Source organism: Drosophila miranda (genome assembly GCF_003369915.1).
Source record: "Drosophila miranda strain MSH22 chromosome Y unlocalized genomic scaffold, D.miranda_PacBio2.1 Contig_Y2_pilon, whole genome shotgun sequence".
NCBI classification, from domain to species: Eukaryota; Metazoa; Arthropoda; class Insecta; order Diptera; family Drosophilidae; genus Drosophila; species Drosophila miranda.
The window spans coordinates 36,606,163-36,678,251 of NW_022881614.1; the positions used below are offsets into that span (position 1 = coordinate 36,606,163).

Sequence of the window (72,089 nt, forward strand, 5' to 3'; positions counted from 1 at the left end):
TCCGTGTGTATCTCCGTAGATAATTTAGGATTGTACAATTGCTCAATTGCTCGAATGCTAATCGCTGCAACTCCTTGAACTCGAACTTAGAATCCTTTCTCAATAAATCCGACAATGGCCTGGCTATGACTGCGTATCCTTCAATGAATTTCCTGAAATAAGAAGTCAGCCCAATGAATCGTTGTATAGCTTTTTTATCCTTTGGGATCGGAAAGTTTGCTACGCACTGTGTTTTCTCCTTACCGGGTGTTATGGTACCATTTTCTATAACATACCCCAAGAAATCTACCTTACTTTGCAAAATTTGACCTTTACTCCAGTTTATCTTCAAACCATTCTTTCTTGTCACTTCTAGCACTCTTTTCAACTTCTGTAAGCCTTCCTTAACATCCTTACTTGGTATAATGATATCATCCATATATACTACAGCGTCACCCTTCTGAACCAATTCTCTCATTACCGCAACTATGAAACGTGTGAAGATTGCAGGCGAATTCGAAATCCCAAACGGTACAAATAGGAACTCATATTGTCCTTTCTGCGTTACAAATGATGTATTCTTTTGTGACTGAACTACAACTGGTACGTGGAAATAACCGTTAGTCAAATCTAATGTCGTAAAAATCAAAGCTCCTTGCAATTTCTCAATAACATCCTGCATCTGTACCATCGGAAAGTTATCTCGCACTATTTTCTCATTTAACTTGCGATAATCGCAGCATAGACGTTTCTGTCCATTCTTCTTTGGTACTAATACAATCGGAGAGGCATATTCTGATGTATTGTGCTTTATTATTTTTTGTGCTAACGACTCGTTGACCTGCTCGTCTACTATGTTCTGCTCACTATAAGCCATACGCCTAGGATGCTGATACACAGGTAAATCATTTGTTAGTACAATTTTCATCTCTATAGGGCAATGCACATTTCGACTCGGCTTGTATTCCTCAATTATCTTTCTTATTTGATCTCTCTCTGAATAGGGCAAATGTGAAAAATCAATATTTATAGCTTCACTCTGCTCTAAGTTCACCATACACAAACTCTGAAACTCATTCAGCAACTCCGTACATGAATTAACATTTTCCCTCTCATCTCTATGTTCTGGAACATTGCGCCTAGTACTTACTTGACTTCCTGATCTGAGGACTAGTGCTGTTCCATCTCTTGTTACCTTCATGTCCACACTCTCTAAAAGAGTTCTACCCAATATAGCATCAAATCCCATGTCATCGTCCGCAATTACGTGAAATTCTACAATTAAGTCAATGTCATCAATCTGCACAGGTATTGTGATACTACCGAAAGTCATAATTTAGCTTTCACCAATTCCCGTTAAACATTTACTACGTCCTGCCAGTTTTCCTCTACCAAGCTTCAAAAACACATTTCTGCTTAGAAGACACAAATCTGCACCTGTATCGACCAATCCTTTAAACACAACTTTTCCGTAGTTTACCGATTTCAACTCTAATCCTGACGAAGTGAACGTGCTTGATGGCTTTGTCCTACCATTCTCCAGAACTAGATTGGTTGCTTTCTCCTGTTTAATTGCCATGTCGACCTTGCATTGAGCAGCTCTATGTCCTAGCTGGTTGCATCTGAAACACCTGTTATCTCTTTTTGGACAATCCCGCTTAATATGCGACTCATCTCCGCAGTTAAAACAATTTTTAAACTTTTCCGCTGATTTCACTAACTTTTTTTCTCCTTTATTGAAGTGTGAGTCAAACTTCCCTTGTGATCTCACCGACCCTGTCATTTTCTGGTATGCCTCAATTTGCACCTTCAATTGCCTCATATTCCTAGCTTGATACAGTAAAGCCTTGTTTGTACTAGAATCTGGAATCCCGCTGACAAAATATTCAATTAAACTTTCGTCATCCATCTCGATTGTCTTTGCCAACTCCATCAGAGCGTACAGATACTCGTGCAACGTTTCGTTCTTCCTCTTCTGCCGCTTCCCTAGCCTACGATGTATCTTAGCTGATGACACCTTCACCCCAAATTCGTCGATCAATGCACCCTTTAAAACATTCCAATCACGAATATCGCGTTGACTTCGAATAAAAAGCTTCGCTGCCCCACTGAGCAATTGTTTGGCATAAATGAACACCTGTAATTGGTTCCATTCCACCGTGAGTGCACACTCCTCGAGTTCTTCGATCCACTGATTAATGTCTGGTGAACTTGTACCCGAAAACTGTGACACACTGCCATCTGCATCTTTCAAAGTAAACCATGACCTTCCTGAATTAGAACTGTCTGCTTGCCGCCTCTGACCAGATCCAATTGGATTTTCATCTCGCCTTTCATTTCCCCTTGCTTGTTCATTATTTGAGGCCACTGTTCTAAATGATAACTCTTCATTAATCTCATCTGCAGTCTCTCCCTCATCCCTAACTTCTTCATCGTTTTGATCGGTTTGAAAACCATAGTGAGCCAGCAGTCTGTTTTGCAATTCAACTTTTCTTCCGGTTCTATTTAAACCTATCTCGGCCAATTTATCGCGCAAATCTGCCACCAACAGTGCCAAAATCTCATCTCTATTCATTTTTACAAACTTGTATGAAATATAATAGAATAAGAAATGGATCTATGCCGCTCGCTCGACAAAGTACAGTTTTAGAATCCAGTTCTTCTCAGACCTTACAATAATTAACAGTATTCCGCTCTTTAAACTTGATGTTATGTTATTGAAAATGTAAACTTAACACTATGTTAATTACCACTGCTACCGCCGTTATTGTCTGTCTGCTTCTTTGCAATATTTCGCTTGCACTCACCAACAACAACCAATTCCAAAATGTTTTCGTTGTCGTCGCACCAACACAGCTCCAGAATTTTCTGTCGTCGTCACACCAACACAGCTCCAAAATTTTCTGTCGTCGTCACACCAACACAGCTCCAGAATTTTCTGTCGTCGTCACACCAACACAGTTCCAGAATTTTCGTCGTGACCAGCCGCCTTTTTCACCGTACAGTACTTGCAAACCACTAGCTACCTTCTCTGCTCCACGCCTTTCTCCTTGTCCAGATGATGTCCACCGCCAACGATCCTGCCTATTGCACGTTGCTGACCATCTACCAAGTCTTACGTTGCCTTCAGATTGGGTACTGGGTCTCTTTATCGCCGTCTCTGCTGTTTACGCCGTTCCTCTCTATTCCTCTGCTTTTACAGTTACTGACTGCTGCGTCTCGTTTCCACGCACTCACTGCCTTGTCAATTTTCTCGTCGTCTTCTTGCTGCAGACTTTTTGCGTTGACCAGCTGCCTTTTTCGCCGTACAGTACTTGCGAACCACTAGCTTCTCTGCTCCACGCCTTTCTCCTTGTCTAGATGCTGCTCACCGCCAACGATCCTGCCTATTGCACGTTGCTGACCATCCACCAAGTCTTGCGTTGCCTTCAGATTGGGTACTGGGTCTCTTTATCGCCGTCTCTGCTGCTTACGCCGTTCCTCTTGATTCGGTTTGCTTCGGTTTTTCTTCTTCTTTTTACCGTAGCTGCATGCTGCCGTCTTGCTCACTCTCGCGTTGCTTTGCCAATTGCCTTTTGTTTGAATTTTCGCGCAGCAGAGTTTTTGCAGATTTCTTCCAGAATGTTCCAAACAACGCCACCACAATTCACCGAGTTCTCGCAATATTTGTAAAACACAACTTTAGTTTGATTACTTTCCGTTTGTAATCGTTCAAATCCCGGTTGAGCCCCAAAAATTGTGGCCCCGGATTTTCCGTAGTTGTACTTTAGTCCAGGACGCCAGGTTTTATTATGAATATTTATTTATGAATATTATTTAAGATTAGTTATGATTACAACGGTCGCTGTGCTTTAAGTATATTTTGATTAATACAGATATTTGCGCTCGTAATTTGCGTGTGGCTGAGTGAGACTTTGGCACCGAATTAAATGGCGTCGATCGTTGAGGCTGTGTTTTCTCGTCTCTTTGTTCGCCGTCCGCTTCTAGTCTCTCTCTCTCTGTTACTTCCTCTGTTATCTCTACAGACTCTGTTGCTCTCCCACCAAATCTCACATTCGGCCCTCCTGACATAGAGTTCGCCCCGAACTCCTTCATAAATTCGGCCACCGTAGATGTTTTAAAAGGGCCTTTTCCTTCACCCACTCTTTCTACATCATACCGGCCGTGCTTGTGAATCTTGACCACCTTATAGGGCCCTAGAAACTTTCCCCTCAACTTCAATCCAACACCATATTGGGTCCGCCTGATTGCAACTAAGTCATTGATCTTGTACGGCTTTTCATCCTTTCTTTTTCTATCAAAGACTGAATATTGTCCCTAGCCTCTTTCCTTAACTGCTCACGATCTTCGTCTAGCTCACCTATGAGAGACTGCTGTACCAATTCTCTCAATTCAGCTATGTCAGTTATAAGCATGTCTACTCCTGTTACAAGTTTAAATGGGGCGACTTTGGTACTCCTAGGTTCGACATTGTTAATTATCTGTTGCACTCTACCCACGCGCCTATACCAATTTCCTGGATTTTCTAAGCTCATCTTTGACAGCATCGGTACTACTATTTTGTGCATTCTCTCGACCTGTCCATTGCCTCTAGGTACGCCTGTAGCTATTAACAAATGTTGTATCTTCTGCTTGTCACAGTACTCTTTGAATAAGTGCGATGTGAAAGCTGCGCCACGATCAGTGACAATTCTGAATGGGTTACCAAATGATACTGCTTGCCTTTCTAAACAGTTCAGCACCTCCTCTACTCCGGTACTACGTGTGGGGTAGAACCAAACGAATTTTGAAAATGACAGTTTTGAAAATCAACAACTACCAAAATGTGATTATATCTTTTCTTTGTAATCTCCATCGGCCCCAGATCCTGTGTTTTCTTCACCGAAAAATGTCCCTGCCTGTGGGCGATCTGTATTATTTCGGTTTCCATTTGAGATGGAACAACTATTAACTCTCGGCTTAGATATTTGAATAAGATTTGGTTTGCCATATAATAATCCTCGTATCCCTGCTTTTCCACCAGATTCCTGACCACCCTTATCCATTCATCTGCACACTGCGCATCCTTAAGCCTGTGCATAACACTCTCTGTTAATACGTACCAAGCAACTCGACTGAGAGCGTCTACGTGTCGCATCTTCGATCCTGAACGATGTTCTATTTCGTAATCGTAGTCCTGCAGATACACTGCCCACCTAGCTACTCTTAATGGAACGTCTTTCTTTTTCATCGTCATGGCAAACGCGTTACAGTCCGTAATGATTTTAAATTTCAGTCCGAGAACATACACACGCCATTTAGTCAATGCTCCTATTACTGCTAGCACTTCAAGTTCGTATGAATGATAGTTTTCCTCACATGGCTTTGTTTTCTTACTCATATACATCACTGGGTGCAGCTGACCATCTTCTGGATCCTTTTGTAACAAGACAGCCCCAAAACCTAACTTAGAAGCATCCGTGTGTATCTCCGTAGATAATTTAGGATTGTACAATCATAAAACTGGTTTCCTAGTGAGAGCGGCTTTCAATTGCTCGAATGCTAATCGCTGCAACTCCTTGAACTCGAACTTAGAATCCTTTCTCAACAAATCCGACAATGGCCTGGCTATGACTGCGTATCCTTCAATGAATTTCCTGAAATAAGAAGTCAGCCCAATGAATCGTTGTATAGCTTTTTTATCCTTTGGGATCGGAAAGTTTGCTACGCACTGTGTTTTCTCCTTACCGGGTGTTATGGTACCATTTTCTATAACATACCCCAAGAAATCTACCTTACTTTGCAAAATTTGACCTTTACTCCAGTTTATCTTCAAACCATTCTTTCTTGTCACTTCTAGCACTCTTTTCAACTTCTGTAAGCCTTCCTTAACATCCTTACTTGGTATAATGATATCATCCATATATACTACAGCGTCACCCTTCTGAACCAATTCTCTCATTACCGCAACTATGAAACGTGTGAAGATTGCAGGCGAATTCGAAATCCCAAACGGTACAAATAGGAACTCATATTGTCCTTTCTGCGTTACAAATGATGTATACTTTTGTGACTGAACTACAACTGGTACGTGGAAATAACCGTTAGTCAAATCTAATGTCGTAAAAATCAAAGCTCCTTGCAATTTCTCAATAACATCCTGCATCTGTACCATCGGAAAGTTATCTCGCACTATTTTCTCATTTAACTTGCGATAATCGCAGCATAGACGTTTCTGTCCATTCTTCTTTGGTACTAATACAATCGGAGAGGCATATTCTGATGTACTGTGCTTTATTATTTTTTGTGCTAACCACTCGTTGACCTGCTCGTCTACTATGTTCTGCTCACTATAAGCCATACGCCTAGGATGCTGATACACAGGTAAATCATTTGTTAGTACAATTTTCATCTCTATAGGGCAATGCACATTTCGACTCGGCTTGTATTCCTCAATTATCTTTCTTATTTGATCTCTCTCTGAATAGGGCAAATGTGACAAATCAATATTTATAGCTTCACTCTGCTCTAAGTTCACCATACACAAACTCTGAAACTCATTCAGCAACTCCGTACATGAATTAACATTTTCCCTCTCATCTCTATGTTCTGGAACATTGCGCCTAGTACTTACTTGACTTCCTGATCTGAGGACTAGTGCTGTTCCATCTCTTGTTACCTTCATGTCCACACTCTCTAAAAGAGTTCTACCCAATATAGCATCAAATCCCATGTCCTCGTCCGCAATTACGTGAAATTCTACAATTATGTCAATGTCATCAATCTGCACAGGTATTGTGATACTACCGAAAGTCATAATTTGGCTTTCACCAATTCCCGTTAAACATTTACTACGTCCTGCCAGTTTTCCTCTACCAAGCTTCAAAAACACATTTCTGCTTAGAAGACACAAATCTGCACCTGTATCGACCAATCCTTTAAACACAACTTTTCCGTAGTTTACCGATTTCAACTCTAATCCTGAAGAAGTGAACGTGCTTGATGGCTTTGTCCTACCATTCTCCAGAACTAGATTGGTTGCTTTCTCCTGTTTAATTGCCATGTCGACCTTGCATTGAGCAGCTCTATGTCCTAGCTGGTTGCATCTGAAACACCTGTTATCTCTTTTTGAACAATCCCGCTTAATATGCGACTCATCTCCGCAGTTAAAACAATTTTTAAACTTTTCCGCTGATTTCATTAACTCTTTTTCTCCTTTATTGAAGTGTGAGTCAAACTTCCCTTGTGATCTCACCGACCCTGTCATTTTCTGGTATGCCTCAATTTGCACCTTCAATTGCCTCATATTCCTAGCTTGATACAGTAAAGCCTTGTTTGTACTAGAATCTGGAATCCCGCTGACAAAATATTCAATTAAACTTTCATCATCCATCTCGATTGGCTTTGCCAACTCCATCAGAGCGTACAGATACTCGTGCAACGTTTCGTTCTTCCTCTTCTGCCGCTTCCCTAGCCTACGATGTATCTTAGCTGATGACACCTTCACCCCAAATTCGTCGATCAATGCACCCTTTAAAACATTCCAATCACGAATATCGCGTTGACTTCGAATAAAAAGCTTCGCTGCCCCACTGAGCAATTGTTTGGCATAAATGAACACCTGTAATTGGTTCCATTCCACCGTGAGTGCACACTCCTCGAGTTCTTCGATCCACTGATTAATGTCTGGTGAACTTGTACCCGAAAACTGTGACACACTGCCATCTGCATCTTTCAACGTAAACCATGACCTTCCTGAATTAGAACTGTCTGCTTGCCGCCTCTGACCAGATCCAATTGGATTTTCATCTCGCCTTTCATTTCCCCTTGCTTGTTCATTATTTGAGGCCACTGTTCTAAATGATAACTCTTCATTAATCTCATCTGCAGTCTCTCCCTCATCCCTAACTTCTTCATCGTTTTGATCGGTTTGAAAACCATAGTGAGCCAGCAGTCTGTTTTGCAATTCAACTTTTCTTCCGGTTCTATTTAAACCTATCTCGGCCAATTTATCGCGCAAATCTGCCACCAACAGTGCCAAAATCTCATCTCTATTCATTTTTACAAACTTGTATGAAATATAATAGAATAAGAAATGGATCTATGCCGCTCGCTCGACAAAATACAGTTTTAGAATCCAGTTCCTCTCAGACCTTACAATAATTAACAGTATTCCGCTCTTTAAACTTGATGATATGTTATTGAAAATGTAAACTTAACACTATGTTAATTACCACTGCTACCGCCGTTCTTGTCTGTCTGCTTCTTTGCAATATTTCGCTTGCACTCACCAACAACAAGCAATTCCAAAATGTTTTCGTTGTCGTCGCACCAACACAGCTCCAGAATTTTCTGTCGTCGTCACACCAACACAGCTCCAAAATTTTCTGTCGTCGTCACACCAACACAGCTCCAGAATTTTCTGTCGTCGTCACACCAACACAGTTCCAGAATTTTCGTCGTGACCAGCCGCCTTTTTCACCGTACAGTACTTGCAAACCACTAGCTACCTTCTCTGCTCCACGCCTTTCTCCTTGTCCAGATGATGTCCACCGCCAACGATCCTGCCTATTGCACGTTGCTGACCATCTACCAAGTCTTACGTTGCCTTCAGATTGGGTACTGGGTCTCTTTATCGCCGTCTCTGCTGTTTACGCCGTTCCTCTCTATTCCTCTGCTTTTACAGTTACTGACTGCTGCGTCTCGTTTCCACGCACTCACTGCCTTGTCAATTTTCTCGTCGTCTTCTTGCTGCAGACTTTTTGCGTTGACCAGCTGCCTTTTTCGCCGTACAGTACTTGCGAACCACTAGCTTCTCTGCTCCACGCCTTTCTCCTTGTCTAAATGCTGCTCACCGCCAACGATCCTGCCTATTGCACGTTGCTGACCATCCACCAAGTCTTGCGTTGCCTTCAGATTGGGTACTGGGTCTCTTTATCGCCGTCTCTGCTGCTTACGCCGTTCCTCTTGATTCGGTTTGCTTCGGTTTTTCTTCTCCTTTTTACCGTAGCTGCATGCTGCCGTCTTGCTCACTCTCGCGTTGCTTTGCCAATTGCCTTTTGTTTGAATTTTCGCGCAGCAGAGTTTTTGCAGATTTCTTCCAGAATGTTCCAAACAACGCCACCACAATTCACCGAGTTCTCGCAATATTTGTAAAACACAACTTTAGTTTAATTACTTTCCGTTTGTAATCGTTCAAATCCCGGTTGAGCCCCAAAAATTGTGGCCCCGGATTTTCCGTAGTTGTACTTTAGTCCAGGACGCCAGGTTTTATTATGAATATTTATTTATGAATATTATTTAAGATTAGTTATGATTACAACGGTCGCTGTGCTTGAAGTATATTTTGATTAATACAGATATTTGCGCTCGTAATTTGCGTGTGGCTGAGTGAGACTTTGGCACCGAATTAAATGGCGTCGATCGTTGAGGCTCGTAGTCCTGCAGATACATTGCCCACCTAGCTACTCTTAATGGAACGTCTTTCTTTTTCATCGTCATGGCAAACGCGTTACAGTCTGTAATGATTTTAAATTTCAGTCCGAGAACATACACACGCCATTTAGTCAACGCTCCTATTACTGCTAGCACTTCAAGTTCGTATGAATGATAGTTTTCCTCACATGGCTTTGTTTTCTTACTCATATACATCACTGGGTGCAGCTGACCATCTTCTGGATCCTTTTTTTTTTTTTATAAAGTAAGGGAGCCTTTGGCCAAAAATTCCGAACACCAGCCACAGTGAGTGGCCTGGCAGACGGGAATAAATGTAATTGGTGTCAGCAGCAATGCCCTCACTAGACGTTCATTGGACATTTCTGCTCCCCAAGACAAGGAAGTAACAAGACAGCCCCAAAACCTAACTTAGAAGCATCCATGTGTATCTCCGTAGATAATTTAGGATTGTACAATCATAAAACTGGGTTCCTAGTGAGAGCGGCTTTCAATTGCTCGAATGCTAATCGCTGCAACTTCTTAATCTCGAACTTAGAATCCTTTCTCAACAAATCCGACAATGGCCTGGCTATGACTGCGTATCCTTCAATGAATTTCCTGAAATAAGAAGTCAGCCCAATGAATCGTTGTATAGATTTTTTATCCTTTGGGATCGGAAAGTTTGCTACGCACTGTGTTTTCTCCTTACCGGGTGTTATGGTACCATTTTCTATAACATACCCCAAGAAATCTACCTTACTTTGCAAAATTTGACCTTTACTCTAGTTTATCTTCAAACCATTCTTTCTTGTCACTTCTAGCACTCTTTTCAACTTCTGTAAGCCTTCCTTAACATCCTTACTTGGTATAATGATATCATCCATATATACTACAGCGTCACCCTTCTGAACCAATTCTCTCATTACCGCAACAATGAAACGTGTGAAGATTGCAGGCGAATTCGAAATCCCAAACGGTACAAATAGGAACTCATATTGTCCTTTCTGCGTTACAAATGATGTATACTTTTGTGACTGAACTACAACTGGTACGTGGAAATAACCGTTAGTCAAATCTAATGTCGTAAAAATCAAAGCTCCTTACAATTTCTCAATAACATCCTGCATCTGTACCATCGGAAAGTTATCTCGCACTATTTTCTCATTTAACTTTCGATAATCGCAGCATAGACGTTTCTGTCCATTCTTCTTTGGTACTGCGTATCCTTCAATGAATTTCCTGAAATAAGAAGTCAGCCCAATGAATCGTTGTATAGCTTTTTTATCCTTTGGGATCGGAAAGTTTGCTACGCTTTCTCGTTTTCTACGTTTTCTCCTTACCGGGTGTTATGGTACCATTTTCTATAACATACCCCAAGAAATCTACCTTACTTTGCAAAATTTGACCTTTACTCTAGTTTATCTTCAAACCATTCTTTCTTGTCACTTCTAGCACTCTTTTCAACTTCTGTAAGCCTTCCTTAACATCCTTACTTGGTATAATGATATCATCCATATATACTACAGCGTCACCCTTCTGAACCAATTCTCTCATTACCGCAACAATGAAACGTGTGAAGATTGCAGGCGAATTCGAAATCCCAAACGGTACAAATAGGAACTCATATTGTCCTTTCTGCGTTACAAATGATGTATACTTTTGTGACTGAACTACAACTGGTACGTGGAAATAACCGTTAGTCAAATCTAATGTCGTAAAAATCAAAGCTCCTTACAATTTCTCAATAACATCCTGCATCTGTACCATCGGAAAGTTATCTCGCACTATTTTCTCATTTAACTTTCGATAATCGCAGCATAGACGTTTCTGTCCATTCTTCTTTGGTACTAATACAATCGGAGAGGCATATTCTGATGTACTGTGCTTTATTATTTTTTGTGCTAACCACTCGTTGACCTGCTCGTCTACTATGTTCTGCTCACTATAAGCCATACGCCTAGGATGCTGATACACAGGTAAATCATTTGTTAGTACAATTTTCATCTCTATAGGGCAATGCACATTTCGACTCGGCTTGTATTCCTCAATTATCTTTCTTATTTGATCTCTCTCTGAATAGGGCAAATGTGACAAATCAATATTTATAGCTTCACTCTGCTCTAAGTTCACCATACACAAACTCTGAAACTCATTCAGCAACTCCGTACATGAATTAACATTTTCCCTCTCATCTCTATGTTCTGGAACATTGCGCCTAGTACTTACTTGACTTCCTGATCTGAGGACTAGTGCTGTTCCATCTCTTGTTACCTTCATGTCCACACTCTCTAAAAGAGTTCTACCCAATATAGCATCAAATCCCATGTCCTCGTCCGCAATTACGTGAAATTCTACAATTAAGTCAATGTCATCAATCTGCACAGGTATTGTGATACTACCGAAAGTCATAATTTAGCTTTCACCAATTCCCGTTAAACATTTACTACGTCCTGCCAGTTTTCCTCTACCAAGCTTCAAAAACACATTTCTGCTTAGAAGACACAAATCTGCACCTGTATCGACCAATCCTTTAAACACAACTTTTCCGTAGTTTACCGATTTCAACTCTAATCCTGACGAAGTGAACGTGCTTGATGGCTTTGTCCTACCATTCTCCAGAACTAGATTGGTTGCTTTCTCCTGTTTAATTGCCATGTCGACCTTGCACTGAGCAGCTCTATGTCCTAGCTGGTTGCATCTGAAACACCTGTTATCTCTTTTTGGACCATCCCGCTTAATATGCGACTCATCTCCGCAGTTAAAACAATTTTTAAACTTTTCCGCTGATTTCACTAACTATTTTTCTCCTTTATTGAAGTGTGAGTCAAAACTTCCCTTGTGATCACACCGACCCTGTCATTTTCTGGTATGCCTCAATTTGCACCTTCAATTGCCTCATATTCCTAGCTTGATACAGTAAAGCCTTGTTTGTACTAGAATCTGGAATCCCGCTGACAAAATATTCAATTAAACTTTCGTCATCCATCTCGATTGGCTTTGCCCACTCCATCAGAGCGTACAGATACTCGTGCAACGTTTCGTTCTTCCTCTTCTGCCGCTTCCCTAGCCTACGATGTATCTTAGCTGATGACACCTTCACCCCCATTCGTCGATCAATGCACCCTTAAAACATTCCAATCACGAATATTGCGTTGACTTCGAATAAAAAGCTTCGCTGCCCCACTGAGCAATTGTTTGGCATAAATGAACACCTGTAATTGGTTCCATTCCACCGTGAGTGCACACTCCTCGAGTTATTCGATCCACTGATTAATGTCTGGTGAACTTGTACCCGAAAACTGTGACACACTGCCATCTACATCTTTCAACGTAAACCATGACCTTCCTGAATTAGAACTGTCTGCTTGCCGCCTCTGACCAGATCCAATTGGATTTTCATCTCGCCTTTCATTTCCCCTTGCTTGTTCATTATTTGAGGCCACTGTTCTAAATGATAACTCTTCATTAATCTCATCTGCAGTCTCTCCCTCATCCCTAACTTCTTCATCGTTTTGATCGGTTTGAAAACCATAGTGAGCCAGCAGTCTGTTTTGCAATTCAACTTTTCTTCCGGTTCTATTTAAACCTATCTCGGCCAATTTATCGCGCAAATCTGCCACCAACAGTGCCAAAATCTCATCTCTATTCATTTTTACAAACTTGTATGAAATATAATAGAATAAGAAATGGATCTATGCCGCTCGCTCGACAAAATACAGTTTTAGAATCCAGTTCCTCTCAGACCTTACAATAATTAACAGTATTCCGCTCTTTAAACTTGATGATATGTTATTGAAAATGTAAACTTAACACTATGTTAATTACCACTGCTACCGCCGTTATTGTCTGTCTGCTTCTTTGCAATATTTCGCTTGCACTCACCAACAACAACCAATTCCAAAATGTTTTCGTTGTCGTCGCACCAACACAGCTCCAGAATTTTCTGTCGTCGTCACACCAACACAGCTCCAAAATTTTCTGTCGTCGTCACACCAACACAGCTCCAGAATTTTCTGTCGTCGTCACACCAACACAGTTCCAGAATTTTCGTCGTGACCAGCCGCCTTTTTCACCGTACAGTACTTGCAAACCACTAGCTACCTTCTCTGCTCCACGCCTTTCTCCTTGTCCAGATGATGTCCACCGCCAACGATCCTGCCTATTGCACGTTGCTGACCATCTACCAAGTCTTACGTTGCCTTCAGATTGGGTACTGGGTCTCTTTATCGCCGTCTCTGCTGTTTACGCCGTTCCTCTCTATTCCTCTGCTTTTACAGTTACTGACTGCTGCGTCTCGTTTCCACGCACTCACTGCCTTGTCAATTTTCTCGTCGTCTTCTTGCTGCAGACTTTTTGCGTTGACCAGCTGCCTTTTTCGCCGTACAGTACTTGCGAACCACTAGCTTCTCTGCTCCACGCCTTTCTCCTTGTCTAAATGCTGCTCACCGCCAACGATCCTGCCTATTGCACGTTGCTGACCATCCACCAAGTCTTGCGTTGCCTTCAGATTGGGTACTGGGTCTCTTTATCGCCGTCTCTGCTGCTTACGCCGTTCCTCTTGATTCGGTTTGCTTCGGTTTTTCTTCTCCTTTTTACCGTAGCTGCATGCTGCCGTCTTGCTCACTCTCGCGTTGCTTTGCCAATTGCCTTTTGTTTGAATTTTCGCGCAGCAGAGTTTTTGCAGATTTCTTCCAGAATGTTCCAAACAACGCCACCACAATTCACCGAGTTCTCGCAATATTTGTAAAACACAACTTTAGTTTAATTACTTTCCGTTTGTAATCGTTCAAATCCCGGTTGAGCCCCCAAAAATTGTGGCCCCGGATTTTCCGTAGTTGTACTTTAGTCCAGGACGCCAGGTTTTATTATGAATATTTATTTATGAATATTATTTAAGATTAGTTATGATTACAACGGTCGCTGTGCTTGAAGTATATTTTGATTAATACAGATATTTGCGCTCGTAATTTGCGTGTGGCTGAGTGAGACTTTGGCACCGAATTAAATGGCGTCGATCGTTGAGGCTCGTAGTCCTGCAGATACATTGCCCACCTAGCTACTCTTAATGGAACGTCTTTCTTTTTCATCGTCATGGCAAACGCGTTACAGTCTGTAATGATTTTAAATTTCAGTCCGAGAACATACACACGCCATTTAGTCAACGCTCCTATTACTGCTAGCACTTCAAGTTCGTATGAATGATAGTTTTCCTCACATGGCTTTGTTTTCTTACTCATATACATCACTGGGTGCAGCTGACCATCTTCTGGATCCTTTTTTTTTTTTTATAAAGTAAGGGAGCCTTTGGCCAAAAATTCCGAACACCAGCCACAGTGAGTGGCCTGGCAGACGGGAATAAATGTAATTGGTGTCAGCAGCAATGCCCTCACTAGACGTTCATTGGACATTTCTGCTCCCCAAGACAAGGAAGTAACAAGACAGCCCCAAAACCTAACTTAGAAGCATCCATGTGTATCTCCGTAGATAATTTAGGATTGTACAATCATAAAACTGGTTTCCAAGTGAGAGCGGCTTTCAATTGCTCGAATGCTAATCGCTGCAACTCCTTGAACTCGAACTTAGAATCCTTTCTCAACAAATCCGACAATGGCCTGGCTATGACTGCGTATCCTTCAATGAATTTCCTGAAATAAGAAGTCAGCCCAATGAATCGTTGTATAGCTTTTTTATCCTTTGGGATCGGAAAGTTTGCTACGCACTGTGTTTTCTCCTTACCGGGTGTTATGGTACCATTTTCTATAACATACCCCAAGAAATCTACCTTACTTTGCAAAATTTGACCTTTACTCTAGTTTATCTTCAAACCATTCTTTCTTGTCACTTCTAGCACTCTTTTCAACTTCTGTAAGCCTTCCTTAACATCCTTACTTGGTATAATGATATCATCCATATATACTACAGCGTCACCCTTCTGAACCAATTCTCTCATTACCGCAACAATGAAACGTGTGAAGATTGCAGGCGAATTCGAAATCCCAAACGGTACAAATAGGAACTCATATTGTCCTTTCTGCGTTACAAATGATGTATACTTTTGTGACTGAACTACAACTGGTACGTGGAAATAACCGTTAGTCAAATCTAATGTCGTAAAAATCAAAGCTCCTTACAATTTCTCAATAACATCCTGCATCTGTACCATCGGAAAGTTATCTCGCACTATTTTCTCATTTAACTTTCGATAATCGCAGCATAGACGTTTCTGTCCATTCTTCTTTGGTACTGCGTATCCTTCAATGAATTTCCTGAAATAAGAAGTCAGCCCAATGAATCGTTGTATAGCTTTTTTATCCTTTGGGATCGGAAAGTTTGCTACGCACTGTGTTTTCTCCTTACCGGGTGTTATGGTACCATTTTCTATAACATACCCCAAGAAATCTACCTTACTTTGCAAAATTTGACCTTTACTCTAGTTTATCTTCAAACCATTCTTTCTTGTCACTTCTAGCACTCTTTTCAACTTCTGTAAGCCTTCCTTAACATCCTTACTTGGTATAATGATATCATCCATATATACTACAGCGTCACCCTTCTGAACCAATTCTCTCATTACCGCAACAATGAAACGTGTGAAGATTGCAGGCGAATTCGAAATCCCAAACGGTACAAATAGGAACTCATATTGTCCTTTCTGCGTTACAAATGATGTATACTTTTGTGACTGAACTACAACTGGTACGTGGAAATAACCGTTAGTCAAATCTAATGTCGTAAAAATCAAAGCTCCTTACAATTTCTCAATAACATCCTGCATCTGTACCATCGGAAAGTTATCTCGCACTATTTTCTCATTTAACTTTCGATAATCGCAGCATAGACGTTTCTGTCCATTCTTCTTTGGTACTAATACAATCGGAGAGGCATATTCTGATGTACTGTGCTTTATTATTTTTTGTGCTAACCACTCGTTGACCTGCTCGTCTACTATGTTCTGCTCACTATAAGCCATACGCCTAGGATGCTGATACACAGGTAAATCATTTGTTAGTACAATTTTCATCTCTATAGGGCAATGCACATTTCGACTCGGCTTGTATTCCTCAATTATCTTTCTTATTTGATCTCTCTCTGAATAGGGCAAATGTGACAAATCAATATTTATAGCTTCACTCTGCTCTAAGTTCACCATACACAAACTCTGAAACTCATTCAGCAACTCCGTACATGAATTAACATTTTCCCTCTCATCTCTATGTTCTGGAACATTGCGCCTAGTACTTACTTGACTTCCTGATCTGAGGACTAGTGCTGTTCCATCTCTTGTTACCTTCATGTCCACACTCTCTAAAAGAGTTCTACCCAATATAGCATCAAATCCCATGTCCTCGTCCGCAATTACGTGAAATTCTACAATTAAGTCAATGTCATCAATCTGCACAGGTATTGTGATACTACCGAAAGTCATAATTTAGCTTTCACCAATTCCCGTTAAACATTTACTACGTCCTGCCAGTTTTCCTCTACCAAGCTTCAAAAACACATTTCTGCTTAGAAGACACAAATCTGCACCTGTATCGACCAATCCTTTAAACACAACTTTTCCGTAGTTTACCGATTTCAACTCTAATCCTGACGAAGTGAACGTGCTTGATGGCTTTGTCCTACCATTCTCCAGAACTAGATTGGTTGCTTTCTCCTGTTTAATTGCCATGTCGACCTTGCACTGAGCAGCTCTATGTCCTAGCTGGTTGCATCTGAAACACCTGTTATCTCTTTTTGGACCATCCCGCTTAATATGCGACTCATCTCCGCAGTTAAAACAATTTTTAAACTTTTCCGCTGATTTCACTAACTATTTTTCTCCTTTATTGAAGTGTGAGTCAAAACTTCCCTTGTGATCACACCGACCCTGTCATTTTCTGGTATGCCTCAATTTGCACCTTCAATTGCCTCATATTCCTAGCTTGATACAGTAAAGCCTTGTTTGTACTAGAATCTGGAATCCCGCTGACAAAATATTCAATTAAACTTTCGTCATCCATCTCGATTGGCTTTGCCCACTCCATCAGAGCGTACAGATACTCGTGCAACGTTTCGTTCTTCCTCTTCTGCCGCTTCCCTAGCCTACGATGTATCTTAGCTGATGACACCTTCACCCCAAATTCGTCGATCAATGCACCCTTAAAACATTCCAATCACGAATATTGCGTTGACTTCGAATAAAAAGCTTCGCTGCCCCACTGAGCAATTGTTTGGCATAAATGAACACCTGTAATTGGTTCCATTCCACCGTGAGTGCACACTCCTCGAGTTATTCGATCCACTGATTAATGTCTGGTGAACTTGTACCCGAAAACTGTGACACACTGCCATCTACATCTTTCAACGTAAACCATGACCTTCCTGAATTAGAACTGTCTGCTTGCCGCCTCTGACCAGATCCAATTGGATTTTCATCTCGCCTTTCATTTCCCCTTGCTTGTTCATTATTTGAGGCCACTGTTCTAAATGATAACTCTTCATTAATCTCATCTGCAGTCTCTCCCTCATCCCTAACTTCTTCATCGTTTTGATCGGTTTGAAAACCATAGTGAGCCAGCAGTCTGTTTTGCAATTCAACTTTTCTTCCGGTTCTATTTAAACCTATCTCGGCCAATTTATCGCGCAAATCTGCCACCAACAGTGCCAAAATCTCATCTCTATTCATTTTTACAAACTTGTATGAAATATAATAGAATAAGAAATGGATCTATGCCGCTCGCTCGACAAAATACAGTTTTAGAATCCAGTTCCTCTCAGACCTTACAATAATTAACAGTATTCCGCTTTTTAAACTTGATGTTATGTTATTGAAAATGTAAACTTAACACTATGTTAATTACCACTGCTACCGCCGTTATTGTCTGTCTGCTTCTTTGCAATATTTCGCTTGCACTCACCAACAACAACCAATTCCAAAATGTTTTCGTTGTCGTCGCACCAACACAGCTCCACAATTTTCTGTCGTCGTCACACCAACACAGCTCCAGAATTTTCGTCGTGACCAGCCGCCTTTTTCACCGTACAGTACTTGCAAACCACTAGCTACCTTCTCTGCTCCACGCCTTTCTCCTTGTCCAGATGATGTCCACCGCCAACGATCCTGCCTATTGCACGTTGCTGACCATCTACCAAGTCTTACGTTGCCTTCAGATTGGGTACGGGGTCTCTTTATCGCCGTCTCTGCTGTTTACGCCGTTCCTCTCTATTCCTCTGCTTTCACAGTTACTGACTGCTGCGTCTCGTTTCCACGCACTCACTGCCTTGTCAATTTTCTCGTCGTCTTCTTGCTGCAGACTTTTTGCGTTGACCAGCTGCCTTTTTCGCCGTACAGTACTTGCGAACCACTAGCTTCTCTGCTCCACGCCTTTCTCCTTGTCTAGATGCTGCTCATCGCCAACGATCCTGCCTATTGCACGTTGCTGACCATCCACCAAGTCTTGCGTTGCCTTCAGATTGGGTACTGGGTCTCTTTATCGCCGTCTCTGCTGCTTACGCCGTTCCTCTTGATTCGGTTTGCTTCGGTTTTTCTTCTCCTTTTTACCGTAGCTGCATGCTGCCGTCTTGCTCACTCTCGCGTTGCTTTGCCAATTGCCTTTTGTTTGAATTTTCGCGCAGCAGAGTTTTTGCAGATTTCTTCCAGAATGTTCCAAACAACGCCACCACAATTCACCGAGTTCTCGCAATATTTGTAAAACACAACTTTAGTTTGATTACTTTCCGTTTGTAATCGTTCAAATCCCGGTTGAGCCCCCAAAAATTGTGGCCCCGGATTTTCCGTAGTTGTACTTTAGTCCAGGACGCCAGGTTTTATTATGAATATTTATTTATGAATATTATTTAAGATTAGTTATGATTACAACGGTCGCTGTGCTTTAAGTATATTTTGATTAATACAGATATTTGCGCTCGTAATTTGCGTGTGTCTGAGTGAGACTTTGGCACCGAATTAAATGGCGTCGATCGTTGAGGCTGTGTTTTCTCGTCTCTTTGTTCGCCGTCCGCTTCTAGTCTCTCTCTCTGTTACTTCCTCTGTTATCTCTACAGACTCTGTTGCTCTCCCACCAAATCTCACATTCGGCCCTCCTGACATAGAGTTCGCCCCGAACTCCTTCATAAATTCGGCCACCGTAGATGTTTTAAAAGGGCCTTTTCCTTCACCCACTCTTTCTACATCATACCGGCCGTGCTTGTGAATCTTGACCACCTTATAGGGCCCTAGAAACTTTCCCCTCAACTTCAATCCAACACCATATTGGGTCCGCCTGATTGCAACTAAGTCATTGATCTTGTACGGCTTTTCATCCTTTCTCTTTCTATCAAAGACTGAATATTGTCTCTAGCCTCTTTCCTTAACTGCTCACGATCTTCGTCTAGCTCACCTATGAGAGACTGCTGTACCAATTCGCTCAATTCAGCTATGTCAGTTATAAGCATGTCTACTCCTGTTACAAGTTTAAATGGGGCGACTTTGGTACTCCTAGGTTCGACATTGTTAATTATCTGTTGCACTCTACCCACGCGCCTATACCAATTTCCTGGATTTTCTAAGCTCATCTTTGACAGCATCGGTACTACTATTTTGTGCATTCTCTCGACCTGTCCATTGCCTCTAGGTACGCCTGTAGCTATTAACAAATGTTGTATCTTCTGCTTGTCACAGTACTCTTTGAATAAGTGCGATGTGAAAGCTGCGCCACGATCAGTGACAATTCTGAATGGGTTACCAAATGATACTGCTTGCCTTTCTAAACAGTTCAGCACCTCCTCTACTCCGGTACTACGTGTGGGGTAGAACCAAACGAATTTTGAAAATGACAATTTTGAAAATCAACAACTACCAAAATGTGATTATATCTTTTCTTTGTAATCTCCATCGGCCCGACGTGGTCTAAGTGATAGGTGGTAACTAATGGTTTATCACCCTTGTCAATGGGAGTTAGGTACCCTTCTTGCCTGCCCGCTTTTGTATTAACTAAGATACACTGCACGCAACCGCCTACCACTCTTTCTACTTTATTTCTTAGTTTAGGGATAAAGTAAGATTTCTCTACCAGATCCTGTGTTTTCTTCACCGAAAAATGTCCCTGCCTGTGGGCGATCTGTATTATTTCGGTTTCCATTTGAGATGGAACAACTATTAACTCTCGGTTTAGATATTTGAATAAGATTTGGTTTGCCATATAATAATCCTCGTATCCCTGCTTTTCCACCAGATTCCTGACCACCCTTGTCCATTCATCTGCACACTGCGCATCCTTAAGCCTGTGCATAACACTCTCTGTTAATACGTACCAAGCAACTCGACTGAGAGCGTCTACGTGTCGCATCTTCGATCCTGAACGATGTTCTATTTCGTAATCGTAGTCCTGCAGATACACTGCCCACCTAGCTACTCTTAATGGAACGTCTTTCTTTTTCATCGTCATGGCAAACGCGTTACAGTCCGTAATGATTTTAAATTTCAGTCCGAGAACATACACACGCCATTTAGTCAATGCTCCTATTACTGCTAGCACTTCAAGTTCGTATGAATGATAGTTTTCCTCACATGGCTTTGTTTTCTTACTCATATACATCACTGGGTGCAGCTGACCATCTTCTGGATCCTTTTGTAACAAGACAGCCCGAAAACCTAACTTAGAAGCATCCGTGTGTATCTCCGTAGATAATTTAGGATTGTACAATCATAAAACTGGTTTCCTAGTGAGAGCGGCTTTCAATTGCTCGAATGCTAATCGCTGCAACTCCTTGAACTCGAACTTAGAATCCTTTCTCAATAAATCCGACAATGGCCTGGCTATGACTGCGTATCCTTCAATGAATTTCCTGAAATAAGAAGTCAGCCCAATGAATCGTGGAAATAACCGTTAGTCAAATCTAATGTCGTAAAAATCAAAGCTCCTTACAATTTCTCAATAACATCCTGCATCTGTACCATCGGAAAGTTATCTCGCACTATTTTCTCATTTAACTTTCGATAATCGCAGCATAGACGTTTCTGTCCATTCTTCTTTGGTACTAATACAATCGGAGAGGCATATTCTGATGTACTGTGCTTTATTATTTTTTGTGCTAACCACTCGTTGACCTGCTCGTCTACTATGTTCTGCTCACTATAAGCCATACGCCTAGGATGCTGATACACAGGTAAATCATTTGTTAGTACAATTTTCATCTCTATAGGGCAATGCACATTTCGACTCGGCTTGTATTCCTCAATTATCTTTCTTATTTGATCTCTCTCTGAATAGGGCAAATGTGACAAATCAATATTTATAGCTTCACTCTGCTCTAAGTTCACCATACACAAACTCTGAAACTCATTCAGCAACTCCGTACATGAATTAACATTTTCCCTCTCATCTCTATGTTCTGGAACATTGCGCCTAGTACTTACTTGACTTCCTGATCTGAGGACTAGTGCTGTTCCATCTCTTGTTACCTTCATGTCCACACTCTCTAAAAGAGTTCTACCCAATATAGCATCAAATCCCATGTCCTCGTCCGCAATTACGTGAAATTCTACAATTAAGTCAATGTCATCAATCTGCACAGGTATTGTGATACTACCGAAAGTCATAATTTAGCTTTCACCAATTCCCGTTAAACATTTACTACGTCCTGCCAGTTTTCCTCTACCAAGCTTCAAAAACACATTTCTGCTTAGAAGACACAAATCTGCACCTGTATCGACCAATCCTTTAAACACAACTTTTCCGTAGTTTACCGATTTCAACTCTAATCCTGACGAAGTGAACGTGCTTGATGGCTTTGTCCTACCATTCTCCAGAACTAGATTGGTTGCTTTCTCCTGTTTAATTGCCATGTCGACCTTGCACTGAGCAGCTCTATGTCCTAGCTGGTTGCATCTGAAACACCTGTTATCTCTTTTTGGACCATCCCGCTTAATATGCGACTCATCTCCGCAGTTAAAACAATTTTTAAACTTTTCCGCTGATTTCACTAACTATTTTTCTCCTTTATTGAAGTGTGAGTCAAAACTTCCCTTGTGATCACACCGACCCTGTCATTTTCTGGTATGCCTCAATTTGCACCTTCAATTGCCTCATATTCCTAGCTTGATACAGTAAAGCCTTGTTTGTACTAGAATCTGGAATCCCGCTGACAAAATATTCAATTAAACTTTCGTCATCCATCTCGATTGGCTTTGCCAACTCCATCAGAGCGTACAGATACTCGTGCAACGTTTCGTTCTTCCTCTTCTGCCGCTTCCCTAGCCTACGATGTATCTTAGCTGATGACACCTTCACCCCAAATTCGTCGATCAATGCACCCTTTAAAACATTCCAATCACGAATATCGCGTTGACTTCGAATAAAAAGCTTCGCTGCCCCACTGAGCAATTGTTTGGCATAAATGAACACCTGTAATTGGTTCCATTCCACCGTGAGTGCACACTCCTCGAGTTCTTCGATCCACTGATTAATGTCTGGTGAACTTGTACCCGAAAACTGTGACACACTGCCATCTGCATCTTTCAACGTATACCATGACCTTCCTGAATTAGAACTGTCTGCTTGCCGCCTCTGACCAGATCCAATTGGATTTTCATCTCGCCTTTCATTTCCCCTTGCTTGTTCATTATTTGAGGCCACTGTTCTAAATGATAACTCTTCATTAATCTCATCTGCAGTCTCTCCCTCATCCCTAACTTCTTCATCGTTTTGATCGGTTTGAAAACCATAGTGAGCCAGCAGTCTGTTTTGCAATTCAACTTTTCTTCCGGTTCTATTTAAACCTATCTCGGCCAATTTATCGCGCAAATCTGCCACCAACAGTGCCAAAATCTCATCTCTATTCATTTTTACAAACTTGTATGAAATATAATAGAATAAGAAATGGATCTATGCCGCTCGCTCGACAAAATACAGTTTTAGAATCCAGTTCCTCTCAGACCTTACAATAATTAACAGTATTCCGCTCTTTAAACTTGATGATATGTTATTGAAAATGTAAACTTAACACTATGTTAATTACCACTGCTACCGCCGTTATTGTCTGTCTGCTTCTTTGCAATATTTCGCTTGCACTCACCAACAACAACCAATTCCAAAATGTTTTCGTTGTCGTCGCACCAACACAGCTCCAGAATTTTTTGTCGTCGTCACACCAACACAGCTCCAAAATTTTCTGTCGTCGTCACACCAACACAGCTCCAGAATTTTCTGTCGTCGTCACACCAACACAGCTCCAGAATTTTCGTCGTGACCAGCCGCCTTTTTCACCGTACAGTACTTGCAAACCAATAGCTACCTTCTCTGCTCCACGCCTTTCTCCTTGTCCAGATGATGTCCACCGCCAACGATCCTGCCTATTGCACGTTGCTGACCATCTACCAAGTCTTACGTTGCCTTCAGATTGGGTACTGGGTCTCTTTATCGCCGTCTCTGCTGTTTACGCCGTTCCTCTCTATTCCTCTGCTTTTACAGTTACTGACTGCTGCGTCTCGTTTCCACGCACTCACTGCCTTGTCAATTTTCTCGTCGTCTTCTTGCTGCAGACTTTTTGCGTTGACCAGCTGCCTTTTTCGCCGTACAGTACTTGCGAACCACTAGCTTCTCTGCTCCACGCCTTTCTCCTTGTCTAGATGCTGCTCACCGCCAACGATCCTGCCTATTGCACGTTGCTGACCATCCACCAAGTCTTGCGTTGCCTTCAGATTGGGTACTGGGTCTCTTTATCGCCGTCTCTGCTGCTTACGCCGTTCCTCTTGATTCGGTTTGCTTCGGTTTTTCTTCTTCTTTTTACCGTAGCTGCATGCTGCCGTCTTGCTCACTCTCGCGTTGCTTTGCCAATTGCCTTTTGTTTGAATTTTCGCGCAGCAGAGTTTTTGCAGATTTCTTCCAGAATGTTCCAAACAACGCCACCACAATTCACCGAGTTCTCGCAATATTTGTAAAACACAACTTTAGTTTGATTACTTTCCGTTTGTAATCGTTCAAATCCCGGTTGAGCCCCCAAAAATTGTGGCCCCGGATTTTCCGTAGTTGTACTTTAGTCCAGGACGCCAGGTTTTATTATGAATATTTATTTATGAATATTATTTAAGATTAGTTATGATTACAACGGTCGCTGTGCTTTAAGTATATTTTGATTAATACAGATATTTGCGCTCGTAATTTGCGTGTGTCTGAGTGAGACTTTGGCACCGAATTAAATGGCGTCGATCGTTGAGGCTGTGTTTTCTCGTCTCTTTGTTCGCCGTCCGCTTCTAGTCTCTCTCTCTGTTACTTCCTCTGTTATCTCTACAGACTCTGTTGCTCTCCCACCAAATCCCATATATAATCTTGATCAGCATCAATAGCCGAGTCGATTGAGCCATGTCTGTCTGTCCGTCTGTCCGTCCGTCTGTCCGTCTGTCCGTCTGTCCGTCCGTCTGTCCGTCCCTTTGCCCCGCCCACTTCCGCCCCCACAAAGGGCGAAAATCTGTGGCATCCACAATTTCGACGATACGAGAAAACCAAAAACGCAGAATCGTAGAAGATGACTATATCTTCTAGAGTGCAAAATCTGAACCAGATCGTATAATTGTTATAGCCAGAATCAAGAAAACAATTTCATTCTTTCTCGCTCTGTCTCTCTCTAACGCACAGGTTTCATGGTCGGTTTTGCCAATTGCAAAATATGAGTTCAAGGATCTCAGAACCTATAAGAGCCAGAGCAACCAAATTTGGTATCCACACTCCTGTGATATCGGACCTTGACCGTTTTGTGTCAAAATTTAGCCACACCCCCTTCCGCCCCCGCAAATTACGAAAATCTGGGGCATCCACAAATCTCAGAGACTATTAACGCTAGAGTAACCAAGTTTAGTATCCGCACTCCTGTTAGATCTCACTATAAAACGTATATCTCAAAATTTCGCCCCACCTCCTTCCGCCCACACAAAGGACGAAAATCTGTTGCATCCACATTATTGCAGATTCGAGAAAACTAAAAACGCAGAATCATAGATAATGACCATATCCATCAGATTGCTGAATCTGGATCAGATCAGATCATTTTTATAGCCAATAGGAACAAATCAATTTGCGCTGGCTACGCAGCGCCCGACGTCACGCTCAGACTGATTTTCTGTCTCTCTCGCACGCACTCTTTGTCGTGTCGTTCAATATTAGCGGCGTCTGCCGGAGGAGAGCCATACTGACTTAGTATCGGGTATAACTGTAGAGTTGCGGTGTCCGCAGCAACTCACAACGTTCCCCTCGTTGTTGTTGCTGTTGTTTCTGGTCAAGTGCTGTGAAGAGGTGGGGAATGAATGTTTATGTTTCCGACTAAAGTGCTTCTTTTGTAAATCACTTTCGAGCTCCAGAGCCATGCAAAGGCTGAGGTTGAAGGTTGAATTAAAATTCCTGCACTTATAATTATCTCCTGCTGTTGTCCTTTACGGACCCACATGTACATACATGTGTACATATGTACTTCCTTTCACCGCATGTATTTTCAAATGTCAATTAGTTGAGTTAATTGAGCGAAAGTGCAAAATGTGAACCGCAATATCGTTTATATAAATTTTCGGAATTCACTCGCCTCTGTCAATCTTTTGGCTTCTATTGTCCCCTTGCCCCCCTGGTCCACAGTCTTGTGGCCTTTGTTGGGGCAGCAGAGCCCTTTTGCGAGGCCAGCTTTGCGCAGTTCGAGGAGCTGTCGTTGAACAAGCGCATGGAGGAGGTGGCCAAGAACGAGGGAGCCACCGAGGAGGACGACATCGATGTGGAGCTGCGCCTGTCGCGCTTCGAATACCTCATGGAGAGGCGTCTGCTGCTGCTGAACAGTGTCCTGCTGCGCCAGAATCCGCCAGAACGTTGCACGAGTGGCACAAGCGGGTCAACCTGTACGAGGACAAGCTGCACACCCTCTGGGTGGAGTTTGCCAAGTTCTGGTCTTCGAGCGGGGCACCGAGGTGGAGTACGTCAAGGTGGCGGATCTGGCCGCCGTGTGGTGCGAGTGGGCGAAGATGGAGCCGCGCCAGCAGCAGTTCGAGGCAGCCCTCAAGCTGATGCAACGTGCCACGGCCACGCCCAAGCGGAAGGTGGCGTATCACGACGACTCGGAGACAGTGCAGTCGCGCCTCCACAGATCCCTGAAGGCGTGGTCCATGTACGCCGATCTGGAGGAGTCCTTTGGCACCTTCAAGACCTGCAAGGCCGTCTACGAGAGCATCATCGACCTGAAGATCTGCACGCCGCAGGTGATCATCAACTATGGCATGTTCCTCGAAGAGCACAACTACTTCGAGGAGGCCTATCGGGCCTACGAGAAGGGCATTGCCCTGTGTGGAGATAATGTTTTTTATCCCCAATCGGCCGACTAATTATTTCGAATTAAATAAAACTCGGCGCAGAAATAAAATTACGATATGTTCTTTAATGCGTGACATCCAAATTGCAAGTGTGGCTTGCCTGCCCTTTACATTGCCACTCCGATCGCTAAGCGCAGCTTCGCTCGGCCGACGTCGGTAGGCAGACGCAAAGCGGAGATAGCGAAGAGCGAGCTGGCAGAGAGCGTTTAGCAGGGCAAGCAAGCGCAAAGCTTTAACAAACAAATGAGTGACATAGACATAAGTAACAAACAAAATAAGCGGCTGAGGGCCAAGAATTAGGTGCTATTTGGCAAGCAGCTAATCGGCTGGGTTCTGCTCCGAACATTCACCCCCGTTGGAAGGCAAAGGCTTTCAACAGATCCATCCTGAAGGGGCAGAACCGCTATTTTTCCAACGGCCCTCTTGAAGATGCTTGCTTGGGCGCAGCTGGCGGCTACGCTGGGATGATCGTCGAACGCAGCAATCGGCGCTTCTTTACGAAGGCGGCTTGTCGTGATTACGTCTTGATCATCGGGAACCTCTGTAATTGTATAGAATGGCAGGAAATTTGGCAATGTAGAAATTGTTGAAAGTTGAATTTCATTTAGCGTGGATATGTAGGTTTTTAATATATGGAAAAGTTCGCGCTGCAGTTCCTGATTCTCCGATCGCAGTTTTTCCACTTGCACCTGGCACTCGAGCAGCTGCTTCCTGCATTGCTGCTCTAAGTTTTGGTACTCCAGCGTTGTGGGTCGAAAATCGTCAATAGAGATGCACGAGGAATTTTCAAAAGCGGCTAAAGCTGCACGCTTATTCTCCGAGCTATCAATGCTTCCTGATACTATCCAACCAAGTTTTGTCTCCTGCAATGTTGGCAATTGGGCTGATAGTCGAATCTGTCCGACGCACATTAAATCGAAGAACAAACCAGAACCTATCAACAGATCGATACGTTGGGGCTTGGAGAAATTAGGATCAGCTAGTTTGAGATTATTCGGCATTGGCCAATCCTTTGCGTCTACGCCGAAGTTAGGCTGCATTTCCGTAATTGAGTTGGTGACAATTGCAGCGAAGGAAGCTCGATAGCTTGCGTCCTGGAATTGTACAACTATATGTACAGACTTGCTCGAAGGTAGAATGGAATCTCCGATTCCAGAGATGTGAACAGAAGACGAGCGATGATCCAATTGCAACTGATCAGCAAGTCTAGATGTTACAAAGTTTGCCTGTGATGCAGAATCCAAAATGGCACGACATGGGATAAGTGCTCCATAACGATCTGTTACATGGACGAGGGCAGTAGGTAGCAACACGTTCTGGCTAGGCTGAGATTTCTGGATCGAGGGGGGAGGGCTGGAACACCCGCTTGCTAGAAGCACAGTCGCGGCCTCTTGCTGGATCGATTCCTCGGCCGGTGAAGAGGAAGATGAAGCACCAGTTCCCGATGGAATGTGGAGTAGCGTGTGATGTTTGGCCTGGCAATGCCTGCAAAGTCCTGACCTGCACCTCTGCAATTCATGGCCTTTGTTGAGGCAGTTCAAACACAAGCGGCTCTTCTTTGCTTCTTTGTATCGTTCAAACGCAGAGAGATTCAGGAATGCCTGACATCTAGATATGTAATGCTCGGAGGAATTGCAATGGTTACATATGGGGTTAGGATGGTCGTTACTGGAGGTGATAAGGGTGACAGGTTTGTCTTCTCCCACCTGTTGACTAGGACTTGTTGCCATGGCTGATCCCAAATTCTCCAGCATCCGACATCTCGCTTCCAGAAATGAGGCCATGCTTGACCACCGAGGCAATCCTGACGTCGGCAAGTTCTCTTCCCATTTCTCCTTTGTTTTGTGGTCCAGTTTCGTGCCTATGATGAAGATCAGCAACCCATCGGATATCTCCTGCGGGGTCCCCAAGGTCTGAACTGCACGCAAGTGCGAATTGATTTTGTCGCTGAGCGCGCGCAAGCCGATAGCCGAGCCCTTCTCCACCCCTTGCAGCCCGAAAATAGCCTTGACGTGTGCCTGAAAATGTAACAGTTTATTATCGAATCGCAACATTAGTAAATTCAACGCCTTGTCGTAATTCTCCTCAGAAAGTTCCAAGGAACGAATCGTATCCAGCGCAGCACCATCTAGACATCCACGAAGATATTGGAATTTTTCGATGATTGGTATACGATGGTCTTTGTGCACCATTGTCGAAAACATCGCGTAGAATTCTGGCCAATCCATGTAGCTCCCACCGAATCGCGGAAGCTGCAACTCGGGCATTCGAGATCGGCCTATACTATTATAGGCGAACAACGACGAATTCCCCTCGAGAGTATGCCGAGCCGTTGAATTGGCAACATTTACCGTGCGAGCAGCCATCAACTCCCGCGACAGCCTGGACCTAACCTTGACATAAACATTCGAAAAGTCCAGCCGGGCATCATTGGCTAACTGCAGGAAATCCAGCCTTTCAAGGCTCGTTTGAGCGGCATCGAAATCCGCATTCATTCGCTCGATTTGCTCTAAGCGAGCTTGAAGTTCTGCCTCATCTAACTCGGCAAGCTCTTCCTTGGTAAGAAAGCGATCCATGGCCTTTAGTTGGCGCGCGATGGACTCGGCCTTGTGCTTGTAGAAATCTAAATCACTCGGCATTGCTGCGTTCGCGACATTGGTAGGCTCAGGTGCTGCCATGTTGAGGTTTTAAAAGAGTCTCTCAGCACGACCGAAAAAGACACCCTGGATACGTATAAACGTGGGAACCGAAAGCAAAGGGATTACAGCTAATGCCTTTAGCTGTGCGGCTGTGCGAGCTGTCCGATTCCGCTTTGTACTCCGCTTGTGTGTATTAGTGAGTTCGCTGCACTGCCTACCGCACTGCACTGACCGAATTGTCGCGACAGAGAAATTAATAGCCAGCAATGCGTGTATGTAGGTGTATGTAAGTGTGTTTTAGAACCGAATTGTGCTTAACCGTAGAAAATTCGCTAGGGCTAACGAATGTCGATCGCGAATGATTATTAATTGACACTGCAACTCAGAGATCACGTCGGGGTCACCAAATTTTATGTGGAGATAATGTTTTTTATCCCCAATCGGCCGACTAATTATTTCGAATTAAATAAAACTCGGCGCAGAAATAAAATTACGATATGTTCTTTAATGCGTGACATCCAAATTGCAAGTGTGGCTTGCCTGCCCTTTACATTGCCGCTCCGATCGCTAAGCGCAGCTTCGCTCGGCCGACGTCGGTAGGCAGACGCAAAGCGGAGATAGCGAAGAGCGAGCTGGCAGAGAGCGTTTAGCAGGGCAAGCAAGCGCAAAGCTTTAACAAACAAATGAGTGACATAGACATAAGTAACAAACAAAATAAGCGGCTGAGGGCCAAGAATTAGGTGCTATTTGGCAAGCAGCTAATCGGCTGGGTTCTGCTCCGAACACCCTGTTTAAGTGGCCGAATGTGTACGACATCTGGAACTCGTATCTAAGCAAGTTCCTCGCGCGCTACGGGGGCACAAAGCTGGAGCGGGCCCGCGACCTCTTCGAACAGTGCCTGGATCAGTGACCCGCTGAGCAATCCAAGTACTTTTACCAGCTCTACGCGAAGCTGGAGGAGGAGCACGGCCTGGCCCGGCATGCCATGTCCGTCTACGATCGCGCCACGTCCGCCGTCAAGGAAGAGGAGCTGTTCGACATGTACAACATATTCGTGAAGAAGGCCGCCGAGATCTACGGCCTGCCACGCACCAGGGAGATCTACGAGAAGGCCATCGAGGCTCTGCACGAGCAGCATATGCGCCACATGTGCGTCAAATTCGCCGAGCTGGAGACGAAGCTGGGCTAGGTGGATCGAGCCAGGGCCATCTACGCTCACAGGTGAGTCGACATTTAACCGTTGGATCGTCAATATTCTAAGCTCTCTTCTGCTTTGTCCCAACAGGTGTGCGATCCCCGCATCACGGCGGACTTCTGGCAGACCTGGAAGGAGTTCGAGGTGTGTCATGGCAACGAGGATACGATGCGTGAAATGCTGCGGATCAAGCGTTCCATTCAGGCCACCTACAACACTCAGGTCAACATGATGGCTGCCCAGTTTGTCAACACGAACACGAATGGTGTGGCTGCCGATGCTGGTGCTGGCTCCGGACCGGATGCCATGCGGCTGCTCGAGGAGAAGGCCCGCCAGGCGGCGGCCGAGGCCAAGCAGAAGCCCGCCGAGAAGGCTGCCTCCAATATCATGTTTGTGCGCGGCGAGACCCAGGGCGGGGCCAAGGGCAAGGAAAATACAGTCGTCAATCCGGATGAGATTGATATTGGCGACAGCGAGGACGACGACGACGATGAGGAGGAGGACCCGCAGCAGCCGAGTGGAGACCAGGCCGAGGCAGGCCAGGCCACAACCAAAACCGATGACGAGGGCCTCATCATGATGAAACTGCGCTTCGAACAAAAGGCCATACCGGCCAAGGTCTTTGGCAGCCTCAAGCCGACAAATCAATCCGATTCCGATGAGGGATAAATCTTTTGTTTCTTTTGATTACGCGAAATATAAATATATGTCTGTGGAATACTTCCCTCGATTTGAGACCTATTCTTCGGAGACCTATTCTTCGTTTTGTTCGGAAATTCATAAATTCCTCGAATCTCAGCAGGCGTTGGCAATGTTTCCCTGCCAGAGTTTGAGCCTTGGGATATCTCATTCCTTTCGAATCAGCTGTTGGAAGCACATCTATTCTCTCTATTTTTTAGATTTACATTTTTTTTTATTCGGAAAAAAAAGCAAAATTTGTCTGGAACTGTCTGAAAAATAAGAGAACTTTCGTAACCTGTCGCGAGGGACTGTCACTATCATTAAGCGATGAAGTCTGTACGCTTGATGCACGCCCTGTGCAGGCGTGTCCAGCACACATTCCTGGCCAGACGCAGAGATGTGGAACAGCGACGGCACTACGCCGAGAAATGTGACTCGGTGATCAAAGGCGGTGTGGTGGGCGTGTACGCCAAGGAGGGCGACCGCCAGCCCAAGATGACACCATCCGGCGAGAAGTTTGACGATCGCGTCCAGGGTAAGATCACTGATCTCATACGCGAGACGGGCCTGAGTGGCCAGCTGTGAAAAGGCCGTCTCTTCATGAAAGTGGATGCGGAGTTCCGTGCGGTGGCCGTGGTCGGCGTGGGACAGGAGGGGGCCGGCTTCAACGACCTGGAGATGATCGACGAGGGAATGGAGAACGCTCGCGTCGCTGCCGGCGTGGGGGCTCGTTCCCTTCAACTGCAGGGCTGCACAGATGTCTTCGTGGAGTCGATGGAGTATGCGGAGCAGGCGGCGGAGGGTAGCGCCTTGGCCGTCTGGCGCTACAACACCAACAAGCGCCGTCGGGACCGCACCCTCATTCCCAAACTGGAGCTGTACGACTCTCCCGACTCGGATGCCTGGATGCGGGGTCTGTTCAAGGCCGAATCGCAGAACCTGGCCCGTCGCCTGGCCGATACGCCGGCCAATCAGATGACGCCCACAATCTTCGCCCAGTCAACGGTGGATGCCCTGTGCCCCTGCGGGGTATCCGTGGAGGTACGCAGCATGGACTGGATCGAGTCCAAGAGCTTGAACAGCTTCTTGATGGTGGCCAAGGGCAGCTGCGAGCCGCCGATCATCTTGGAAATCGCCTACTGGCAAAACTCGGCTTCGTGGACGTCAGCAAGGCTGGTGTGATGGCCATGGCCGATCCCTTGCTCTACGCCCAGACGATCTACAAGCCGCGCATGGTCGTGGACATTGCTACAGTGGGCTACGCCGTCTGCCCTGCGCTGGGCGGAGCAGCAGCCGGGATTTTCAGGCCGGTGCCCCTGTGGCGCTACTTCAAGGAGCTGATCATGCCGAACAACACCTTTGACATCAGCATCCGCGGACGTGGCCCCGCCTCCAGCTGCATCGCTGCCGCCGTTCTGCACGAGCTGGTGCCGTGCGTCGACTGGGCCCACCTGGACATCCGCAACGTGGGCATGCTGACGCGCTACAATCCGCTGCCATAATTGCTGAAGAACCGCATGACTGGCCGTCCCACTCGCACAATCGTTCAGTTTCTGTTTCAGATGGCTTGCCCCGACGGCAAGTAATCTGATTATGTTCGTTACACAATTCCTTTGTTAATGTTCCGCGTTCCAAATTTGTTGTTAATTGAAGTACCCCCCGCCAACATTTTCAAGCAAATTGCCAAGAGGTGCACACCCCAAGAGGTTACACGAACACATTTTTATTATTGTTCAATTTTAATCCAGAGTTTACAATTGAGCTTCCATGCTGATTGAAGGATGAAAAGAACCACATAAAATATGCAAAAAGGTCGCCATTTTATTGTTGAGATTCATTATAAATCGCCTAGGTGAGGTCTTTACAAATCCGGCTCGTTAAAAACCTCGAAAAACATTTTTGCAATACAAACGGTGGAGAAATTAGCCGCTTATTTTACTTTTCCTCTCTTCTGTTCATCATTTCACTTCAACGCTCAAGCATCTATACTTATGCTCATTATTGCGTTGCTATTGCTTACAGAGGCTTTACATAGAGCTCTCACATGAACAGCCAAAAACCGCAACTGCACACACATGCACACGCATGCAGCGATGCGTTCGGTTTTCGCATTGGGAGCATCACGCATCGCGTGATCTTCTAATTCTCTTTCGCTCGCCTTCTTTTCGTTGAGTGGAGTTGCTTGGAAATTCCAGTTGCTGTACCGTTGCCTCTTAGCCGCGCCTTCCACTAACTTAAACCACTAATTTAATAGGATTATAAATACAATCAATGGCTGGAAAGAATTACATATATTTACATACATATATAAGTCAACGTGTCCCTTTTTTTTTGGTGATCTGTTGTTCTTATTCGACCAAAAATTGCTGCCTTCTCGTTTTATTTGTTGTACCGTTGTAGCTGAGCGTCTTTGGTGCTAAGTGCGTCTTGCGGGAAAAATTAGTGGATTATTCGCGCACAAAAAGAGCCGATCGCGGAAAGAAAAATATGAATAAATTATAAAATTCATTTGTGTTTCTGTTTGTTTTTTTTTAATAGTGCTTTTGTGTGTGAATATAACGACAGAATGGAAACGGCAAGGAAAGAACAGAAAGAGAGAATGCAGCAAAAGTGGAAGAACCAGGAAGAAGGTAAGAAAATGTTGTTTATGTTTTTCTTTGCTGTACAATTATAGGCGATGAACTAAAAAGATAAAAAAAAAAAAAATAGATCGATAGCATTTTGTTAGCTTTATGTTTAGTATGGAGGCAAATAAGGGGACAAACTTTTACCAAGAATCATCTTTCTTATAGGAGAAAATAAAAAAAGGCAAACAGGACTATAAAAATAACGAAAAATACCGAAAAAGTCAACTTCGGCTTATCTTAAAAGGTTTTCAGTTCAAAGCTAATGAAAATATATGCCTGTTGTTTTCTTTCAATTTAGAGAATAATATCGGGAGAAACGTATATAAAAATGCGTTTAATTATTTATTCTCGTATATTGTTTTTTGACAGTGTATGCCTCGCCCTGACTCCCTTTATAATTGTGATTTTTGTTGTTGCTGTTGTTTCTGGTCAAGTGCTGTGAAGAGGTGGGGAATGAATGTTTATGTTTCCGACTAAAGTGCTTCTTTTGTAAATCATTTTCGAGCTCCAGAGCCATGCAAAGGCTGAGGTTGAAGGTTGAATTAAAATTCCTGCACTTATAATTATCTCCTGCTGTTGTCCTTTACGGACCCACATGTACATACATGTGTACATATGTACTTCCTTTCACCGCATGTATTTTCAAATGTCAATTAGTTGAGTTAATTGAGCGAAAGTGCAAAATGTGAACCGCAATATCGTTTATATAAATTTACGGAATTCACTCGCCTCTGTCAATCTTTTGGCTTCTATTGTCCCCTTGCCCCCTGGTCCACAGCAGAGCCCTTTTGCGAGGCCAGCTTTGCGCAGTTCGAGGAGCTGTCGTTGAACAAGCGCATGGAGGAGGTGGCCAAGAACGAGGAGGCCACCGAGGAGGACGACATCGATGTGGAGCTGCGCCTGTCGCGCTTCGAATACCTCATGGAGAGGCGTCTGCTGCTGCTGAACAGTGTCCTGCTGCGCCAGAATCCGCACAACGTTCACGAGTGGCACAAGCGGGTCAACCTGTACGAGGACAAGCTGCACACCCTCTGGGTGGAGTTTGCCAAGTTCTGGTCTTCGAGCGGGGCACCGAGGTGGAGTACGTCAAGGTGGCTGATCTGGCCGCCGTGTGGTGCGAGTGGGCGAAGATGGAGCTGCGCCAGCAGCAGTTCGAGGCAGCCCTCAAGCTGATGCAACGTGCCACGGCCATGCCCAAGCGGAAGGTGGCGTATCACGACGACTCGGAGACAGTGCAGTCGCGCCTCCACAGATCCCTGAAGGCGTGATCCATGTACGCCGATCTGGAGGAGTCCTTTGGCACCTTCAAGACCTGCAAGGCCGTCTACGAGAGCATCATCGACCTGAAGATCTGCACGCCGCAGGTGATCATCAACTATGGCATGTTCCTCGAAGAGCACAACTACTTCGAGGAGGCCTATCGGGCCTACGAGAAGGGCATTGCCCTGTTTAAGTGGCCGAATGTGTACGACATCTGGAACTCGTATCTAAGCAAGTTCCTCGCGCGCTACGGGGGCACAAAGCTGGAGCGGGCCCGCGACCTCTTCGAACAGTGACTGGATCAGTGACCCGCTGAGCAATCAAAGTACTTTTACCAGCTCTACGCGAAGCTGGAGGAGGAGCACGGCCTGGCCCGGCATGCCATGTCCGTCTACGATCGCGCCACGTCCGCCGTCAAGGAAGAGGAGATGTTCGACATGTACAACATATTCGTGAAGAAGGCCGCCGAGATCTACGGCCTGCCACGCACCAGGGAGATCTACGAGAAGGCCATCGAGGCTCTGCACGAGCAGCATATGCGCCACATGTGCGTCAAATTCGCCGAGCTGGAGACGAAGCTGGGCTAGGTGGATCGAGCCAGGGCCATCTACGCTCAGGTGAGTCGACATTTAACCGTTGGATCGTCAATATTCTAAGCTCTCTTCTGCTTTGTCCCAACAGGTGTGCGATCCCCGCATCACGGCGGACTTCTGGCAGACCTGGAAGGAGTTCGAGGTGTGTCATGGCAACGAGGATACGATGCGTGAAATGCTGCGGATCAAGCGTTCCATTCAGGCCACCTACAACACTCAGGTCAACATGATGGCTGCCCAGTTTGTCAACACGAACACGAAAGTTGTGGCTGCCGATGCTGGTGCTGGCTCCGGACCGGATGCCATGCGGCTGCTCGAGGAGAAGGCCCGCCAGGCGGCGGGCAGAAGCCCGCCGAGAAGGCTGCCTCCAATATCATGTTTGTGCGCGGCGAGACCCAGGGCGCGGCCAAGGGCAAGGAAAATACAGTCGTCAATCCGGATGAGATTGATATTGGCGACAGCGAGGACGACGACGACGATGAGGAGGAGGACCCGCAGCAGCCGAGTGGAGACCAGGCCGAGGCAGGCCAGCCCACAACCAAAACCGATGACGAGGGCCTCATCATGAAGAAACTGCGCTTCGAACAAAAGGCCATACCGGCCAAGGTCTTTGGCAGCCTCAAGCCGACAAATCAATCCGATTCCGATGAGGGATAAATCTTTTGTTTCTTTTGATTACGCGAAATATAAATGTATGTCTGTGGAATACTTCCCTCGATTTGAGACCTATTCTTCGGAGACCTATTCTTCGTTTTGTTCGGAAATTCATAAATTCCTCGAATCTCAGCAGGCGTTGGCAATGTTTCCCTGCCAGAGTTTGAGCCTTGGGATATCTCATTCCTTTCGAATCAGCTGTTGGAAGCACATCTATTCTCTCTATTTTTTAGATTTACAGTTTTTTTATTCGGAAAAAAAAGCAAAATTTGTCTGGAACTGTCTGAAAAATAAGAGAACTTTCGTAACCTGTCGCGAGGGACTGTCACTATCATTAAGCGATGAAGTCTGTACGCTTGATGCACGCCCTGTGCAGGCGTGTCCAGCACACATTCCTGGCCAGACGCAGAGATGTGGAACAGCGACGGCACTACGCCGAGAAATGTGACTCGGTGATCAAAGGCGTTGTGGCGGGCGTGTACGCCAAGGAGGGCGACCGCCAGCCCAAGATGACACCATCCGGCGAGAAGTTTGACGATCGCGTCCAGGGTAAGATCACTGATCTCATACGCGAGACGGGCCTGAGTGGCCAGCTGTGAAAAGGCCGTCTCTTCATGAAAGTGGATGCGGAGTTCCGTGCGGTGGCCGTGGTCGGCGTGGGACAGGAGGGGGCCGGCTTCAACGACCTGGAGATGATCGACGAGGGAATGGAGAACGCTCGCGTCGCTGCCGGCGTGGGGGCTCGTTCCCTTCAACTGCAGGGCTGCACAGATGTCTTCGTGGAGTCGATGGCGTATGCGGAGCAGGCGGCGGAGGGTAGCGCCTTGGCCGTCTGGCGCTACAACACCAACAAGCGCCGTCGGGACCGCACCCTCATTCCCAAACTGGAGCTGTACGACTCTCCCGACTCGGATGCCTGGATGCGGTGTCTGTTCAAGGCCGAATCGCAGAACCTGGCCCGTCGCCTGGCCGATACGCCGGCCAATCAGATGACGCCCACAATCTTCGCCCAGTCAACGGTGGATGCCCTGTGCCCCTGCGGGGTATCCGTGGAGGTACGCAGCATGGACTGGATCGAGTCCAAGAGCTTGAACAGCTTCTTGATGGTGGCCAAGGGCAGCTGCGAGCCGCCGATCATCTTGGAAATCGCCTACTGGCAAAACTCGGCTTCGTGGACGTCAGCAAGGCTGGTGTGATGGCCATGTCCGATCCCTTGCTCTACGCCCAGACGATCTACAAGCCGCGCATGGTCGTGGACATTGCTACAGTGGGCTACGCCGTCTGCCCTGCGCTGGGCGGAGCAGCAGCCGGGATTTTCAGGCCGGTGCCCCTGTGGCGCTACTTCAAGGAGCTGATCATGCCGAACGACACCTTTGACATCAGCATCCGCGGACGTGGCCCCGCCTCCAGCTGCATCACTGCCGCCGTTCTGCACGAGCTGGTGCCGTGCGTCGACTGGGCCCACCTGGACATCCGCAACGTGGGCATGCTGACGCGCTACAATCCGCTGCCATAATTGCTGAAGAACCGCATGACTGGCCGTCCCACTCGCACAATCGTTCAGTTTCTGTTTCAGATGGCTTGCCCCGACGGCAAGTAATCTGATTATGTTCGTTACACAATTCCTTTGTTAATGTTCCGCGTTCCAAATTTGTTGTTGATTGAAGTACCCCCCGCCAACATTTTCACGCAAATTGCCAAGAGGTGCACACCCCAAGAGGTTACACGAACACATTTTTATTATTGTTCAATTTTAATCCAGAGTTTACAATTGAGCTTCCATGCTGATTGAAGGATGAAAAGAACCACATAAAATATGCAAAAAGGTCGCCATTTTATTGTTGAGATTCATTATAAATCGCCTAGGTGAGGTCTTTACAAATCCGGCTCGTTAAAAACCTCGAAAAACATTTTTGCAATACAAATGGTGGCGAAGTTAGCCGCTTATTTTACTTTTCCTCTCTTCTGTTCATCATTTCACTTCAACGCTCAAGCATCTATACTTATGCTCATTATTGCGTTGCTATTGCTTACAGAGGCTTTACATAGAGCTCTCACATGAACAGCCAAAAACCGCAACTGCACACACATGCACACGCATGCAGCGATGCGTTCGGTTTTCGCATTGGGAGCGACGCATCGCGTGATCTTCTAATTCTCTTTCGCTCGCCTTCTTTTCGTTGAGTGGAGTTGCTTGGAAATTCCAGTTGCTGTACCGTTGCCTCTTAGCCGCGCCTTCCACTAACTTAAACCACTAATTTAATAGGATTATAAATACAATCAATGGCTGGAAAGAATTACATATATTTACATACATATATAAGTCAACGTGTCCCGTTTTTTTTGGTGATCTGTTGTTATTCGACCAAAAATTGCTGCCTTCTCGTTTTATTTGTTGTACCGTTGTAGCTGAGCGTCTTTGCTGCTAAGTGCGTCTTGCGGGAAAAATTAGTGGATTATTCGCGCACAAAAAGAGCCGATCGCGGAAAGAAAAATATGAATAAATTATAAAATTCATTTGTGTTTCTGTTTGTTTTTTTTTAATAGTGCTTTTGTGTGTGAATATAACGACAGAATGGAAACGGCAAGGAAAGAACAGAAAGAGAGAATGCAGCAAAAGTGGAAGAACCAGGAAGAAGGTAAGAAAATGTTGTTTATGTTTTTCTTTGCTGTACAATTATAGGCGATGAACTAAAAAGATATAAAAAAAAAATAGATCGATAGCATTTTGTTAGCTTTATGTTTAGTATGGAGGCAATTAAGGGGACAAACTTTTACCAAGAATCATCTTTCTTATAGGAGAAAATAAAAAAAGGCAAACAGGACTATAAAAATAACGAAAAATACCGAAAAAGTCAACTTCGGCTTATCTTAAAAGGTTTTCAGTTCAAAGCTAATGAAAATATATGCCTGTTGTTTTCTTTCAATTAAGAGAATAATATCGGGAGAAACGTATATAAAAATGCGTTTAATTATTTATTCTCGTATATTGTTTTTTGACAGTGTATGCCTCGCCCTGACTCCCTTTATAATTGTGATTTTTGTTGTTGCTGTTGTTTCTGGTCAAGTGCTGTGAAGAGGTGGGGAATGAATGTTTATGTTTCCGGCTAAAGTGCTTCTTTTGTAAATCATTTTCGAGCTCCAGAGCCATGCAAAGGCTGAGGTTGAAGGTTGAATTAAAATTCCTGCACTTGTAATTATCTCCTGCTGTTGTCCTTTACATGTGTACATATGTACTTCCTTTCACCGCATGTATTTTCAAATGTCAATTAGTTGAGTTAATTGAGCGAAAGTGCAAAATGTGAACCGCAATATCGTTTATATAAATTTACGGAATTCACTCGCCTCTGTCAATCTTTTGGCTTCTATTGTCCCCTTGCCCCCCTGGTCCACAGCAGAGCCCTTTTGCGAGGCCAGCTTTGCGCAGTTCGAGGAGCTGTCGTTGAGCAAGCGCATGGAGGAGGTGGCCAAGAACGAGGAGGCCACCGAGGAGGACGACATCGATGTGGAGCTGCGCCTGTCGCGCTTCGAATACCTCATGGAGAGGCGTCTGCTGCTGCTGAACAGTGTCCTGCTGCGCCAGAATCCGCACAACGTTTACGAGTGGCACAAGCGGGTCAACCTGTACGAGGACAAGCTGCACACCCTCTGGGTGGAGTTTGCCAAGTTCTGGTCTTCGAGCGGGGCACCGAGGTGGAGTACGTCAAGGTGGCGGATCTGGCCGCCGTGTGGTGCGAGTGTGCGAAGATGGAGCTGCGCCAGCAGCAGTTCGAGGCAGCCCTCAAGCTGATGCAACGTGCCACGGCCATGCCCAAGCGGAAGGTGGCGTATCACGACGACTCGGAGACAGTGCAGTCGCGCCTCCACAGATCCCTGAAGGCGTGGTCCATGTACGCCGATCTGGAGGAGTCCTTTGGCACCTTCAAGACCTGCAAGGCCGTCTACGAGAGCATCATCGACCTGAAGATCTGCACGCCGCAGGTGATCATCAACTATGGCATGTTCCTCGAAGAGCACAACTACTTCGAGGAGGCCTATCGGGCCTACGAGAAGGGCATTGCCCTGTTTAAGTGGCCGAATGTGTACGACATCTGGAACTCGTATCTAAGCAAGTTCCTCGCGCGCTACGGGGGCACAAAGCTGGAGCGGGCCCGCGACCTCTTCGAACAGTGCCTGGATCAGTGACCCGCTGAGCAATCCAAGTACTTTTACCAGCTCTACGCGAAGCTGGAGGAGGAGCACGGCCTGGCCCGGCATGCCATGTCCGTCTACGATCGCGCCACGTCCGCCGTCAAGGAAGAGGAGATGTTCGACATGTACAACATATTCGTGAAGAAGGCCGCCGAGATCTACGGCCTGCCACGCACCAGGGAGATCTACGAGAAGGCCATCGAGGCTCTGCACGAGCAGCATATGCGCCACATGTGCGTCAAATTCGCCGAGCTGGAGACGAAGCTGGGCTAGGTGGATCGAGCCAGGGCCATCTACGCTCACAGGTGAGTCGACATTTAACCGTTGGATCGTCAATATTCTAAGCTCTCTTCTGCTTTGTCCCAACAGGTGTGCGATCCCCGCATCACGGCGGACTTCTGGCAGACCTGGAAGGAGTTCGAGGTGTGTCATGGCAACGAGGATACGATGCGTGAAATGCTGCGGATCAAGCGTTCCATTCAGGCCACCTACAACACTCAGGTCAACATGATGGCTGCCCAGTTTGTCAACACGAACACGAATGGTGTGGCTGCCGATGCTGGTGCTGGCTCCGGACCGGATGCCATGCGGCTGCTCGAGGAGAAGGCCCGCCAGGCGGCGGGCAGAAGCCCGCCGAGAAGGCTGCCTCCAATATCATGTTTGTGCGCGGCGAGACCCAGGGCGGGGCCAAGGGCAAGGAAAATACAGTCGTCAATCCGGATGAGATTGATATTGGCGACAGCGAGGACGACGACGACGATGAGGAGGAGGACCCGCAGCAGCCGAGTGGAGACCAGGCCGAGGCAGGCCAGGCCACAACCAAAACCGATGACGAGGGCCTCATCATGAAGAAACTGCGCTTCGAACAAAAGGCCATACCGGCCAAGGTCTTTGGCAGCCTCAAGCCGACAAATCATTCCGATTCCGATGAGGGATAAATCTTTTGTTTCTTTTGATTACGCGAAATATAAATGTATGTCTGTGGAATACTTCCCTCGATTTGAGACCTATTCTTCGGAGACCTATTCTTCGGAGTCCTATTCTTCGTTTTGTTCGGAAATTCAATAATTCCTCGAATCTCAGCAGGCGTTGGCAATGTTTCCCTGCCAGAGTTTGAGCCTTGGGATATCTCATTCCTTTCGAATCAGCTGTTGGAAGCACATCTATTCTCTCTATTTTTTAGATTTACATTTTTTTTATTCGGAAAAAAAATGAAAATTTGTCTGGAACTGTCTGAAAAATAAGAGAACTTTCGTAACCTGTCGCGAGGGACTGTCACTATCATTAAGCGATGAAGTCTGTACGCTTGATGCACGCCCTGTGCAGGCGTGTCCAGCACACATTCCTGGCCAGACGCAGAGATGTGGAACAGCGACGGCACTACGCCGAGAAATGTGACTCGGTGATCAAAGGCGTTGTGGCGGGCGTGTACGCCAAGGAGGGCGACCGCCAGCCCAAGATGACACCATCCGGCGAGAAGTTTGACGATCGCGTCCAGGGTAAGATCACTGATCTCATACGCGAGACGGGCCTGAGTGGCCAGCTGGGAAAAGGCCGTCTCTTCATGAATGTGGATGCGGAGTGCCGTGCGGTGGCCGTGGTCGGCGTGGGACAGGAGGGGGCCGGCTTCAACGACCTGGAGATGATCGACGAGGGAATGGAGAACGCTCGCGTCGCTGCCGGCGTGGGGGCTCGTTCCCTTCAACTGCAGGGCTGCACAGATGTCTTCGTGGAGTCGATGGAGTATGCGGAGCAGGCGGCCGAGGGGAGCGCCGTCTGGCGCTACAACACCAACAAGCGCCGTCGGGACCGCACACTCATTCCCAAACTGGAGCTGTACGACTCTCCTGACTCGGATGCCTGGATGCGGGGCCTGTTCAAGGCCGAATCGCAGAACCTGGCCCGTCGCCTGGCCGATACGCCGGCCAATCAGATGACGCCCACAATCTTCGCCCAGTCAACGGTGGATGCCCTGTGCCCCTGCGGGGTATCCGTGGAGGTACGCAGCATGGACTGGATCGAGTCCAAGAGCTTGAACAGCTTCTTGATGGTGGCCAAGGGCAGCTGCGAGCCGCCGATCATCTTGGGAATCGCCTACTGCGGCACCGCACCCGAGGACAAGCCTCCTGCTGGGCAAGGGCATCACATTCAACAGCGGGGGCCTCTGCCTCCGTCCCAAGGACTGCTTGTCCATGTACCGCGGCTGCATGTCCGGTGCAGCCGCCTGCGTGGCCGTCATCCGAGCCGCCGCCGCCCTATCGCTGCCCCTAAACATAACGGCACTGCTGCCGCTGTGCGAGAACATGCCCTCCGGAATGGCTGCCAAGCCTGGCGACGTGGTAGCCCTCCTCAATGGCAAAACTCTCGGCTTCGTGGACGTCAGCAAGGCTGGTGTGATGACCATGGCCGATCCCTTGCTCTACGCCCAGACGATCTACAAGCCGCGCATGGTCGTGGACATTGCTAAAGTGGGCTACGCCGTCTGCTCAGCGCTGGGCGGAGCAGCAGCCGGGATTTTCAGCAATTCGAACTTCGTCTACAAGCAGTTCGAGAAGGCCGGTGCCCTTACGGGGGATCGCGTTTGGCGTCTGCCCTTGTGGCGCTCCTTCAAGGAGCTGATCATGCCGAACGACATCTTTGACATCAGCAACCGCGGACGTTGCCCCGCCTCCAGCTGCATCGCTACCGCCGTTCTGCACTTGCTGGTGCCGTGCGTCGACTGGGCCCACCTGGACATCCGCAACGTGGGCATGCTGACGCGCTACAATCCGCTGCCATAATTGCTGAAGAACCGCATGACTGGCCGTCCCACTCGCACCATCGTTCAGTTTCTGTTTCAGATGGCTTGCCCCGACGGCAAGTAATCTGATTATGTTCGTTACACAATTCCTTTGTTAATGTTCCGCGTTCCAAATTTGTTGTTAATTGAAGTTTTTTTGAACATTTTTGCAATACAAATGGTGGAGAAATTAGCCGCTTATTTTACTTCAACGCTCAAGCATCTACATATACTTATGCTCATTATTGCGTTGCTATTGCCTACAGAGGCTTTACATAGAGCTCTCACATGCACAGCCAAAAACCGCAACTGCACCCACATGCACACGCATACAGCGATGCGTTCGGTTTTCGCATTGGGAGCGACGCATCGCGTGATCTTCTAATTCTCTTTCGCTCGCCTTCTTTTCGTTGAGTGGAGTTGCTTGGAAATTCCAGTTGCTGTACCGTTGCCTCTTACCGTTTTTTTTGGTGATCTGTTGTTGTTATTCGACCAAAAATTGCTGCCTTCTCGTTTTATTTGTTGTACCGTTGTAGCTGAGCGTCTTTGCTGCTAAGTGCGTCTTGCGGGAAAAATTAGTGGATTATTCGCGCACAAAAAGAGCCGATCGCGGAAAGAAAAATATGAATAAATTATAAAATTCATTTGTGTTTCTGTTTGTTTTTTTTTTTAATAGTGCTTTTGTGTGTGTTTGTGTGTGAATATAACGACAGAATGGAAACGGCAAGGAAAGGACAGAAAGAGAGAATGCAGCAAAAGTGGAAGAACCAGGAAGAAGGTAAGAAAATGTTTATGTTTTTCTTTGCTGTACGATTATAGGCGATGAACTAAAAAGATATAAAACAAAATAGATCGATAGCATTTTGTTAGCTTTATGTTTAGTATGGAGGCAAATAAGGGGACAAACTTTTACCAAGAATCATCTTTCTTATAGGAGAAAATACTAAAGGCAAACAGGACTATAAAAATAACGAAAAATACCGAAAAAGTCAACTTCGGCTTATCTTAAAAGGTTTTCAGTTCAAAGCTAATGAAAATATATGCCTGTTGTTTTCTTTCAATTTAGAGAATAATATCGGGAGAAACGTATTTAAAAATGCGTTTAATTATTTATTCTCGTATATTGTTTTTTGACAGCGTATGCCTCGCCCTGACTCCCTTTATAATTGTGATTTTTGTTGTTGCTGTTGTTTCTGGTCAAGTGCTGTGAAGAGGTGGGGAATGAATGTTTATGTTTCCGACTAAAGTGCTTCTTTTGTAAATCACTTTCGAGCTCCAGAGCCATGTAAAGGCTGAGGTTGAAGGTTGAATTAAAATTCCTGCACTTGTAATTATCTCCTGCTGTTGTCCTTTACATGTGTACATATGTACTTCCTTTCACCGCATGTATTTTCAAATGTCAATTAGTTGAGTTAATTGAGTGAAAGTGCAAAATGTGAACAGCAATATCGTTTATAATATCGGAATTCACTCGCCTCTGTCAATCTTTTGGCTTCTATTGTCCCCTTGCCCCCCCTGGTCCTCGGTCTTTTGGCCCTCTTCCCCTCTCTCTCGCTCTATCCGGCAGATGCAATTTACCAATACCTGGCCCCACTCCTGGAATTCTGTGAAATTCTGTGCAGCTCCGAACCCTTGGATGCTACCAATTCGATGCCGATGCCGATGCTGCTGTCATTTGCATCCCAATTGAGCTGCATTGCGTGCTCTGGCCACAATGCAAGGCATTAAAATTAGTTTATTTGAGCCCCGGCATTGCTCATACGCAGTGTGTCCCATCAGCAACTGTGTGTGTCTGCGTGTTCTCTGGTGTTTCGTTTATCGCCTGCTTTTGTTTACTCTCCCCTGCTGCCCCCCTCTCCATTCACCCACTCCCAATTGGCCACTGGATATTGGTCTATGATTATGGTATGCTTTCGGTTCGTGTCCGTGGCAGTATTTTGTTTGGATTTTGATTTACCACAGAATTTTATTATATTTTATTTATTTAAAATAATTACAGGATATTGCAGAAATGTGCTATGGAAAAAAGGTAATCGGATTTATGGTAAATTATGCCTTAGACATGGATTTCATGCACAAATAAATGCGAGTTAAGCAACTGACGAAAAGTATTCCAAGGAACCCCCTCCCCGCACCCCCTGCAATGCTATTTTCCAGTGCTTTGGACTGCCTCGGGACTGGAAATAATTTTCAATATTTTGTAAACAAAAAGTACATTAGTAGTAGGAATTCAGATAAAGAGAAAAAATGTGTTGAGGATACAGTAGAGAGGGACAAGTTAGAGTTTCAGGAGGAAAGATTACTACAGATTACAGAAGATGTTGATTTGATATTGCAAACAGAACAGATGCGAGACAAGGAAGTAGTTAGGATTCTAAAAATGCTAGAGGATGCAATTGAAGTAGATTTTGAAATGATAGATGGTATTGTTTACAAGAGGAGTTGTGAAAACAAACTATGTTTCTATGTACCAATGTGTATGGAAGAGCAGTTGATAAGGCGGTCACACGAAAAACTAGGACATCTGGCCGCAGAGAAGTGCGTGAGTGACCTTTTGAGGACCTACTGGTTTCCGTCAATGAGAAGTAAAGTGGCAAGGTTCATCAGAAACTGTCTACCGTGTATACTACACTCGATGCCTAAAACAATCCATAACAGAACGCTCCATAGTATCCCAAAGTCGTGTGTTCCTTTTCATACCCTACATGTTGATCATTTGGGTCCGTTGCCGAGTATTAGATCTAAGCGAAAACACCTCCTTGTGGTAATAGATGCATTCACTAAGTTTGTCAAATTGTTCCCGGTTAATAGTACCAGCACGCGGGAAGCGAAGGATGCCTTAAGTAAATATTTTGATTTCTATAGTCGCCTTACTAGGATAATATCAGATCGTGGGACCTGTTTCACCTCGTTAGAGTTCTCTAGTTTTCTGCAGGAGAGAGGGATAGAGCACATTAAGGTAGCTACAGGTGCACCGCAGGCGAATGGCCAAGTGGAGCGGATGAATCGTGTTCTTACTCCTATGTTAGGAAAACTGTCAGAGCCCCTTGAGCAAGCCGATTGGTATAGGTTGATGAGCAAGGTAGAGCACGCCATTAATAACTCCGTTAACAGCAGTACGAAAAAGACACCTAGCACATTGTTATTTGGAATACCCCAGAAAGGACCCGTTGTAGATGAATTAACCGAATACCTAGAGGAGAAGTTAGCGTCAGAACTTAGAGAGTTGGAAACTATAGGAGAAATAGCAAGTGAGAACATACGGTTGTCGCAGAAAAGAAATGAGAAGATGTATGCCCATAAACATAGAGCCCCATTAAATTATGAACCTGGTGACTATGTAGCAGTCCGGCATGTGGACACAACACCGGGGATCAATAAGAAGTTCGCACCAAAGTATCGAGGACCGTACAGGATCAATAGAGTATTGGATAATGATCGTTATGAGGTTGTCGACATTGAGGACTGTCAGTTGACGCAAATGCCATTCCGAAGTATACTAGAACCAGCAAGGCTTAAACCCTGGGTAGAGTGTAAGGGTAAAACCATGGTCTCATGTTGTTAATCGATGAAATAGTATGTTAAGTAAGACAATACCGAATAAGAAATGTTTAACCAACTGTATGCCTTAGTGTGTAGATCGTGGGCGATCTGTAGTCAGGTTGCCCGAATGTAAGATATGAATATTAGTTTATAAGATTTGAATATTAGTTTAAGATTTACTCATCGATAGTATTATAAGAAATTCCAATGTACTCGATATATCGATACTTGTCCTCGACAAGTATCGATATGCCAACACACATTCATTCGAATACGCCGATCAAGAAAGAAGAACATACAATAAAACCGTGCTATTAAAAGTTTACAATTTTATACAATTTATTCCACTTTGATTTATACAGTTATACCCGATACTTAGTATGGCTCTCCTCCGGCAGACGCAGCTAATATTAAACGACACGACAAAGAGTGCGTGCGAGAGAGACAGAAAATCAGTCTGAGCGTGACGTCGGGCGCTGCGTAGCCAGTGCAAATTGATTTGTTCCTTTTGGCTATAAAAATTATCTGATCTGCTACACATTCAGCAATCTGATAGATATGGTCGTTATCTATGATTCTGCGTTTTTAGTTTTCTCGAATCTGCAATATTGTGGATGCAACAGATTTTCGTCCTTTGTGTGGTCGGAAGGGGTGGGGCGAAATTTTGAGATATACGTTTTATAGTGAGATCTAACAGGAGTGCGGATACCAAATTTGGTTACTCTAGCGTTAATAGTCTCTGAGATTTGTGAATATCCCCAGATTTTCGTCCTTTGCGGGGGCGGAAGGGGCTGTGGCGAAATTTTGAAACAAACTTAATGGGCGGGCAAATAAATGATGGCACTTCATTGGGCCACAGCGGTTGGCCTCAAAAAATGGCCATTAAAAACGGCCCATAATGAATGCCCATAAATTTCATGAAACTTGTCAAAATCAAAAAGCCCGGAAATGTCACATTACACACGCTGGGTGAGGGGGGGGGGGGGGGGGGGAGCAGAGGAGAGCGTGTCAAACTATTCGATATTTATTCAGCAATTGATAAACATTGAGCAAACAGAGGGCCAGGCCCATTACATGCATCGTTTGAGTGCTGGAAGAGCAGCCATTACAGGGTATCAGACCGACTCGGGAGGTGCACACACAGGCCTCGACCTGCATGCCAGTGGGATGGGTCTGTCGATAGCAGCCATTGCTGCTGTTCACCCTGGCGCACATGTACGTGATGTTCTGGACTGCAAAGAGGGAGCGGAGGAGGGGGAGTAATGGAGTAATGGAGTCTATCCTTGAACTTGGAGGAGGCATACTCACTTCCGCCTTTGAATATGTAGGAGTACTTGACACACGAGAAGCCCGGCGAAATTTGGCAAAGGATGTTCTCGCGATCCTCGGTCATATTGTGCCACAGGGCCTTCACGTCCGGCACCGTGTCGTTGGCTGGGGAGATTCCCGCGACTCAGAGATATTGATTTCCCGCCACGGCCAGTGGTTCAGTACTAACCTGTCACGACCAGCGGCATTACGCAGGGTATATCGTTGAAGTCGCCGACCCTCGCCTCGCAGGTCTCTGTGTGGATATTCGAGTGATTCTCGTAGGCGCCCACCCACGTGAAGTGGAAGCACTGGGGCGCTGAAATTCGAACGGGGAGTCAGGGTTAATGCAGCCACTCAAGGAACTCTCTATTCACATTCGGCAGCCAGGTGACGGAGGAACAGAAGCAACGGTAGCCACAATCTCCACGTTTCCAGTGGCATTTCCGATAAGGTGGTCTCTTTTTCGGTTGAGATACACTGTTGCTGTTGTTGCCACTGCCGGAGAATGACTGATGTGGAAGATAGATGGCAATCGATCGAGGGGCACAGATTGCAGGTGTCTTATCATTAAGTCTACTGGCACTTGTCCCACTCCCACTCTGGGTAGTGCATGCTCTGGCATTCAAAGTAATGTCTATCTAGGGCCAAAGCTTAGTATTTGATAGGTAGGACACAAATGGATGGCAGAAACAGATGTATATCTTTTGGCGGCTTGAACACCTGGCTTCCTGCTGCCTTCTCCCCATCGATGGAGTGTTCTTCATTGGTTCTTCGCTATTCGTGTAGTATTTTCGAGTGTCTGCCGCTTTGATTGCAATCAGCTTTGTCGATAAGCATTCTTATCTCTTGTAGTATGTGCATATATTGAGTGTACACTGTACACTGGAAGACCCAACGGTTAACAATAAATATATCAGCAACACATTGTTGCAGTACACAAACAAAACCATTTCAAGTGAGCGTGCAATATGATCGCCGCGTATGCGCTAAGCTAAGTCAGCATTCCCACGCTGAGCACTTAAAGCATATATATATATATATACACATATGTACATACGGCTCTTGCCCTCTCGATTATGCTGATAAGACAAATATGTATGAAGCCGCTCCGCTGTTGGCGTAACCGGCAGCGCAGCTATTCGGTCTGAGTTATAAGAATAAATTCAATAAAGACATTCTAAAAACCGAACTCAAACGGCACAGACGTGCCCGTGTTATAATTGAACAAGTGACATATTACATGGCGACCGTGACAGGTGTCACGAACATGTAGATGACAAAGAACAGCAGCAGTCCGACCAACAGGAGAATTACCAACAGCAGCTGCAGCAGCAGCAGTAACATCAAAAAACGAACAACGAAATGGAGCGAAACTGAACGCAGTAAGTAGAGTGGTATGTGTGGCAAAAGAGGCGGCGTAGTAAAACGCCTGAGAGCCAGAAGGGCAACACTGCTCAAACTGCTAAATAGCAACGATAATTTGCCGTGGAGCACATCTGTGAAATTACACACAGAGCTCGATCACATCAAATTGTTGCTAGCAGAAAAGAAAAAGAAAGAGCCAATGCACACAACCACCTACACTGCAATACAAAATATCAGTAAAATATTAATCGTAACTCCACCACCCCAAACGGCAGAAATAGCAAAGCCAAGGAAGACCTGCCCGAACGACTGCGAGGGACCTCTACACTCGCCGCATTGCGAGTACACCTGTGCAGCCTGCACCGGTGCCCCAACAGAGAAGCAGTAGCAGCCTGTGCAGCCAGCACCGGCCTCGTCTAGCGCAACAAGCTAGACCCGGAGCAGTGAACCGACAGCGCTTCCTAGAGCGCCCACCGCCAAACAAAATTTTTTCTAAATGCCTGCGATGCATAAAACTTAACTGTAAAATCTAAAATTGTAAAATTGAGCTGAATAACATCTGCCCAATTAGAGTGAGGCCTGTAAAGCCACACAAAAAAAAAAAAAAAAAAAAAAAGTAATGTAAAACCTGAAGAAAAAAAAAATATATATAAATTATAAATTAATTTCAAAAATTAACAAAGAATTTATGCAGTAGTATAAAAGAAAAATAAGAAATTTGTTTTTGCATTAAATTATATACATATGTCACAAACAAACAAAATAAGTAAATTTGAAGAAAATTTCGAAAATTTTTACACAATGGGTTTAGTAGATGTAAAATCGGTAGATTCGACAGCGAATGTAATAAACAAAGTCGAAGTCAATAACACCGACCTAAAGTTAATAACAATACTTATTGCTATTATTTTCATTATAATCATAGGACATCTATTATATAAATTGTATAAACTACATAATAGATGCATAAAGAAACGCTATCAAAGCCGGGCAGATGACCTGGACAAAATTTAAAACAAATTTATAATGGTAACAAAAATTGGCTAAAAATAAAAGAAAAAGTCCAAAACGAATCATGAATAAAAATATATCATTATTTGATTGAAAACCTATAGATGTTTTTGCACATTTTTAATAATTTATTTTAAAATGAAATGGAATGGCAAAATATTAATGCCGCATTAGTTAAAATAAAAGAAAATTTTGATAAATCATACAAGTGTCTAGCACAAAATAGGAATATTTCAAACGAAACTATAAGTAGACACGCGACAATATTAGTTGCATGTTTTAACCAAGCTCGTTCCCTGATACACGACAATAAAGAAAAGTTAAATACTCAGCATTGGTCGTATGTATCAAGATTTTTGAATAGATTAAAAACAAATTTAAATAGCATTAAATCAAAACATTCACTAGACATAACTATACCTTCGATTTTGAATACTCCAGTATTAGTCGAGGAAGACACAAACACAGATTTAGAGAGCGAATCTGAAACCGCAAGCGGTCCAGATACACATATAAAAGAAGAAGACCTAGGCGACCTTATGATACCAGCGGTAATCACACTAACCAATCTATTTGACTCTGAATCAGAGTCTATTACTGAAGTAAAAACTCTAAAAATGGCCATGTCACAACTAGAATTTCTTAAGCTAGCCGCTTCACTCATACCTGAGTTTAGTGGAAAGCCTGAGAATCTACAAAGTTTCATTGATGCTCTTAGCTTAGTGGATTCACTTAAGGGAACACATGAAACTACAGCAGTCAACCTAATAAAAACTAAACTCAAAGGCCATATTCGAAACTTAATCAGCACTGAACAAACAATAGTGTCCATAATAGACAAACTAAAAAGCGGTATAAAAGGCGAATCAGCCAAAGCAATATCAGCTAAATTGTTCAATCTGCAGCAAAAGCAAAAGACGGCAAGTCAATATATTCAAGAAGTTGAACAGTTGACAAGGGCTTTGCAATCGGCACATATGATTAACGGTGTATCGCAAGAATACGCCGAAGAATTGAGCCTACAAGTTGCTGTAAAATCAATCATAGTAAACAGCACAATTGACGAAGTTAGGTCTGTAATAAAATCACGAAATTTCAATACAATGAGTGAGATTACAACTGTGTTCGTCGATAGTTGCACAGACGCAGTAGGACACCCAAATACAGTCCTATATGCTGCACAACAAAGATATAACACTACCCGAGCGTATAACCGCGGAAACTACCGTGGAAATTACCAAAATAATAATTTTGGCAACAATAGAGGTAGAGGCCAATATAGAGGAAACTATAGAGGCCGCGGTAACTCATACAGAGGCCATAACAATAATAATGGCAATAACAACAATGTAAGAATTGCACAGAATGCATCGGGAAACTCACAACAGCTCTTAGGTACAATAGACAGTAAAAAGGTTCATTCGATTAATCTTAGTGTAAATATATTCGTAACATTCACAAACGTAGCTACAGGCAAGAAATTAATATTTTTGATAGATACTGGTGCAAACATATCTCTGTTAAAAGACAATTCAGACACTTTTAATGACATAAACATGGACAACAAAATAAATATTCACGGAATCAATCAAGGATTAATTCAATCTAAAGGAATGACATCCTTAGAAATACAAACAACTAAATATATAATTCCACACAACTTCCATATTGTCGAATCAACTTTTTCTATACCGTGTGATGGAATTTTAAGAATAGATTTTATTAAAAAATATAATTGTCAACTAGATTTCACACCTTCAAAAGATCTTCTCGTTTTGTGTTAACCCGCATTTCGTACAATTTTTGGCTAGTAGTATTTAAAGTCCGTTCAATTACCGCTGAACATTTGGCACTTTGGTAGGGAATCAGAACTCGGAGGGAGGTGGAACTCTGACCTATACATAGTCCTGATACTGGTAGCTATCCTTTACCCAGCCATTGGTTCACTATTTCCTGGAAACACATGATTCCCCTGCTTCGAATACTGGTGGCCCTAGCGATCCACAAAAGTGCAATCGATTTTACTTATGCACAATATATGCTGTTATCAAAATTCATTGAACATACATACATACGTATCTTTAAAATTGCACATTTGCATTGACATTGACCCTTTACTAAGGCGGCTAACACTGATTTGATTAGCAAATCTGGGCCGCTCTCGATTTGCTTTTAGTGGCCACGTTTTTATGTTTTCATTGGGGGAGAAAAGGATTTTTGCCATTTATTTTTGTTCGCCATCCTTCCGGCACATTAGGCAGCCATCATTTGGCTAATTTTGCCTGTTTCGGCAATATAATTTACACCAAATAACACACGACTGCACACACACACCAGCGCACCAAACACATGGGCATCGCAGGGGCAGCTGTACTGGATGCTTGAATTCTGTTAAAATATTCGCGCCGCACTCATACGCCCTGAAATCCCATTTTCGACCAGGGGGCGCGCACGTTCCAGAAGCCCGTTGAGATGATGCCTAATCAATGATTTGGAAATACCTTGCACAACATTAATTTTACGCTACACTACTTTCTCCAGCGTTTTCATACTCTTTACAAGGTATCCCTATGCCTGGTGGCAAGGTGGCAAAAGAATACAAAATTCCTTTATCGGGTAGAACATGTTTCCCGATTACTAACCAACGCAAATAAGGAAACGTTTTATTTGAATTAAAATAATAATAAAACCAGACAATCTAAACTACCCTATTTATGTTCCCATAAATTACAGCTCTGGTAACAATACAATAGTGTTACCAGCACGATCCGAAAATGTCCGTAAAATTGAGTTAACTTCAAATGAAGATAGCATTTTTATTCCGAACCAGGAAATTCAACCTGGTATATATGCAGCAAACACAGTCGTAACAACTGCAAATGCATTCGTCCGTTTACTTAATACAACTAGTACCGACCAAATGATTAATATAAATAAGTTGAATTATGAACCATTAGCAAATTATGATATATCCGAAATAAATAATGAAACTAGAACGAACGATGTTATATCAAAGTTATCTAAAAACGTTCCAAAACTATTTAATAAACAATTAAAAGAACTTTGTTGTAACTACGCAGACATATTCGGACTTGATACCGAATCAATAACAACCAATAATTTTAACAAGCAGAAACTAAGATTAAAAGATAATGAACCTGTATATATAAAACGAGGGGGAACGTTGTGAGTTGCTGCGGAGACCGCAACTCTACAGTTATACCCGATACTAAGTCAGTATGGCTCTCCTCCGGCAGACGCCGCTAATATTAAACGACACGACAAGGAGTGCGTGCGAGAGAGACAGAAAATCAGTCTGAGCGTGACGTCGGGGGCTGCGTAGCCAGTGCAAATTGATTTGTTCCTTTTGCCTATAAAAATGATCTGATCTGATTCAGATTCAGCAATCTGATAGATATGGTCATTATCTATGATTCTGCGTTTTTAGTTTTCTCGAATGTGCAATATTGTGGATGCAAAAGATTTTCGTCCTTTGTGGGGGCGGAAAAGGGTGGGGCGAAATTCTGAGATATACGTTTTATAGTAAGATCTAACAGAAGTGCGGATACCAAATTTGGTTACTCTAGCCTAAATAGTCTCTGAGATTTGTGGATGCCCCAGATTTTCGTCCTTTGCGGGGGCAGAAGGGGGTGTGGCGAAATTTGGACACGAAACGGTCAAGGTCCGATATCACAGGAGTGTGGATACCAAATTTGGTTGCTCTGGCTCTTATAGGCTCTGAGATCCTTGAACTCATATTTTGCAATTGGCTAAGCCGACCATGAAACCTGTGAGTTAGAGAGAGACAGAGCGAGAAAGAATGAATTTGTTTTCTTGATTCTGGCTATAATAATTATACGATCTGGTTGAGATTTTACACTCTAGAACATATAGTCATCCTCTACGATTCTGCGTTTTTGGTTTTATCGTATATTTAACGAGGAGGAACGTTGTGAGTTGCTGCGGACACCGCAACTCTACAGTTATACCCGATACTTAGTCAGTATGGCTCTCCTCCGGCAGACGCCGCTAATATTGAACGACACGACAAAGAGTGCGTGCGAGAGAGACAGAAAATCAGTCTGAGCGTGACGTCGGGCGCTGCGTAGCCAGTGCCAATTGATTTGTTCCTTTTGGCTATAAAAATGATTTGATCTGATCCAGATTCAGCAATCTGATAGATATGATCATTATCTATGATTCTGCGTTTTTAGTTTTCTCGTATCCTCAATATTGTGGATGCAACAGATTTTCGTCCTTTGTGGGGTCGGAAGGGGGTGGGGCGAAATTTTGAGATATAAGTTTTAAAGTGAGATCTAACAGGAGTGCGGATACCATTTGGTTTTTGGTTACTCTAGCCTTAATAGTCTCTGAGATTTGTGAATATCCCCAGATTTTCATCCTTTGCGGGGGCGGAAGGGGGTGTGGCGAAATTTTGAAACAAACTCGTCTCGGTCCGCTATATTAGGAGTGTGGATACCAAATTTGGTTGCTCTAGCTTTTATAGTCTCTGAGATCTAGGCGCTAATGTTTTACTGTAAGCAAAGCCGGCTATGCTACGTGTGTGTTAGAGAGAGACAGGGCGAGAAAAAATGAAATTGTTTTCTTGATGCTGGCTATAATAATAATACGATCTAATTCAGATTCCGCAGTCTTAAAGATATGATCATTCTCTACAATTCTACGTTTTTGGTTTTCTCATATCTTTAAAATTGTGGATGCCACAGACTTTCGTCCTTTGTGGGGGCGGAAGTGGGCGGGGCGAAGTTTTGAAATATTTTTGTAGCAGTGACATATCACAGAAGTCTGGATCCAAAACATCGTTGCTCTAGCTCTTATAGTCTTTGAGCACTAGGCGCTGAAGGGGACGGACAGACGGACGGACGGACAGACGGACAGACGGACAGACGGACAGACAGACAGACAGACAGGGCCCAATCGACTCGGCTATTGATGCTGATCAAGAATATATATACTTTATGGGGTCGGAAACGATTCCTTCTGGACGTTACACACATCCACTTTTACCACAAATCTAATATACCCCAATACTCATTTTGAGTATCGGGTATAAAAATGTGGATGCCACAGATTTTCGTCCTTTGTTGGGGCGGAAGTGGGCGGGGCGAAGTTTTAAAATATTTTTGTAGCAGTGACATATCACAGAAGTCTGGATCCAAAACATCGTTGCTCTAGCTCTTATAGTCTTTGAGCACTAGGTGCTGAAGGGGACCGACAGACGGACGGACGGACAGACGGACAGACGGACAGACAGAGATGGCTCAATCGACTCGGCTATTGATGCTGATCAAGAATATATATACTTTATGGAGTCGGAAACGATTCCTTCTGGACGTTACACACATCCACTTTTACCACAAATCTAATATACCCCAATACTCATTTTGAATATCGGGTATAAAAATGGCGATAAGTAGTTGACTATCGCCAAATTAATAAAAAATTACTATCCGATAAATTTCCACTTCCTAGGATCGATGATATCTCGGATCAACTAGGAAGAGCAAAATATTTCTCTTGCCTTGACTTAATGTCAGGATTCCATCAGATTGAGCTAGACGAAAACTCTAAAAAATATAACATCCTTTTCAACGAGCAATGGCTCTTATCGCTTCACGCGATTACCATTTAGTTTGAAAATAGCTCCCAATTCATTCCAAAGAATGATGACTATCGCATTCTCCGGACTTGAACCATCACAAGCATTCCTCTATATGGATGACTTAATAGTAATCGGTTGTTCCGAAAAACACATGCTTAACAATTTAATTAGTGTTTTTGACATGTGTAGGAAACACAACTTGAAGCTACAAGCTACAAAAATGTTCATTTTTCATGCATGAAGTCACATTTTTGGGTCACAAATGCACAGATAAGGGAATCTTACCAGATGACAAAAAGTTTGACGTCATATTAAATTATCCAGTTCCACATGACTCTGATAGCGCTAGACGTTTTATAGCATTTTGTAATTACTACAGACGATTCATCAAAAATTTCGCCGATTACTCTAGGCATATAACAAGATTAAATAAAAAGAATGTTCCATTTGAATGGACTAATGAATGTCAAAATGCATTTGAATATCTTAAAGCTCAATTAATAAAGCCTACTCTGTTACAATATCCGGATTTTACGAAAGAATTTTGTATAATCACAGATGCTAGTAAGCAAGCCTGTGGTGCAGTGCTAACACAAGCCCACAACGGAACTCAACTCCCAATAGCTTACGCATCGAGAGCATTTACCAAAGGAGAAAGTAACAAAAGTACGACGGAACATGAGTTAACAGCTATTTATTGGGCAATCACCAAATTTAGACCCTATGTCTACGGAACTCATTTCATAGTAAAAACCGACCATAGACCACTAACATTTTTGTTTTCAATGACAAACCCCAGTTCTAAATTAACGCGTATGAGACTTGAATTAGAGGAGTATAATTTTACTGTAGAGTACCTAAGAGGCAAAGATAATTTTGTAGCCGATGCATTGTCACGGATAATCTACCGAAACAGCTTCTCAGCCCAACGTATACAAAGTCATTAATAATGATGAAGTACGTAAAGTAGTGACCTTGCATATAAAAGATATGCTATGTTTCTGTAAACATGGTAAGAAAATTATAGCAAGAATTGATATTGGAGATTTATATACTAATAATGGAAATATTGACTTAGGACAACTATTTCCAAGGCTAGAAAAAGAAGCCGGTATATTAAAAATCAGCCTATCTTTGAAAAGGTTTCAATAGATAATTTCAAAATTATGGGCAATAAAATATTGAAAACATTGAAAGTAGCGCTACTCAACCCGGTGACCACATTAACAAATGTTAAAGAGAAAGAAGCTATATTGTCTACACTACATGATGATCCAGTACAAGGAGGTCACACAGGCATTGCAAAAACCTTGGCCAAGGTCAAAAGACCATATTACTGGAAAGGTATGACTCGCGATATAACAGAGCACATCCGGAAATGTCAGAAATGTCAAAAAGCAAAAACAACAACAAATATAAAGACCCCTTTAACAATTACAGAAACCCCGATGAAGGCTTTTGACAGAGTGATAGCGGATACAATTGGTCCACTACCCAAGTCAGAAAAAGGCAATGAATATGCAGTCACGCTCATATGTGACTTGACTAAATATCTAGTTGCTATACCTGTCGCAAATAAAAGCGCAGCAACTGTTGCAACGGCAATATTTGAATCATTTATTCTCAAGTACGGTCCAATGAAGACGTTCATTTCGGACATGGGAACGGAATATAAAAATTAAATTATAAACGATTTCTGCAAATATTTAAAAATAGAAAATATAACATCAACTGCACACCATCATCAAACTGTTGGAACAATAGAAAGAAGCCACAGAACATTTAACGAATACATACGATCCTATATATCAGTAAAAAAACTGATTGGGACGTATGGCTTCCATATTTTGTTTATTGTTTCAATTCAACCCCCTCTATGGCACATAATTATTGTCCATATGAGTTAGTATTTGGTAAGACTAATAATCTACCAAAGTATTTTGATAGCATAAGTAATATAGAACCTATATATAACATAGAAGACTACGCTAAAGAAAGTAGATATAGATTAGAAGTAGCATACAAAAGAGAAAGAAATATGCTCGTGTTAAATAAACAGAAAAATAAGGAATTATATGATTTAAAAACTAGGAACATAACGATATCAATAGGAGATAAAGTTCTACTAAAAAACGAAGTAGGCCATAAGCTAGATCTTAAATACACAGGGCCCTATATAGTTGAAAAAATCGAGGATAATGATAATATAGTTATTTCCGGAAATAAGAATACAAAACAAACAGTTCATAAAGATAGGTTTAAAAATTTTAATTCATAACAGACACAAAATAAAAAAAAAAGAGAAAAAAAATATTAATTATACAAGATGTGCAAAAAGATATGTATACACAAAAAAAAAAAAAAAAAAAAAAAACATTAAATACATTATAAAGACATTACAAATACAAAAAAAAAACCCTCAAATCAAAATTTATGTTTATATATATAAAATATATGTAAGTAAAATAACTCCATTTAATTACGTTATTTTTCAAAAGGAGGGAGATGTAGTATGTGCATATATTGAGTGTACACTGTACCCAACGGCTAACAATAAATATATCAGCAACACATTGTTGCAGTACACAAACAAAACCATTTCAAGTGAGCGTGCAATATGATCGCCGCTTATGCGCTAAGCTAAGTCAGCATTCCCACGCTGACCACTTGAAGCATATATATATATACACATATGTACATATGGCTCTTGCCCTCTCGATTATGCTGATAAGACAAATATGTATGAAGCCGCTCCGCTGTTGGCGTAACCGGCATCGCAGCTATGCGGTCTGAGTTATAAGAATAAATTCAATAAAGACATTCTAAAAACCGAACTCAAACGGCACAGACGTGCCCGTGTTATAATTGAACAAGTGACAAATTACACTCTCTCTCTCTTTCCTTTTGTAGTGTTGATAAACACAGAAAGTGTCATAAATGGTTTTTATACCCGATACTCAAAATGAGTATTAGGGTATATTTGATTTGTGGTGAAAGTGGATGTGTGTAACGTCCAGAAGGAATCGTTTCCGACCCCATAAAGTATATATATTCTTGATCAGCATCAATAGTCCGTCCCCTTCAGCGCCTAGTGCTCAAAGACTATAAGAGCTAGAGCAACGATGTTTTGGATCCAGACTTCTGTGACATGTCACTGCTACAAAAATATTTCAAAACTTCGCCCCACCCACTTCCGCCCCCACAAAGGACGAAAATCTGTGGCATCCACATTTTTAAAGATACGATAAAACCAAAAACGCAGAATCGTAGAGAATAACCCTATCTTTTAGACTGCAGAATCTGAATTGGATCGTATTCTTATTATAGCCAGCATCAAGAAAACAATTTCATTTTTTCTCGCCCTGTCTCTCTCTAACACACACGTAGCATAGCCGGCTTTGCTTAGAGTAAAACATTAGCGCCTAGATCTCAGAGACTATTAAAGCTAGAGCAACCAAATTTGGTATCCACACTCCTAATACATATATATATATATATTTGTAAACGGAAGAACCTTTCGTCTCAGTGCCGCAGTGTCATAGAACTCCAGTGGTTGAACCGAAACCGAAAAGCCAGAGCGAGTTAGCGGAAAGGTAGCGGGATCGGCTCAAATTTTCGGTCGAACGCAGAAGGAGAGAGAGTGCGGGTGGACGGGAAAGAAGAAAAGAATAGGAAGAGGAAGTAGAGCAAATGAGTAAAATAATGAATTTATAATAAGCTAAAGATAAAAAAACATACCTATTATTTCCACTGCAAAGGGGTAAGGGGGATTTCGTTGTGCTCTCCTAGGGCGAGTGTGAGTGCAAGTGCCAGTTTACACATACAGGTACAACAAAAAATAAATAAATAAAAAACTCTTGATCCCTCACGAAGATTTATCAGCTGGCATCGAGAAAGCGCGTTCGCCGATGGACCTGAGACCCTTGAACTCATATTTTGCAATTGGCAAAACCGACCATGAAACCTGTGTGTTAGAGAGAGACAGAGCGAGAAAGAATGAAATTGTTTTCTTGATTCTGGCTATAATAATTATACGATCTGGTTGAGATCTGACATTCTAAAACATATAGTCATCCTCTACGATTCTGCGTTTTTGGTTTTATCGTATCTTTAAAAATGTGGATGCCACAGATTTTCGTCCTTTGTGGGGGCGGAAGTGGGCGGGGCGAAGTTTTGAAATATTTTTGTAGCAGTGACATATCACAGAAGTCTGGATCCAAAACATCGTTGCTCTAGCTCTTATAGTCTTTGAGCACTAGGCGCTGAAGGGGACGGACAGACGGACGGACGGACAGACGGACAGACGGACAGACGGACAGACAGACAGACAGACAGGGCCCAATCGACTCGGCTATTGATGCTGATCAAGAATATATATACTTTATGGGGTCGGAAACGATTCCTTCTGGACGTTACACACATCCACTTTTACCACAAATCTAATATAACCCAATACTCATTTTGAATATCGGGTATAAAAATGGCGATAAGTAGTTGACTATCGCCAAATTAATAAAAAATTACTATCCGATAAATTTCCACTTCCTAGGATCGATGATATCTCGGATCAACTAGGAAGAGCAAAATATTTCTCTTGCCTTGACTTAATGTCAGGATTCCATCAGATTGAGCTAGACGAAAACTCTAAAAAATATAACATCCTTTTCAACGAGCAATGGCTCTTATCGCTTCACGCGATTACCATTTAGTTTGAAAATAGCTCCCAATTCATTCCAAAGAATGATGACTATCGCATTCTCCGGACTTGAACCATCACAAGCATTCCTCTATATGGATGACTTAATAGTAATCGGTTGTTCCGAAAAACACATGCTTAACAATTTAATTAGTGTTTTTGACATGTGTAGGAAACACAACTTGAAGCTACAAGCTACAAAAATGTTCATTTTTCATGCATGAAGTCACATTTTTGGGTCACAAATGCACAGATAAGGGAATCTTACCAGATGACAAAAAGTTTGACGTCATATTAAATTATCCAGTTCCACATGACTCTGATAGCGCTAGACGTTTTATAGCATTTTGTAATTACTACAGACGATTCATCAAAAATTTCGCCGATTACTCTAGGCATATAACAAGATTAAATAAAAAGAATGTTCCATTTGAATGGACTAATGAATGTCAAAATGCATTTGAATATCTTAAAGCTCAATTAATAAAGCCTACTCTGTTACAATATCCGGATTTTACGAAAGAATTTTGTATAATCACAGATGCTAGTAAGCAAGCCTGTGGTGCAGTGCTAACACAAGCCCACAACGGAACTCAACTCCCAATAGCTTACGCATCGAGAGCATTTACCAAAGGAGAAAGTAACAAAAGTACGACGGAACATGAGTTAACAGCTATTTATTGGGCAATCACCAAATTTAGACCCTATGTCTACGGAACTCATTTCATAGTAAAAACCGACCATAGACCACTAACATTTTTGTTTTCAATGACAAACCCCAGTTCTAAATTAACGCGTATGAGACTTGAATTAGAGGAGTATAATTTTACTGTAGAGTACCTAAGAGGCAAAGATAATTTTGTAGCCGATGCATTGTCACGGATAATCTACCGAAACAGCTTCTCAGCCCAACGTATACAAAGTCATTAATAATGATGAAGTACGTAAAGTAGTGACCTTGCATATAAAAGATATGCTATGTTTCTGTAAACATGGTAAGAAAATTATAGCAAGAATTGATATTGGAGATTTATATACTAATAATGGAAATATTGACTTAGGACAACTATTTCCAAGGCTAGAAAAAGAAGCCGGTATATTAAAAATCAGCCTATCTTTGAAAAGGTTTCAATAGATAATTTCAAAATTATGGGCAATAAAATATTGAAAACATTGAAAGTAGCGCTACTCAACCCGGTGACCACATTAACAAATGTTAAAGAGAAAGAAGCTATATTGTCTACACTACATGATGATCCAGTACAAGGAGGTCACACAGGCATTGCAAAAACCTTGGCCAAGGTCAAAAGACCATATTACTGGAAAGGTATGACTCGCGATATAACAGAGCACATCCGGAAATGTCAGAAATGTCAAAAAGCAAAAACAACAACAAATATAAAGACCCCTTTAACAATTACAGAAACCCCGATGAAGGCTTTTGACAGAGTGATAGCGGATACAATTGGTCCACTACCCAAGTCAGAAAAAGGCAATGAATATGCAGTCACGCTCATATGTGACTTGACTAAATATCTAGTTGCTATACCTGTCGCAAATAAAAGCGCAGCAACTGTTGCAACGGCAATATTTGAATCATTTATTCTCAAGTACGGTCCAATGAAGACGTTCATTTCGGACATGGGAACGGAATATAAAAATTAAATTATAAACGATTTCTGCAAATATTTAAAAATAGAAAATATAACATCAACTGCACACCATCATCAAACTGTTGGAACAATAGAAAGAAGCCACAGAACATTTAACGAATACATACGATCCTATATATCAGTAAAAAAACTGATTGGGACGTATGGCTTCCATATTTTGTTTATTGTTTCAATTCAACCCCCTCTATGGCACATAATTATTGTCCATATGAGTTAGTATTTGGTAAGACTAATAATCTACCAAAGTATTTTGATAGCATAAGTAATATAGAACCTATATATAACATAGAAGACTACGCTAAAGAAAGTAGATATAGATTAGAAGTAGCATACAAAAGAGAAAGAAATATGCTCGTGTTAAATAAACAGAAAAATAAGGAATTATATGATTTAAAAACTAGGAACATAACGATATCAATAGGAGATAAAGTTCTACTAAAAAACGAAGTAGGCCATAAGCTAGATCTTAAATACACAGGGCCCTATATAGTTGAAAAAATCGAGGATAATGATAATATAGTTATTTCCGGAAATAAGAATACAAAACAAACAGTTCATAAAGATAGGTTTAAAAATTTTAATTCATAACAGACACAAAATAAAAAAAAAAGAGAAAAAAAATATTAATTATACAAGATGTGCAAAAAGATATGTATACACAAAAAAAAAAAAAAAAAAAAAAAACATTAAATACATTATAAAGACATTACAAATACAAAAAAAAAACCCTCAAATCAAAATTTATGTTTATATATATAAAATATATGTAAGTAAAATAACTCCATTTAATTACGTTATTTTTCAAAAGGAGGGAGATGTAGTATGTGCATATATTGAGTGTACACTGTACCCAACGGCTAACAATAAATATATCAGCAACACATTGTTGCAGTACACAAACAAAACCATTTCAAGTGAGCGTGCAATATGATCGCCGCTTATGCGCTAAGCTAAGTCAGCATTCCCACGCTGACCACTTGAAGCATATATATATATACACATATGTACATATGGCTCTTGCCCTCTCGATTATGCTGATAAGACAAATATGTATGAAGCCGCTCCGCTGTTGGCGTAACCGGCATCGCAGCTATGCGGTCTGAGTTATAAGAATAAATTCAATAAAGACATTCTAAAAACCGAACTCAAACGGCACAGACGTGCCCGTGTTATAATTGAACAAGTGACAAATTACACTCTCTCTCTCTTTCCTTTTGTAGTGTTGATAAACACAGAAAGTGTCATAAATGGTTTTTATACCCGATACTCAAAATGAGTATTAGGGTATATTTGATTTGTGGTGAAAGTGGATGTGTGTAACGTCCAGAAGGAATCGTTTCCGACCCCATAAAGTATATATATTCTTGATCAGCATCAATAGTCCGTCCCCTTCAGCGCCTAGTGCTCAAAGACTATAAGAGCTAGAGCAACGATGTTTTGGATCCAGACTTCTGTGACATGTCACTGCTACAAAAATATTTCAAAACTTCGCCCCACCCACTTCCGCCCCCACAAAGGACGAAAATCTGTGGCATCCACATTTTTAAAGATACGATAAAACCAAAAACGCAGAATCGTAGAGAATAACCCTATCTTTTAGACTGCAGAATCTGAATTGGATCGTATTCTTATTATAGCCAGCATCAAGAAAACAATTTCATTTTTTCTCGCCCTGTCTCTCTCTAACACACACGTAGCATAGCCGGCTTTGCTTAGAGTAAAACATTAGCGCCTAGATCTCAGAGACTATTAAAGCTAGAGCAACCAAATTTGGTATCCACACTCCTAATACATATATATATATATATTTGTAAACGGAAGAACCTTTCGTCTCAGTGCCGCAGTGTCATAGAACTCCAGTGGTTGAACCGAAACCGAAAAGCCAGAGCGAGTTAGCGGAAAGGTAGCGGGATCGGCTCAAATTTTCGGTCGAACGCAGAAGGAGAGAGAGTGCGGGTGGACGGGAAAGAAGAAAAGAATAGGAAGAGGAAGTAGAGCAAATGAGTAAAATAATGAATTTATAATAAGCTAAAGATAAAAAAACATACCTATTATTTCCACTGCAAAGGGGTAAGGGGGATTTCGTTGTGCTCTCCTAGGGCGAGTGTGAGTGCAAGTGCCAGTTTACACATACAGGTACAACAAAAAATAAATAAATAAAAAACTCTTGATCCCTCACGAAGATTTATCAGCTGGCATCGAGAAAGCGCGTTCGCCGATGGACCTGAGACCCTTGAACTCATATTTTGCAATTGGCAAAACCGACCATGAAACCTGTGTGTTAGAGAGAGACAGAGCGAGAAAGAATGAAATTGTTTTCTTGATTCTGGCTATAATAATTATACGATCTGGTTGAGATCTGACATTCTAAAACATATAGTCATCCTCTACGATTCTGCGTTTTTGGTTTTATCGTATCTTTAAAAATGTGGATGCCACAGATTTTCGTCCTTTGTGGGGGCGGAAGTGGGCGGGGCGAAGTTTTGAAATATTTTTGTAGCAGTGACATATCACAGAAGTCTGGATCCAAAACATCGTTGCTCTAGCTCTTATAGTCTTTGAGCACTAGGCGCTGAAGGGGACGCACAGACGGACGGACGGACAGACGGACAGACAGACATGGCTCAATCGACTCGGCTATTGATGCTGATCAAGAATATATATACCTTATGGGGTCGGAAACGATTCCTTCTGGACGTTACACACATCCACTTTTACCACAAATCTAATATACCCCAATATTCCCACCTCTATAAGTACCACGATGAACTAGGGCACGTCGGTATAGACAAAATGACCGACGCTATATCGAAAAGCTACTGGATCTCAAACGTAAGGTATAAAGCCAAGCGACACATTGAAAACTGTCTAAAATGCATAGCGTACTCAGCAAAACACGGAAAAGAGGAAGGGTTTTTACACAACATACCAAAAGGGTCAGGACCATTCGAGGTAGTACATATCGACCATTTCGGGCCAGTCGACAAAGGCAGGGCCAACAAACATGTTTTAGTAGTAATAGACGCGTTCACCAAATTCGTAAGACTTTATACGACCAAAACCACTAGCACAAAGGAAGCAGTAATTGCAATGAAAGATTATTTCCGAGCTTACAGTAGACCCAGATGCATTGTGTCAGACAGAGGAAGCTGTTTCACGTCAAAAGAGTTTGAAGAATTCTTAGAACAGAGCAATGTTAAACACGTAAAGATAGCAACAGGGTCGCCACAGGCCAACGGGCAGGTAGAAAGGGTGAACAGAAGTTTGGGACCCATGATTGCAAAGCTTGTTGACCCGGAAAAAGGATTACATTGGGATATGGTAGTGGAAACAGTAGAACACGCGATGAACAACACAATTCAAAGAACAATTAATGAACACCCGAGCAGAATGTTGTTTGGGGTCGTACAAAAAGGAAAGGTTTCAGATTTACTAAAAGATCATCTAGACGAACTAACCGAACAGCGGGCAACAAGGGATATAGAAAAGATTAGAGCAGTAGCAGGCACTCATCAGGAAAAAATACAGTCTTATAACAAACAAGCAACAAATTCAAAGCGAAGGGAGCCACACGTGTACGTAGATAATGATCTAGTTATGGTGAGAAATTTCGACACTCATACAGGGGTGTCTAAAAAGCTTATCCCGAAGTTCAAAGGACCTTATAAGATATCAAAGGTGTTAAAAAATGATAGGTATTTGCTAGAAGATGTAGAGGGGTTTCAACAATCAAGGATCCCGTATAAAGGAGTTTGGGCGGTGGCAAATATGAAGCCGTGGATTGAAAATGGTAATAATGCAAATGTCACAGGGAATCAAAATGAAGAAAATGATTGTAACACGTAAACTTAGAATATTAAGAGTAAACCACACCCAACTGTAATAAATCAACCTATCTAGAAACTAAATTAAATGTAAGGAGTTCAGGAGCACTCCGGTCAGGATGGCCGAATTGTAGCAAGGTAATAATTAGTGAGGCATTCAACTAGTATTTAAAATAGCATACAGCGCGCATTGGTATTTACCGCACCATCGATACACTCGGTGGGAAATACCAATAGTGAGATATCGGATAAGAAACATCGAGAAGAGAGTGAGGGCACTTTGTAAATGGCGATTGTGAGAGACGGACGCGCAGCTAATAAAAAAGAGTTACATTAAATCACCGGGTTTGTGTTTTTATACCTATACCGTTCACTCACGCACCGATATTGGTCACTACAATTCCCGGGTTAGACGGCCTACAATATGTTCGTTACCGATATAAGCTCGTATCGCAGCTATCACGGATCTGTTCAGTCGCTCGCTGGCATTCGCTTGCGGTGAATAAATAGCTGTGCATTTTTGTGTTATACCGAAGCTATTTAAAAATGCCTGAAAGTAGCTAGATTTAAATTGGGATCCATTGTCTTGATCCATGACTTCTGGCACCCCAAATGTATAAAAGAGAGACCCTTCCAGATATTCACAGATCTTAGGGGCTGTAAATTTCTTCAAGGGACACAGAAAATGGAACTTAGTATTGTGATCAACAACTATGAGCAATCCTATGTTTCCCTTTTTTGTGCGGGGGTATGGTCCTAAGAGATCTATGTATAATTTCTGAAACGGCCTATCCGAAGTGAATGGTTTACCCATAGGAGGTCTAAGAATCATATTCGGACTCTTGGTCGTGCGACAAACGGTGCATTCAGATATGTACTTGCGCGTCTGGCTAACCATGCGAGGCCAGAATAAATATCTTTTAAGCTTCTCTATGGTTTTACTCATCCCACAATGTGCGGAGCTAGGGGCGTCATGAGCTTGATATAATACGTTCGTAATTAACCCTGACGGAACCCAAAGTTTCCATGATGCGTTCTCTTGAGACTCATCTCCCGAAGCGAATACTGTCCTTTTGAAAACTTGACCGTCTATCACTTTCAAGTCTGGGAACTTACTCTGATTCTGTTGAATACTTTCTATTAAACTCAGATACTCAGCTGATTTGAATTGATCTGGGAATAGATCTACCATGGGGTTTATTTGCGTGAGCTCCTCTATAGCCGGTTCATCCTGACGCGATAGAGTGTCAGCGACAACATTCAGTGTCCCCTTTCTAGGTAGGATATTAAATGTGAAACTACGCAATTTCATAGACCATCTGGCTAATCTACCCGATAAATCCTTTTGTTGCATTAACCATTTAAGTGCTGCGTGATCGGTTATGACTACGATCCAGCTCGTGGGAAAAAGAATGGAAGAATTTAAAAACAAAAAAAATGAGTCTGGCACTCCCCAAATGCCAACAGGGAGCAATCCCAAACAGGGGAAGGCAGCGGCCCAAAGGCCTGGCCCGACCCGCAAATCAGCAGGGAAAATCTGCGCGGCGGAAGATGCTAGGGAGAGCCCAAAGGGGTCCCATCCCGGTGTCGGGGTGGGTGGTGAATTGGCTCCCAAAATCGATACCTTGGCAGAGTGGCTATGCAATCCTGCGGCTGCTCTGCCTGCTGGTAAAGTGGCGGGTGATGAGTCACCATCTACTAGTGTCCAAGCCAAATCTTTTACATATGCCGATAGAAGGAGTGCTGGCAATATACTCCGTCGGCAGAACGCAAGCCAGATGTCCAGCCCGACGGACAAATGGATAAAGAAGGTTGAGTGGGCCTCGAAGGTGCTGCCGAACTTTGGCAAGGAAGCACCGAAGAAGGAAGCCCCTCAGCCAAAAAGGCAGCGCTCACAAGAGACTCCGGGGCCGACACCGAAGCGCTCCAGAGTGCTGCCTAACACATCATTCGCGCAGATTGCCAGAGAAAGGACGCTGATTGGCGTCCTGGACAAAGGCAGCGCGGACTCCCGGATACCTAGAAACCAGTGGAAGTGGGTGGAAGCGGCACTGGCCGACCGCTGCTTCGAGCTGCTGGAAAAGCAGCCTGGACCCCCCCCCGTCTGCAAAGACATGGGCTGGTACCAGGGCTGCATAAAAATCGTAGCCTGTGAAGACGAGCGCTCCGTACAGCTGTACAAAGCAGCGGTAGCGCAAGTCGGGGAAGTCTACCCAGGGGCGAAGCTCGTCGCTGTAGACTGGAGCGAAGTGCCCAGTAGACCAAGGGCGAGAGTCTGGGTGCCCGCCTCCATGAAGGAGCCGGAGCGCATCCTAAAAATGTTGCAAAGATGCAACCCCCACCTCCCAACAGCAGATTGGAAGGTGGTCAAAGTTGAGACGACACAGGGCCCCACAAACCAGGCGGTGGTCGATTGAGGCTGCCAAAGGCGAGCTCAATTTTGGGTTCAGCTCTGTGACCGTAAAGGTCTACAAGTCGGATGCGGCGGCCGAGGCACGTCCTGTCGACAAGCCAGTTGAGCAGGACGCTGCCTCGGAGATCGAAGCACCCGACGATCACACAGAGATAGACCCAGAGGGCTACTCCACCGATGGCACGCTGAGATGCGACTTCGAGGCGATGTGTTGCCACGAGGAAGTCGAGGATGATCCGGATGCCGACATTACAGTGGTGGAGAACACTAAGGATGTCCTTGAGGCTCCTTCAGATCAATCTCCACCACTGTAAGGCAGCATCCGCTGCTCTTATACTCCGCCTCGAAGAGAGCGGAGCAGACGTAGCCCTGATCCAGGAACCTTGGATAGTGGGAGACAAGGTTTGTGGACTAGGGTCGAAGGAGTACAAGATAATTGTAGCTCAACATGAAGGTAAAACCCGCACCTGCATTCTCGCCAGAAAGCACCTTAATATCTTTCTGCTCCATAACTATAGCGATAGCGACAACACGGCGGCAAGCCTAGAGCTGAAAGGGACACATCTAAGGCTGATGTCGTCCTACATGGCCCATGAGGGAAACGATCCTCCCAACGACCTGGTTCGCAAACTAGCCAGCGACAGCGAGAGGTCGGACATAGACCTATTAATAGGTTGCGATGCCAACGCTCACCACACTCAATGGGGGAGCTCGAACACAAATGTAAGGGGTGAGTCACTTTTCAGCTTCATCCTCAACTCAAATCTATTTATTTGTAATCGGGGCAACGACCCCACTTTTATAATTAAAAATCGACAGGAGGTTATTGACATCACCCTAGTGTCTTCCAACCTGTTAGACATAGTCAAGAGTTGGCAAGTCCTTGATGACCACTCTTTCTCTGACCACAGATACATCGAGACCACACTATCCCTCGAGTGTCCGAAACCTAAGGACTATATTAATCCCAGGAAAGCCAACTGGGAAAAATATAGCTCAGCCCTGGAGGACTTACTCCCCTCCAAAGCACCATCATGCCCTGACACAAAAGACGACCTAGATCGCCTAGTGAACAGGTTCACAGAGGCATGCAACAAAGCCTTCGCGGCAGCGTGCCCCTCTAGCAAACCTAGGGGGAAAAAGAAACCCCCCTGGTGGTCAAAACAAATAGACATCCTACGTAAAAGCTGCAGGACCCTCTTCAACAGGGCCAAAAGCGCGAACGAGGAGAGCCACTGGGCAGACTACAAAATCAGTCTGTCACTATATAAAAAGGAAACAAGGAAAGCAAAAAGGGCCTCTTGGCAAAAATTTTGCTCGGAAATTGAGGAAACGTCAGAGGCCGCAAGGCTTCGCAAGATTCTCTCAAAAACTAACCCCTCGGTAGGGTATCTTAAAAGGAATGACGGCACGTGGACTAACTCCAGTGAGGAGTCCCTGCAGATTCTACTAGACACACATTTTCCAGGGTGCACAACCATCGAGACGGCACATCTTCCAGGAGAGGGACCGGTAACCTCGATGGATCACATCCTCACAAAAGGTAACATAAGCTGGGAAATAAACAGCTTCAACCCGTTCAAATCGCCAGGCCCAGACCAGGTAATCCCGGCCCAACTTCAGAAGGCCGGGGATACGGCCATCAACTGGCTACAAGGTATCTTCCGGAAGATACTGGCTGTGGGTACAATCCCGCGAACATGGCTTAAGGCAAAGATAGTCTTCATTCCCAAAGCTGGGAAAGCCTCGCACTCAGCTGCAAAAGACTTTAGACCAATCAGCCTATCGTCCTTCCTTCTCAAAACCTTTGAGAGACTCGTCGGGCTGCAACTGAGGACAACTATACACCCTCAGTTGCTGTCAGGCGCACAGCATGCCTACCGGAAAGGAAAATCCACGGAAACGGCTCTTCATGAAGTGATCTCAGCGGTAGAGAAATCTCTGCATCACAAAGAGTACTCACTCATAGCCTTTCTCGATATTGAGGGAGCTTTCAACAACGTTGTACCGGGCGCCATTACAGAAGCCCTGACTGACCTGGGGGTGGACCGTCACTTGGTGATGCTCATTGATCAATTGCTCACATGCAGGACGGTGACATCATCGATGGGATCGTCCGCCCAGTCAAGGTATGTCAACAGAGGCACCCCGCAAGGTGGTGTCCTGTCTCCTCTTCTGTGGAACATAGCAGTCAACAAGATTCTATGTGACCTGGAAGGGGGGGGCTGCAATGTCGTGGCCTATGCGGACGACGTTGCGATTATCTTCTCGGGAAAATACCCCCAAACACTGTGCGACTTAATGTCCACAAAGCTAGCGCAACTGTCGGATTGGACAGAATCGCGCGGTCTGGGAGTAAATCCCTCAAAAACGGAACTCGTACTATTCACAAATAAATACAAGGTCCCGCCCCTCAACCCTCCAATACTACAAGGATGCAGGCTCTCCTTTAGCGACAGTGCCAGTTACTTAGGGTTGGTAATTGACAAGAAGCTTAGCTGGAACCTGAATGTCAAAGACAGAGTGCAGAAGGCAATGACTGCACTCTACACATGCAAAAAAGCTATTGGGCTAAGATGGGGAATGATCCCAAGCATAGTCCAATGGATATATCAAGCTATAGTTAGACCAATACTACTCTACGGAGTTACGGTGTGGTGGCCGGCCCTATCAAAAAGGGCGATCACCAAGCAACTGGGCAAAGTCCAGCGGACTGCCGCCCTATGCATCAGCGGAGCTCTTCGCACCACCCCAAGTGATGCGCTAAATGTCATCCTATGCCTACAGAGCCTTTACCTCGCAGGAAAGGAACGGGCAGAAGCAGCAGCAATACGTCTAAGAGACTCAGATCAATGGGTGACACAGTGCATAGGTCACTCAGCCATATTAAATAATAGCAGTACCGTCCCCTCAAAAACAGACTACCAAGTTCCAAGAGAGTACACAGACACTCCCTTCGACACAATCATCCCTCACAGAGACGAATGGCTCGAGGGACTCCCAGGCCCAGATGGGGCCATAAACATCTTCACAGATGGATCAAAGCTGGACGACAGAGTCGGAGGGGGAATCTACTCTGAACAGCTAAGCATAAGGCATTCCTTCAGACTCCCAGATCATTGCAGTGTCTTTCAAGCGGAAGTCATAGCAATCAGGGAGGCTCTAGACTGCCTACAAGCGGCTGCCGTCACGGCAACCAAGCTAAACATTTATAGCGACAGCCAGGCTGCGATCAAATCGCTGAGCGCGATTTCCTCGAACTCGGCCACCGTGGCAGACTGCCGCAAATCTC

General features: G+C 43.8%; 1 protein-coding gene, 2 long non-coding RNA genes, 2 other non-coding genes and 6 pseudogenes across 9 annotated transcripts; 6 read left to right on the plus strand and 5 right to left on the minus strand.

Annotated features, from left to right (window-relative positions):
- Positions 1–9,670: 9,670 nt before the first annotated feature.
- On the minus strand, positions 9,671–9,799 carry LOC117194219. The gene has a single exon (XR_004474785.1). It is a non-coding gene; the product is annotated as a U4atac minor spliceosomal RNA (small nuclear RNA).
- A 139-nt stretch (positions 9,800–9,938) lies between these two features.
- On the minus strand, positions 9,939–17,472 carry LOC117192409. Of its 4 annotated transcripts, none has more exons than XR_004474325.1 (5): positions 16,146–17,472; positions 15,525–16,086; positions 15,114–15,465; positions 13,276–15,038; positions 9,939–10,011 (listed from the first exon to the last, which is right to left on the minus strand). It is a non-coding gene; the product is annotated as an uncharacterized LOC117192409 (long non-coding RNA). The 4 variants fall into 4 exon arrangements; XR_004474323.1 differs by having other exon boundaries at positions 13,276–15,465; positions 15,525–15,659; positions 15,735–16,086; positions 16,146–17,471; XR_004474324.1 differs by having other exon boundaries at positions 13,276–15,465; positions 15,525–15,659; positions 15,904–16,086; positions 16,146–17,470.
- On the minus strand, positions 10,057–12,462 carry LOC117192410. 2 transcript variants are annotated; one of them, XR_004474327.1, is made up of 4 exons: positions 11,129–12,461; positions 10,887–11,069; positions 10,498–10,632; positions 10,057–10,438 (listed from the first exon to the last, which is right to left on the minus strand). It is a non-coding gene; the product is annotated as an uncharacterized LOC117192410 (long non-coding RNA). The 2 variants fall into 2 exon arrangements; XR_004474326.1 differs by having other exon boundaries at positions 10,498–11,069; positions 11,129–12,462.
- LOC117194220 lies at positions 14,698–14,826 on the minus strand. The gene has a single exon (XR_004474786.1). It is a non-coding gene; the product is annotated as a U4atac minor spliceosomal RNA (small nuclear RNA).
- An 8,261-nt stretch (positions 17,473–25,733) lies between the features above and the next one.
- Positions 25,734–31,222, plus strand: LOC117193986 (annotated as a pseudogene).
- Positions 31,223–31,398: 176 nt separating this feature from the next.
- Positions 31,399–33,049, plus strand: LOC117192407 (annotated as a pseudogene).
- A 1,553-nt stretch (positions 33,050–34,602) lies between these two features.
- On the plus strand, positions 34,603–38,165 carry LOC117193987 (annotated as a pseudogene).
- Positions 36,602–38,197, plus strand: LOC117192408 (annotated as a pseudogene).
- A 2,364-nt stretch (positions 38,198–40,561) lies between these two features.
- Positions 40,562–41,762, plus strand: LOC117192406 (annotated as a pseudogene).
- LOC117192405 lies at positions 41,754–43,507 on the plus strand (annotated as a pseudogene).
- Positions 43,508–47,878: 4,371 nt separating this feature from the next.
- On the minus strand, positions 47,879–48,648 carry LOC117194002. The gene is made up of 4 exons (XM_033398638.1): positions 48,567–48,648; positions 48,380–48,508; positions 48,190–48,315; positions 47,879–48,113 (listed from the first exon to the last, which is right to left on the minus strand). The coding sequence occupies exons 1-4, from the start codon at positions 48,631–48,633 to the stop codon at positions 47,890–47,892; spliced, it is 546 nt and encodes a 181-aa protein (XP_033254529.1). The 5' UTR covers positions 48,634–48,648; the 3' UTR covers positions 47,879–47,889.
- Between the last annotated feature and the right edge of the window lie 23,441 nt (positions 48,649–72,089).

Coding starts and splice junctions, on each gene's coding strand:
- LOC117194002 (XM_033398638.1), bottom strand. CDS start 48,633: ATGCCACTGGAAACGTGGAGATTGTGGCTACCGTTGCTTCTGTTCCTC. Junction 48,509..48,566: donor CCGTCACCTGGCTGCCGAAT/GTGAATAGAGAG, acceptor TTCGAATTTCAG/CGCCCCAGTGCTTCCACTTC. Junction 48,114..48,189: donor CTACATATTCAAAGGCGGAA/GTGAGTATGCCT, acceptor CCCTCTTTGCAG/TCCAGAACATCACGTACATG.